This window comes from Musca vetustissima, unplaced genomic scaffold (assembly GCF_032173495.1).
Source record: "Musca vetustissima isolate MV318-11 ecotype Yass unplaced genomic scaffold, APGP_CSIRO_Mvet_v1 utg38424, whole genome shotgun sequence".
Taxonomy (NCBI): domain Eukaryota; kingdom Metazoa; phylum Arthropoda; class Insecta; order Diptera; family Muscidae; genus Musca; species Musca vetustissima.
Genome location: NW_026873890.1, coordinates 2,587 through 64,410, shown reverse-complemented (window position 1 = coordinate 64,410; position 61,824 = coordinate 2,587). Strand labels below are relative to the sequence as shown.

Here is a 61,824-nt window from a genome sequence, read left to right as displayed (position 1 = left end):
CATTTACAAATGTATTCATTTTAGTTATGTAATAAATAAATTTTCGAAATAAAAAACAAAATTAAAAAAAATAAAAACTAACATGAAAACATTTTTATGGAGGATCTCTTCCAACCTTCTGTCATAAGACAAGTCTTCAATCTTCATAGAAGAGCTGTAGGTCTTCTTCTTCATAGAAGAGCTGCAGGTCTTCTTCTACTTCATAGAAGAGCTGAAAGCCTTCTTCTTCATAAAAGAGCTGAAAGCCTTCTTCTTCATAGAAGAGCTGAAGGCCTTCTTCTTCATAGAAGAGCTGAAGGCCTTCTTCTTCATAGAAGAGCTGAAGGTCTTCTTCTTCATAGAAGAGCTGAAGGTCATCTTCATAGAGCTAAAGGCATTCTTCCTAAATGAGCAGAAGGCCTTCTTCCACATGGAAGAGCTGAAGGTCTTCTTCTTCTTCCTCATAGAAGAGCTTCAGAAGGTCTTCTTCTTCCTCATAGAAGAACTTCAGAAGGTCTTCTTCTTCCTCATAGAAGAGCTTCAGAAGGTCTTCTTCTTCATAGAAGGTCTTCTTCTTCTTCATAGAAGAGCTGAAGGTCTTCTTCTTCATAGAAGAGCTGAAGGTCTTCTTCTTCATAGAAGAGCTGAAGGTCTTCTTCTTCATAGAAGAGCTGAAGGTCTTCTTCTTCATAGAAGAGCTGAAGGTCTTCTTCTTCTTAATAGAAGAGATGAAGGTCTTCTTCTTCTTCATAGAAGAGCTGCAGGAGGTCTTCTTCTTCAAAGAAGAGCTGCAGGGTCTTCTTCATAGAAGAGCTGCAGGGTCTTCTTCTTCATAGAAGAGCTGAAGGTCTTCTTCTTCTTCTTTATAGAAGAGCTGAAGGTCTTCTTCATCTTCATAGAAGTGCTGAAGGTCTTCTTCCTCATAGAAGAGCTGAAGGTCTTCTTCCTCATAGAAGAGCTGAAGGTCTTCTTCCTCATAGAAGAGCTGAAGGTCTTCTTCTTCTTCTTCATAGAAGAGCTGAAGGTCTTCTTCCTCATAGAAGAGCTAAAGGTCTTCTTCCTCATAGAAGAGCTGAAGGTCTTCTTCCTCATAGAAGAGCTGAAGGTCTTCTTCTTCGTAGAAGAGCTGAAGGTTTTCTTCTTTGTAGAAGAGCTGAAGGTCTTCTTCATCTTCGTAGAAGAGCTGAAGGTCTTCTTCTTCTGCATAGAAGTGCTGAAGGTCTTCTTCTTCCCCATAGAAGAGCTGAAGATCTTATTCTTCTCCATATACGATCTGAAGGCCGTCTTCTCCATATAAGAGCTGAAGGTCTTCTTCTTCATAGAAGGAGCAGAAGATCTTCTTCATAGAAGGAGCTGAAGGCCATCTTCTACATAGAAGGAGCTGAAGATCTTCTTCTTCATAGAAGAGCTAAAGGTCTTCTTTTTCTTCACATAAGAGCTGAAGGTCTTCTTCATAGAAGCCCAGAAAGGACTTCATCCTCATTGAAGACCAGAAAAGTCTTCTTCCTATTAGGAAAAGTGAATGTCTTCTTCGTAGAAGATGGGCCTTCTTTTTAAAAGTCCGGTTGCTCTTTTTAATATAATACTTGTTGATCTTCATAGAATATCGATCGGGTTGTCAACATCTTAGAAGTCCTGTTGGCTTTCCTCCAAGTAGATCTATTGATGTTCTTCCTACATGACCTCAAAGTATTTTTCTTTATCCAAGACCAGGTGGCCTCCTTCTGGGGTGGTTTTCTTTATAGAATTTCGTCTTCTGGTAGATCGATTGGTCTTCCCAATTCATTAACCTGTGGCTGTAACAAAACGATGCTGACTGTCTTGAACACACATCCGTAGGCATAGAAATGGAAAACAGCACACACACACTGAAAATTACGATCATGCGACATCAACAACAACATCACCGCAATACAAAATAGAATTATAAATATAATCGACAAAAATCCACTTCCACTCTATTGTCGTTTTGTGCAAATGTTGCTGTTGTTCTCCGTCGTAGAATGAAATGGAAATGTAAATGAGCAACAGCAGCAAAGACAACAAAAACAACGAACAGGAAGGAACATGTACAAAAAACAAAAACATTGAGGCTCACTTGAATCGCGCGCGCCAAACACAAGTGGGAGAACAAGAAGCCGACAACGGTAATAGCAGCAGCAGCAACCAACAGCAGTCGCAACAACAACCACTCTAACGATAGCAACAACACTCAAGCAATGATAACCAAAATAAATACAATTGAACATGATTTGGAGAGAGTATGGCAAAAAAAAAACAACAACACTCTTGGCCTTTTGAGTATCCATCCCCACGCTCTTTTTGTATGAATGTCTCAGAGCAAGACAAAATATGACATGACACAATATCAATACAACAGAGAATTTGAAGTCTAACTGGCATAATGTTATGATGCCGAAGATGATGGGCGGAAACAGCGAGAGAGATAGAGAGAAGGAGCGAGACATAGAACATCAACTGATCAACGGATGTGGGAGATGTAAGAATGTCCCGTTGTTGTCTCGCCGAACGCCAACAACAGCCATCCGACAGGCGAGCGTCGTCGTCCGTTGCTTGTCTGATGAATGCAAAAAATGATGTTGTTGCGCGACGTAATGAGATTCTGTTTTGTTTGGTTTTTGTTGTTGTTGCTGCTGCCTCTGCTGTGTGTTGTTCAAAAATTTAAAACAGATGTTTAGTTGTTCTAAACGCGTTGATCAGTTTTGTTCGTTCGGAGAACGCAGCATTCTCGCAGCAGTGTGTTGTTGTTGTTGTTCTAGTCAGTCTATCGAATGAATGGCCGCACCGGGTCATATACGGAAAATTGGATAAATGTAATCAATTGTGTGAGTGCGTGTGTGTGTAATGCAAAGAAAATTATGCACATCTATTTTTTTCTAAATGGAAATCATGGAAAATTTGAAGTGGATATGAAATGAGTGGATTTGAAAACAAAAATATGGAAATTGAAAGTGTTTTTTTATGTTTTATGGGCATATTGTAAAAACGGTTACTGTGTGATAGAGTTTTTAAATGAATGGATATGTAAATGAAATGAGAAAGAGTTGTGATTAAAAGTGATAATGAAAATAGGGCTTGAAAAAAATATTTTAAGTTTTATTCGGGTTTTGTAATGATTTTACTATGTGAGAGAGAGGTGGGAAATAAAGGAAATGTTAAGAGGGAGAGTTGTGATTGAAATTGAGAATCAGAAGTGCTAATGATGATATTATGAGAGTACTTTGGAGGGTGATAAACACACAAGTGATATGATAATCAAAAAATTTACCTAGCTTATCATTTGAAAATTGATCTGATCTACTGATCTCTTAAATGTGAATATACAGGATGAAGAGAGTGTAAAATATTTAATATTTATATTTTAAAGTGAAATTTAAAATACCGATTTGAAACGCATTTCTAAGCTCATTTTATGTTTATGCACGCACGGTGGTGCAGAGTATATACATATGTCTGTAATATACAAAAGTTAAAAAATATAGACCCACAATTAGTTTTGATATCCCAAAGGTGGTTTGTCGAAATATAGACTAATATCGAAAATTGACTAAAAAAAGTTTTTTTACTCTCTTAGAAATCGGATATCTAAGTTACAGTACGTTCAGTGGGAAATTCAGCTAAAATGTCCAAAATAGCGGGAACTTATTTGGAGTCTATGTCAAAAATGGAACCTATTCGGTGGAAAATTGTTGTTGAAATCAGCAAAATGACGTATATATCACAACTTGGGCTCATATAGATAATTTTCTGCAAAAATGCGTTTCACCCTCCAATATCCCGGAATTAAAGCCACTACATGGGCAAATGTGACTAAAATCCTAAAAATAATGACAACTATTTAAACTTAGGAACCTATGTCAAAAAATTTGGTAAAAATAAAGCTAAAATCTGGAAACACCGAAGATTTTGATGGACAATTATCAGCAAATATGCGTTTTACCCTCTATTATGCCGGAATTAAAGCCTTTAGATGTGAAAATGCGACTAAAATGTTTAAACTCCTCATGTTGGAGGGTATAAAAAGTTCGCTGACGTTGTAATTACTTCAGAAAATGTTCGTTTACATATTTAACCTATTTCTTATACCACACATTTTTCTTGTTCCAAAACCGGAATTTATCACGTTCATTTGATTCATTTAGCTTTTGATCTAATTTCAGAAAATAATAGTCGTTGATGAATGTTTTTATAGCAACGGACGTGATCAATTCTTTTTAAAGCAGTTTTATAGTACGTCCATCTTTTTTAGGCATAATTGGAAACATTTCATATGGAAAAAAGCGTGAAGCTCCTAAAATGGTTCGGAACCACTATATGAGAGTTATGTGAAACCATGGGTCTATTATATTGATTGTTTGCCAGTGGTTTTTTAACCTCAAAGAATCTGAATCAGGCATTTTGGTTGCAAAATTCCTTTGGGACCTTTCAAATATTACAAGATTTCATTTTAAAAGTTCTGCTAAGCGAATTTTAAAGCCATATCCCGATATTACCTAAAATGATGTGGAACCACTATATGAGAGTTATGTAATAGCCTGGACCTATATTGAAATTGTTTGCCAGTAGGTATTTTAACCTCTGTCACAAAAGCAGAACGTTTTTTTAAAATTTTTTGGACCTTTTAAATATTATCAAATGGGTTGGATTTCGTAGATGGGAGCTATACAACATTATGGACCTATATTAAAAAAAATTACAGTAACTCCATAAGAGGTTATTTATTCTTTATATATTCGTTTAGGACAGGAGCTAAGATCTAGAACCTGTAAAATAACTAAATCCTAAGCAATGCTGTACAGGGGGATGTATCGATCATGTGAAGCCATATCCAACCACCTAGTCAACAATTCGGGACATTTGTGATAGAATTGTTGGTTCCTTTTATCACCTAAATATTTACCGATTATGTTTTTTTCTCCTGTTACTCCTCTTGGAAGCATAGTACCTCCACAAAGCATAGGGCTTCCAGCTAAGTAAATGATTGGTCAACTGTAGCCTGTCGTAGGTGATGTGGCTGCCATCTATTGCAGTCTAAATAAAACGACCCATTGAATTGTTGTGCAGTGGTTGGGATCCTTGTTTATTTTTTTTAGTGTTGTAATTTTCCTCTGGGTGGCACTAACCCCAATCATGTTCCTGGAGTGGAGGAGCTGTCATCTATTGTTGCATAGAAATAACGCATCCTTGATTTTGTTTCTTCCTTGTTTTTAGTGTTGCTATTTTCTTCTGGTCCTGTTGCTATTTTTTAATTATCATTATGTATTAATGTTGATGTCGAGGTTGGTAATCAGAATGCATTTCATCCGATTATTATTTACATGCAAAATTTTGTGTCGATTGGTCCATAATTGTGACCTATACTTATTTAATTCGATTCGTTATGTTAGTTTTCTTAAAATTAATTAAGATTTTAAGTAGAAGATTGATCTGCTGTAGCCTGTCGTATTTGATGGGACTGCCATCTATCGCAGTCTAGATAAAACGACCCATTGAATTGTTGTGCAGTGGTTGGGATACTAGCTTATAGTTAGTGTTGCAATTTTCCTCTGGGTGGCACTAAATCCGATAATGATCCTGGGGTGGATGAACTGCCATCTATTGTTGCACAGAAATAACGCATCCTTGATTTTGTTTAGAGTGTTCGGAGATCTTACTTGTTTTTAGTGTTGCAATTTTCTTCTGGGTGACGCTATCACCTGTCCTCTTCCTATTTTTGAGTTATCCTCATGTATTAATGTTGATGTCGAGGTTGGTATTCAGAATGCAAATCATCCGATTATTTCTTACATGCAAAATTTGGTGTCGATTGGTCCATAATTGTGACGTGTACTTTGCCAATGGCCAGACGGGCGGTAAAAATGACACATCTAGGTAAATTGGCTCGAATCACTAGAAATATGAACAAAAGTAATTTTTTGTGACCTATTTACATATTTAATCCGAGGGTGTCTCGTTATTTTTTTCAGTTTTCCTTAAAATTGATTTTAAGTAGAAGATTTCCAGTAAATGATTGGTCAACTGTAGCCTGTCGTAGGTGATGTGGCTGCCATCTATTGCAGTCTAGATAAAACGACCGATTGAATTGTTGTGCAGTGGTTGGGATCCTTGTTTATTTTTAGTGTTGTAATTTTCCTCTGGGTGGCACTAACTCCGATAATGTCCCTGGGGTGGAGGAGCTGTCATCTATTGTTGCATAGAAATAACACATCCTTGATTTTGTTTAGAGTGTTAGGGTTCTTGCTTTTTTAGTGTTGCCATTTTCTTCTGTGTGGCGCTATCTCCTGTCCTCTAGTAAATATTATTCTAGGATCTTTTATTTTTGACCTATCTTCATGAATTAATGTTGATGTCGAAGTTGATAATCAGAATGCATTTCATCCGATTATTATTTACATGCAAAATTTTGTGTCGATTGGTCCATAATTGTGACCTATACTTATTTTATTCGATTAGTTGTGTTAGTTCCCTTAAAATAGATTTTAAGTAGAAGATTGATTTGCTGTAGCCTGCCGTAGGTAAATTGGCTCTAATCAATAGAAATATAACCAAAAATTATTTTTTGTTAATTTAATTGTCAGTTTGTGGTCATTATTTTCACTTTTTTCCTCTTGGGGCACTAACGACGTATGTCCCTGGGGTGGAGGAGTGTCATCATTTGTTGCATAGAAATAAATTTATTTAGTTTGAAACATATACTTTTTCCTATTTTTGAGCTATCTTCATGAATTAATCTTGATTTCGAGGTTGGTAATCAGAATACATTTCATCCGACTATTATTTACATGCAACATATCGTATCAATTGGTCCATAATTGTGACCTATACTTATTTAATTCGATTAGTAACGTTAGTTTCCTTAAAATTGATTTTAAGAAGATGATTGATCTGCTGTAGCTTGTCGTAGGTGATGGGGCTGCCATCTATAGTTGCCTAGAAAAAAAAGACTTCTTGCATTTGTGTGCAGTGGTTGTGGTACTTGCTAGTGTTGCCATTTTCCTCTGGGTGACACAAAGTCCTGTCATGTTCCTGAAGTTATGGAGCAGCCACTTATCGTTGCATAGAAATAAAGTGGCAATTTTCCTCTAGGTGGCGCTATATGGGAACACAATCTAATATATAATACCTTCACAACATAGTATTGTAGGATAAAATGAGAAGGACCATATATATCGAGCCAGTGTTAAAAAATACTTTTCGGTTTGGATCAGGATCCTATAATGGCGCTACTACATTGGGAATATGTATAGAATTTTTGTAGAAACCGATTAATATTTTCCATATTCTAACTATAAAATCCTACAGATATTCTTCTATTTATAGAAAATCTTCTGTCCCCAAAATCCATGACAATTTAGAAATATTTCGAAGGGCAACAAATGACAATTATTACTCTATTTTTGTCACATTCCCTTCACGCCGAAAATAAAGATTTCCCTCCTCCCCGCTCCAAAAATACTTTTCATATTTAAAAATAATTAAGGGAAGAAAGAAGGACAGAAACCCTAAATCAATCAGTAGAACTAGAATTATGGCCAACTATTCCGACCCTTCATCATTATCTATACGAAAAATATCGATTTGAATAGCTCATATTCGATTTTAGGCATACGAATATATGCATAAAAATAGCAAGAGACAAAGTGAGAATGGGGAGAATTGTCTCGTTGTTCTTCTTTTTTTGGGGGAAAAATAGGCGCGCACACACACGAAGAGACAATGTTTTAGCATCTTTAAATAGCTGAATTTCGTGTTTGGGAGAACCAGGAAAAGAAATGCCATTTTCAGAAGACGATTGTACGGAGAAGAAAATTTATTTATATTTGTTGTTTTTATTTTTTTTGGTTTTGGTTAAATGGCTGAATATCTGAAGAGCCTCTTTGGTTGGTTCGTTCGTTGGTTTTTCATGTTTTCCGTGGACCCAAAAACATGCGTGAATTTTTCAAAGTGATCTCATAAAGCACGGAGAATTCATAACGTTAACACGTCAATATTGAGGAAAAATTGGTTACGGTAAAATAGCGTGGAATGAAAAATTTTGAAAATTGAAAACTACAAAAATAATGAAAATATATAATCGAAGGAAGTGGGAAGTGGAAGAAGCACATACACACACATATATAATCGGGTTGTTGAGTTTGACAAAAAAAGTGAAAGAAGAATATTTGAAAAAATATTGAAATGAAAGAAATATTAAAAAATTGTGTGAAAAATTGAAATTAAATTAAAAGATGTGGATTTGAGAATTTTATTTAACAAAAAAGGGTGTGTGAAAATTAAAAAAAAAATAATAAAGTAGAAAAATAATATTATAAAAAATTAAAAAAAAATAATAAAATAAAAATTGGAAAAAGAAGTGTGAATCAATTTTTTAATAACAACTATAACAAATTAAACTTTTAAAATAATAAAAAAATGTGTTTAATAAATACATTGTGTATAAATTAAATAAATAAACGAAGAAAAAAAAAACAAATTCGTTTCGGCTAACCTGAAATTTTGTCCCAATATTTATAATTTATTGTATTGAGATAAATTTGGTTTAAAAAATCTCCTCAGAATATTAAAAAATCTCCTTACTTATTTTTACTGGATGGTGCTCCTGTCTCCTGTAATTTTTGTGCTTAATAAATGTGATTCTCAGTCCCGCCATGTTGCTGATGTTATGGAGCTGCCATCTATTATTGCATAGAAATAATGCATCCTTGATTTTTTACATTCAAATATCACAAGTTGGACGGAACACCTTGCCAAAAAATGAAATAATAAGTTATTTACCCACCTAGAACCCATAATGCTAAATTATAGGCATTTCGATAGGAATATAACCCTACGATCTTTAAAAAATGTCTAAAATGAGACGGGACCTTTGTATGGTAGCTATGTCAAAGCATAGATCTGAATTAAACCTTTCTTAAAAACCATAAATGAGGCATTAATATTATTATGATCTATACTTAGAGATGGTATTTACCGGGTAAATACCCAAGGGGTGGGTAAATACCGGGTAAATACCCATTTGGGGTTATTTATTTGGGTATTTACTATATTGACTCGGTAATACAACATCTTACACCCTATTTCCGGGTTTCTGTTATCAAATAGGCAAAATATACATTAAATCGGGAGATACGGTTATATGGGGGCTATATCAAAACTTGGACCCAGGGACCCCATGTTGGATTTCTATATTTGCTTTGTCATTAGAAACATGTGTGCAAAATTTTGGCCGCCAATGTCAAGTGGTTCGGCAGTTAATGAGTTTATAACCAATTTTTGGGTAAATACTCAAAATAGGGGTATCTTTGTATAGGGGCTACCAGTAAACGTGGACCTACATACATAAAATTTTGTATGGACATTTTGTACTCAAAAAGAACACTCTGTGCAAAATTACAGCCAATTTGGCCTTAAAATGTGTCTAATAGGCTAAAAATACCTTAAATCGGGAGATACGGTTATATGGGGGCTATATCAAAACTTGGACCCAGGGACCCCATGTTGGATTTCTATATTTGCTTTGACATTAGAAACATGTGTGCAAAATTTTGGCCGCCTATGTCAAGTGGTTCGGCAGTTAATGAGTTTATACCCAATTTTTGGGTAAAAACTCGGGTATTTACCCAAGTTTTTACACACGTCTTTAAAGTATCGTAAAACTATTCATTCTAAATCGATTTGATAACAGAAACCCGGAAATTGGGTGCAAGATGTTGTATTACCGATTCAATATAGTAAATACCCAAATAAATACCCACAAATGGGTATTTACCCAATTTACCGGGTATTTACCCTTTGGGTATTTACCCTATACTGACAATTTTCTGCTGAAGTTTTCTGCGGAAGTTGAGAATTACTTACTTTACTTTTTTAGCTGGCTTGAGATAGAATATTTGTTCCATAATCCGATCTTAAAAAAATATTTCCAGGCGCATCGATCTTGTGCGCAGTTTTTCCAATTTGAAAGACCAGGTTTCGAGTTGTCTTCTACTTGATCTTTCCATCGAATTCGTGGCCTTCCCCTTCTATGTGAACTATCAATTGTCTCGTTTGTATATGCCTTCTGAGCTGGGACATCCTCATCCATTCTAACAACATGGCCTAGCCACAGTAGTGGCTAGGAGAATAGATGGTACAACTTACGGTTTATTCGACACCAATATTCACCGTCGACGCAGATTGGCTTGTAGATCTTTTGGATAATCTTTCTCTCAAACACACCAAGAGCTGGCTTATCAGCTTGCGCAAGTACCATTGCTTCAGATCCATACAACAGCACGGGTAGTATCAGCGTCTTGTACAGTTTGAGTTTGGTCTGGCGAGAGGTGGCCATGTTTTTGAATTGCTTACTCACACCATAGTAGCATCTGTTGGCCGACACCATTCTTCTCTGGGTTTCGAAGCTGATGTTATTAGTTTTGTTTATGGCAGTAACGAGGTATATAAAATCGTTCACTACCTCGAAGTTGTAGTTTTAAAGTTCCACAATTGATCCGAGTCTACTGGACGTCTTGTGTGTTGATACCATTAGCATTAGTCTTCTCGCAATTTACTGTCAGTCCCAATTTGGCAGACTCCTTCTCAATTCGTTCAAAGGTGGTTGTTACCGCTCCCAATGTTCGACCCATTATGTCGATGTCTTCGGGGAATAACATATGCTGTTTGGTGTACATTTCTGTTCACATTTGGATCCCGTATGACCTTTTCCAGCCGTATGTTAAAAAGGTCACACGACAAACTATCACCTTGTCTGAATCCTCGTTCGGTATTAAAGAGCTCCGAGAGGTCCTTTCCGATTTTAAATGCTGATCTTGTGCCGAATTAATATCTTGCATAGCCGAATTAATTTTACAGGAATGCCGAACGCAGACATGGCTTTAAATACCTCTGAGCGGATAGTGCTGTCGAATGGGACTTTATAGTCGACGAATAGGTGGAATTTGTCGATGTGTTTTTCGTGAGTCTTTTTTTAGGATCTGGCGCAGAGTGAAAATCAGGTCAACGGTGGATTTGCCAGGCCTGAAGCCGCATTGGTAATAGATAGCCCTTTTATATGCGAAGGGAAGGAGACTTATTCCTCTATAATTGGCACATATCGTCTTGTATCCTTTTTTCTGTACGGGGCACAGGATGTTGAAGTTCCCATCATTGGACATGCATTTCTCAAGCCAAATTGTTCTAATCAGCTGGTGCAAGCTTCTGACCACAGGTCTTGAATAGTTCTGATGGTAATCCATCGGCACCTGCTGCTACATTGTTCTTCAGCCGATTTATTGCTACTCTGTTCTCATCTTGACTAGGTGGTATACAATCTATACCGTTCTGGGATATCTTCTTCACCGCCACCAATGCTCAAAATGCTTCTTCCAGATCCTCTACACGTTATCTGTATCTTTATCTGTCACCAAGTTTCCATCTTCATCTCTACAGGAGGATGTGTCTGCACTAAAGCCTTCGGTTTGGTGTTTTACTTGTTGGTAAAGATTCCAGGTATCATTCCAACTCCTGTACATTTCGATTTGCTCACGCTAACGTTTTTCTTGTTCATCCTTATTTTTTTTTTCTGAAAATACGTTTCTCCTCACTCCTTTTCTCCCGATAATTTTCCATCGCATTATGTGTTGCTACTGTCTGCAGGTTTACCCTTCAGTCTGCTTTTTTCACATCAAAATCATTACGACACTCCTGATCGTACCACCATCATGTTGGTTTTTTGAGGTACGGTTATATTAAATTGCGCAAATTCATTTTGGATAACCAGAAAACTATCCCAAAATTTCTAATTTATTGTTTTGAGATAAATTTGGTTGAAAATTGTGCTCAAACTCCTCAAAATATCGAAAATTGTCTTTGCTTATTTTTTATTGTTGCTGTTTTCCTCTGGGTGGCGCTATCTCCTGTCATATTGCTAATTTTATGGAGCTGTCATCTGTTGTTGTATAGAAATAACGTCTCTTTGAATTTTTGTACAGTGGTTGGGACCCGTGCTCATTTAATGTGGTCCTCAGTGTTGACATTGTCCTCTGGGTGGCGCTATATATAAGAACCAATTTGGTTGAAAACCCTGCTCAAACTTCTCAAAATATCGAAAATTGTCTTTGCTTATTTTAATTGTTGCCGTTTTCCTCTGGGTGGCGCTATCTCCTGTCATGTTGCTAATTTTATGGAGCTATCAGTGGTTGGGTCCGGTACAGTGGTTGGGTCCGGTAAAGTGGTTGGGTCCGGTGCTCATTTAATGTGGTCCTCAGTGTTGACATTGTCCTCTGGGTGGCGCTATATCCTGTCATGTTGCTGATGTTATGGAGCTGCCATCTATTATTGCATAGAAATAATGCATCCTTGATTTTTTACATCCAAATATCTCAAGTGGGACGGTACACCTATATTGGGGCCTTGTCAAAACATGAACTAATTCTTAAAATAGTCAGCGAATAAGTTGTTTTAGATATTTTAAAAACTATCTAAAATGTCGCGGGACCTTTGTATTTCAAGGCATAGATTGAAATTAAACATTTTCAAAGGCTAAAGCTGTAAGCACCCATATCGAACTTTATTGACAGAAAAATTTGAATAAAAATAATCATCAATAATAATAAAATTAATTTAAAAATATAAACAAAAACAACAATTATATTTTCCAAATCAAAAAAAAAAAAAAACAATTTCCATTTTAACAAAATAAAAAAAAAATAATTTTAATTTTTCCAACCACTCAAAACAGTTTGTAAATAAAAATTTGTTTAAAATAAACATTTTTCTGTGTGTCGCTGTAGTGGTGGTAGTGCAAACAATAAAAATTAATAAAGTGCGAAAATTCGAGAGCTTTATCAATAAAATGCCCGAATTCCGGTGAAAAATGTGAATTTTCTTTGCCGCTTTGCCAAACGAAAAAGAAAACAAACAAAACAAAACTGTGGCAATAAAATACGAAAAAAATCGATTTGGAATATATACAAAAACGAAGGAAAAAAAGAGTGAAATAAAATAAATTTTGAAAGGAATGTGTACATGGAAAAACATGCAAAAATGTTTAATTATTTTTCTTGTGTGGTATTGTGAAATAAATTAATTAAATTCGAAATAACATGTGAAAATTAAATATTAATATTTATAAATAAGAAATTCCTTTTAAGGAAAATTTGAGGAATTTTGAAAATAAAATATTTAAAATTTAAAAAAAAAATTACCAAGTATAGCAGTAAATATGAAAAAAAAGTGTAATGAAAAATTTGCGAGTTAATACAAAAATGTGTATCTGCATCGGAGTTAAAACAAATAAAACATACAATTAAAAAAAAGAAAAAACAAATCTTATAATTCAATTACATAATATTATATTATTATTTGGTATAATGATTTCAATCCATTACTTGTTTGATACCGTATTTTAAGACTGTCGAGGAAAACTATTCATAATAACATCACATTGGGCGTCAAATCTAAATGCCATCCAGGAAAGGAATGCCACAGTACACTCGCTCATTTTTAAAGGCTTTCCTGGACTTTAACTTAGCTTCAAATCACATATTAGAATACAGATTTGGGTAAAATCTCGTTAATTAATGGTTTAAAAATAGATTTTAAATATCTCTATAATCCGATCTATATTCATATTTTTTAAAGAACTTAGAAGGTTATACTCGTCGATTCTAAGATTATAATTCCGAACTGGAGGAGTAATGGAAAAGTTCATCTTGTCATTCCTTTTGCATAACCCCCAAATATACGTCAGAGACCCTATAAAAATTAATTTTTTTTGATCTAAAAAAAATTATGACGATTTACCCTACCAAAATTTATCAATATTATACCCTACACAATTATGTTGTCAGGATATTGTGTGGCCCAAAGAGTTTGTAACGCCGTGAAATATTGGTCATAGACACTCCTTTTAATATACCGATCGTCATATCTCGACTAGCTGAGTCGATCTAGACATGTGTGTATTCTTCCGGCCTTCAGTCCCTAATAATTTGTAAACACGATACATGTCACAGTTATGGACTAAACACTTAATTTTTGTCTGGATTTCTAAACGCTCTAGACGCCACAATTACAAGCTGAAAATGAAAAATTAGAAGGGCTGTTTTGATAAGGATTGGCCGATATTCACCCGGTTAAATCAACCATGACCTTTCTGTGCAAAATTAAAGAAAAATGCATGTTATGGTGTAAATGTGCACACTGGGAAAAAACAAAATTAGGAAAATATTCTGTTTGTTGACCTCTAATCGATCAAGAGAATGCAAATGCAGGGAAATTTTGACCGGCTCGGAACATAGAACGACAGAAAAATCGAGTTCCGTGGTAGTTGTATAGGGTATCATATGATCGGCCCCATTCGATTATACTGCTCCGCTCACTGGTACAGTAAATTAGTTCGTTATATACGAAGTTCGTTATATCCAAGGTAAGGCAAAAATGTTGGGATTTTGTTCAACCAAATTTAATGTAATTCTCTATTTTGTCTTCTCATTGTGTCGAAAATCTCTCTACCGAAAATATTGAACTATGTTTTAACTGAATTGGTTCTAATTTCATATTTGTGTTCTCATTAGTTCACCTCGAATTAGCTATAATCTGGCATTACAGATTTCTAGAGGGTAAAAATATTCTTTGTTGGATATTTTCAAAATAGTTTCAATAGGGTCCCAATATAATGCTCCCGCTCAATTTTCGGTATTCGGAAGGTTTTAGTTTAATTTTCCCACTGAAGTGGCTGTAATTTGGTATTCCTGGTTATTGGTGAAAAATTTAATATAGGTTTATGTTCTGACATAGACCCCCCACAAAGAAACCGCCCCATTTTGAAAGTTTTAACCATATACCAAGTGGATAAAAATTTTATTGAAAGAAATGCTGACTCCTGTTGGAATGTCCAAGGTCTGCGGCCAAAATGTTTGCATGCCCAAGGCTTTAATACACCCTCCAGAATATTTTCGCAATAATATTTGGTATTTATTCTGATGCCACGAGCGGAGAGCGACCATCGGCTGTTATGGCGGCCCACACCATCACCATGGTCGGCGCTTGAGTTCTGGTGGCCAACCGGAGGTGCACATTTTCTGCTGACCTCTTTGGCAAGTAAATACGATCATTTTTTTTTACAAACTGCTGGACAACGAATGTTTTCTCATCGAAGAAAACTAAATTCGGCAGTTCACCACTTTCGGCCAAGTGAAGCAACTCTTTAGCTCTTTTGAGTCTATTTTCTTTTTGTTGCGGTGTAAGTTCTTGCAGTTTTTGGAATTCAATGGCTTTACCCCGAGATCATTTTTCAATATTTGCCGAATGGAATATTGCGATATGTTCAGCTCACGAGCCATTTTTCGGCCACAGCGACGCGGGTTTCGTTCAAGTCGCTTCTTTACTTTTCGAATCATTTCTTATGATGTTGCTGCTTTCTTCCGTCATACTGAATCAGGTCCATACTGCTGTATGCGAAGTTTTGTTGAAATCGGATCAGATTTAGATATATCTCCCATATATATTTCCGTCCGATTTTAAATAAATGGAGCACCAAAGATCCAAAGTTAGCCGGGTTGGAATCGGTTCAGATTAAGATATAGCTACCATATATATTTTTTTGGTCCGATTTAAAAAAAAAAAAAAATGGTGAACCAAAGAAATGGAGACATAACCCATATATATTTTCTACCGACTTGATGTTAATTGGCCTTCAAATAATCAGCGGGTGTCCGATTAATGATATCAATGATAGATTTTCCGATTAAAATATATTAATTTGTATTAAGACTTTTTAGTAATAATTTATTTAATGTGAAATTTTTCAAACTAAAATTGAAAAAATATCTGAATAAAATTTCAATACACTTTAAATACAAATTAATTTTCTATCTACCGGCAAAAAAAAAATATATATATATATATATGTATATATATATTTCAAATCAACAGAAAAATTAATATATAAACTGAAAGTGAATTAATTTCCCTCAGTCACATCACCTTCCCCTCTTCTGTGCAACAAAAAGAAAACGCCAAAATCGACTCAACAACCAACGTTCAGTGCTCTTTTGATGAAAACCAGAAGAAACAAAATAACACAAAAAAAACGTTCTTTTTCACTACAAATATATATGTGTGTGTGTGCTAAATTAAAAAGGCTGAAATAGGAATTTTCATTTTCAAATTTTTTTCTTTCAAAAAAAAAATGTTTTTTTCTTTCTTAAAAATAGATTTTCGCTAAACGGAACGCGCGAATCGAAAAAAAATATAACACAAACAGACACAGCAATAGCAACAACAACTAGAAAAACTACGTCAAAATAAACGAAACAAAAAAAATTAAAAAAATTTGAAGAAAAAATACGCGAAAAAATTACGCCAGCCACAGAGCTACGAAGCGTAAAAAAAGGAACCACGAAATGTTAGTGATTTGAAACGAAGAAAAAAAGTGAATTCTTTTTTTGTTGTTGTTTTTTTTTTAATTTGGTGAAAATGTGAAAAGTCAACAAATAAAGGAAGTTTAAGAAAAACCAAAAAAAGAAGTGAATTGAAAAAAATTTATTTCGAAATACACAAAAGACGACCTAAATTTTGCAAAGAATTAAAATTAAATAAGAAGAACATCAGCCGCGGCAGCAGCAGCAACAACAACAATAACAATTGAAGAACACAAAATAACAACAACAACAATAAAAAAACGCCTTAAGATGCAGTCATCAACGGCATCAGTGGCCACCTCCTCCTCAGCCTCAACGGCCTCAACAAAATCGCCATCCAGCAGTAAATCATCCGGCCTCCACAGCAGTAGCAGCAGTACAAAGTTGATGCAACCCAGCAAACAAAGTGTGGGCAAGACAAAATCCACACCCAATGTCACCACAGTGCCGATAATGCTGAACAATGGTGCGACCATAACGGGCGGTAGGGATCTACAGACCTCTTTGGAAATTGAAGAAATTTCCAAGAAAATTTCCGAACATGCTGATGCCTTGTATCGCACCTGGAAGAGTCATGGTATTGCGCCCACAGAAATTTTGGATATATACACAGCAGAGGCTGCAGCGGCCACTGGGTCCATAACGGAGGATGTCAAAAGTACCGAGGGTCTACACAAATTGGTAAATTCATTTGTCATCAAAGACAAAGAACAGAGAGGGGTACAGGGCGGGAAAGTTGCGGGCGGAAGTTCAGTGGGTGGTGGTGGTGTGAAAACAACAACAACAAAAACGGAGGGAAAATTAAATTCGAGTCAGACAAAACGTCAACGTTCTCCCTCACCCTCTTCAAAACAGGCCATAAATAATAGTTCCTCTTCCTCCTCCACCACCTCCTCCACTCTATCCTCCAGTGGCACTTTAAAGAGTGCCGTGCTAAATAGTTTGGATAAATCTGCTGACATTTTAAATACCAAAAAATCCACAGCTGTCACCACTTCCACCCCTAACTCCACCTCCCCAACCACCACAAAAATAAATTCCAATTCCAAATTGGGCAGCTCTGGATTTTTATTAAACAACAAAGTAAGCAGCCGTTTGGCGGATCTGGAAGCAGAATTGGAATTAACCAAACCCACCACCCACACAACGGCCACTACCACAAAATTCAAATCCTCCCCAAAAACTGGAGAATCGGTTTCCAAACTTAGTACACCCTCCAAAACGTTGGATCTGAATTTCGATATTAGTTTGGATTTAAATTTGGATATACCAGCCTTGACGTTGCAACAAAGTGAAAATCTACAAAAAATCAAAGAACTATTGCAGCAAGAAACCCCCACTCACCCCGTGGGAGGGGCAATGAAAAGTAACAGCAAGATACCCTCGGTGATAATTGAAAAATCCGCATCCACATCACCAAGCAACAAACAAGTCAAGGTGAAAAAATCCTCAACTTTGGAAAAATCGGATAAAAAACTCCGCGACTCCAGCCCCACATTGGGCGCCACTCTGCACAAAGAAGAACCTCTCAATGAAGTTACCACAAAACTACAAAAGAAAACCAATACAAATGCCGGAGAAACCACCACCCCCTCCTCCACCTCGCCGACTGGCAAAAAAGTCAGCACAAAAACCAAAACCTCCCATCGACCACATCCGGTTGAAGAGGTTGTCAATCAGCTACTAAATACCTTACAAGAACCATTAGAGAAATCTCTCGGCGAACAATTAACATCGGTGGCAGATAAATCGATAAGAAAATCCGATAAAAATAAAGATACCGGGCCAAGTAGTAACGGCAACGTGGTGGCGGTGGCGACTAAAAAACGAACCACCACCACAGCGACTAGTCCACAATCCTCCGCACTCAGCAATGGCATCATAGATACACATTTATCGAATATCCGCACCGCCATCAATGAACCTTCACTGATATCGACAGATCTAATAGAAAAAACAACAGCTGAAGTAGAAAAAATTCAAACGGAATTGAAGGCAAGCGAATCGCAAGACGCCAAAGCCAATAGCAGTGCAAACGTCGTAAAATTACAAAAAACTGGCAGCAAATCAACGAAAACTTCAACAAAATCCTCAAAAACAAAAGATTCCTCCTCAGCCACAACTAAAACAACAAAATCTGCCGTAACAGAAGAAACCAAAGAGAACAGCGATACCGTAGACTCCACTAAATCTACAACACCTCCAGCCAGCAACAACATGAATGGCAGCAGCATCTTAACACCCACCAAACTGAAATCGACACGACCCCTCACCAATGGCCAGGAGAAGGCCGGTAAGTAGCAGAACTTCTATAGCCCAGCTATTAAAGTGAATGAGAATTATTTGCCCCCCTTTTCTTGTTATTCCAGTACGCAGTCCCTTCTTAACTCGTGGCTCGGTGGCCGAACGTGTTCTCATGTTTGAAAAATGTCCCGATGTGCGTAATTCATTTTTAAATATTAAACGACCCGATCCCGCCGATGCACCACCCAAATCATTACTTAAGGTAAGTCAAAAAAGAGATTCTATATTATTTTAAAGGAATTCGAAAAGGTTTTGAGTAATTTTCATAGAAAAAATCCATAGATTGTGTGTTATCTAACCGCTATCTACTTTTTTCGCATTGAACGATCAGCAATTTTTTTCTTCACATTTTCGTTTTGTTTTACGTTTCCTCTTCTTCTTCCGATTCTTGCAACAACAGCATGTGTAATTGAAAATTGTTGCAAAAAAAAAAAAAAAAAAAACACAACGAGAGAAGGGTTGTCGAAGAGAGGTTGGGAAAATGTTGCCAGTGTTTCCGTTTCATGGTCAAAATAGTTCGGGAAATTTTTATAAATTTTTATTAAAGGAAGTTTTGTGAGTTCTTCAGCAGTTTTTTTTTTAAGAAATGTTAAGTTTAATATAAAAACGAATTGTAAATTCGATAATTAGCAATATACCCTGAGACCATTGGATAAATTTGAACTCTAATTTTAATGAAATCGGGTCGAAATTCGAATCGAACGTAATTTATTTTATTTTAATTTAAATTGATTAATATATAATGGAAGGAGCACTCAGGAGATATGCGGAAAACCTCGATTGGTATTGCAAATTCGGAATATTGGGGTTCCAAACTTTACTTTTACTTCGAGATGAGCTCAAAGATAGAAGTTGCATTGTAAAACAAAACCTGAGAGACGCTAAGGATCCAGAATTATGCGACGCTTAATATTTTTGAAAACGCCTCCTTTTTTAGAGAAGATTTTTATAGCAACGATGGACTTTTTTCCATAAAACCTTCAAAATATCTTCGTGGCCTTCGGAAGATGCCTTCTTTGAGCCTGACAACTTTTGTGATGACATAGAAGCCAGGGTTCAAATACCACCCAGGTTTAAGCTAAATTGTTTTGAGTTTATATTTTCTGTTGGTTGTCGACAACAGATTACCGAAAAAGGCTCAAAACATTTATAAAGAAATCCGAATCGAGAAATCCAGACCAAACTATTTCAAAGGTCGTACAACCAAACTTTATAAGAAAATGGTTCGATGAATTACTCCAATTACAAATCGAAATAAACCTTATCAATGAGGTTTCATCACCAATAATACGAGGGCAGTTCGGAAAGTTCTTAGACTAGCACAAAAAGCGTGGTATAAACAGAAAAAAGTTAAGTTTTTATGGAAACTTCCATCTCGGTTATGAACACATGTTAAATTTTGTTTCGATCTGCCAACTCCTTCATATAGAAACAGGTGTTAAAAAAGACGCATCGGCATTTTTTAATGAAATCACGCATTTCAAATTTTTCCATTGTAAAAAATTGCGGATGCGTCTTTTTTGAACCCCTGTTTCTATATGAAGGAGTTGTCAGATCGAATCATAATTTAACATGTGTTCATAACAGAGATGGTAGTTTCCAAAACACTTAACTTATTTCTGTTTAATAGTTCCGTTCCACAACCTAAAAGAATATACTAATTTAACAAGTTTTGCAACTTTTTACTCGAAAACCGCTCGTGAACCCACACAACTGGTAAAACATTGAACCAAATTTAAGAGAGCACAAAACAAAATGGCGTTCTCTTTGTAAACTTTTTACTCGAGAAATTTGGCCGAGTAAAAATGGTAAACAGGAATGCCTACTCCTGATTGGCTGTTTTTTGATTTTGAACTATTGCCATCTAATTTTGGCTGCGTTCTGCGTTCCCGAACTTTTCAAATTATTTTGTTCTCTGAGAGCGATTTTGAAATGTATCCCTTTTACTAGCTTTACTATTAAAAAAGTACTTTAACATACCATATATCTCACTTTTTGTGTTAGGCTAAGAACTTTCCGAACTGCCTCGTATAATAAAAATTACTCTTCTTCTTTATGTTTATTATATCTTAAGGTGCATGTACTTGTAGGGATTCTAAATCTATAGACTAATGTTAGAACCGAAAGTAATTGTTGTAAAAAGGAACGACAATAAATATGAATATTAGACTATACAACAATTAGGAACTGGTGGTGTAGGTCAATAAATAAAGCACATGTTTTAATTTGAAGACTTTGGCAGTTTAAAATTGTTTTATTTATTATAATTTTTGATGCGACAAAAGTGTTTCTTATCCATGTTGAAGTCTTCTCACCTCTTGCTGATGCTGCTGAGCTGTTTGTCTTCTTATATGCTCCCTACACATGACCCATAAAAATCGAGAATAATTACAGCCTCCGGAATTCCAACAACATCCGTTTAGATTGGATATATTTGCTAGATGTGCTAGAGTGAATTGTGAGCTCGTAATCTGCTGTACCAGTACAAGGGCCCGATATGTTTGAAATCTGTCCAAATCCCTAGAAGATGAAATCGTCTGGTTCCTTTTGATCCAATCGTTAACCTATTTCTTCTCGTTCATAGACCGAATTAACTGACGTATATTAATGATGGCATTTAATGTCATCATTAATATTAATGACATAGTTCTTTTGCGTGAAATGAAAGTGAAAATTATAAGTAATATTAAGAACATAATTAAAATTTTTACATACAAAACTCATAAATATAATTTTTTCCCAGATAGAGTTGTATCATTCCGGAACAAACTAGTTCAAAGGAACTATTCCCATTCAGGAACGATCGAAACTAGGCCCAGATCATTCGTTCACCTAGTTCCTTTTGATCAAGTCGTTCCTTCTTGCTCAAGTTCACCTAGTTCATTTCGCTCGCTCGTTCCACTTTGCTCTCGTTCCTTTTGCTCCGTCGTTCTTTTTTGCTCCCCTTTTTAATTTCGTTCCACTATCTCATATCTGTGAATCAGTTAATGTAACATTAGCTGCCACTTTCTTTATTGATGAATGAAATATTCCGTGTAATAATTAAACGATTGGTACACCATTTGTATGAATTTTGAATATATATCAGCTATATTTACATCTGAAATGATTTAACGCATTATTCTAGTCGCAATACAAATTAAGAGTGTATTTCAAGCAAACAAAAAAAAGAAGCATGAACGATCGTATTGACTGAACCAACTGTCGTGTACCATTGGATGAGTGAACTAAAAGGAACTATGGAACGACCTAGTTCCTTTTGAGGAGCGGACCAAAAAAGTTCGAACCGCTCAAGGAACTAGATTGCCCAACTCTAGTGCCAGAGGATATTTCAGTGGCACCAATCGTCGCCTTAATATGTTCTCTGTCCAGAAATTTGCGACTTCTTATTTGGTAGTTTGGAGATATTAGGCACGTTTTCAGCCAACAATTTAAAGTCCATAATACATAAAAAAATACGATTTCATTCTATTCTGATGTTAAATACTGCCAAGAAATGAAATATTCAGTTTTTTCTTAAGTTTCATCTGCCATTTTGGATCCATTTTATTTGATTTTCAAAATCTGATTTCACATTTGTGACCATATCTCTACAAAACGTGCTCAAAAATAACATGGCTAACTCAACTTTTGAAAAAGATGACCGCCATTTTCGATCCACCCTATTAGAGTTTTATCTTTTTTCTTGCTGAATCGTAATCAGCGCCCTCGAAACCCTTCCATATGATATTTATTTATTTTATAAACCTTCTTCTCTAATTATAGCCAAAAAATGGGATTTTTGGCCCATAGTGCATCATGTCATTTTATACCCCATTAAGTATATATCTTCCTGATTTGGTGAAACATTCCACCATTTTCTGCAATTTTGTACAGCAGTGTCTGTTGTCTGTCCATGACAAATTAGAGCGTTTTAAGCATAAGTATAGCTCACATAAACGGCACCGCCCAATTTTCAGCATTTTTAATGTTTTAAAACATTTTTATAGTTCATTAAGCACTGATAAAATGGTCAGTTATTATATTGAAGAGTTTTCCGGATCAAACTAAGCGCTTTATATACTTCTTACATTTTCAGATCATTTTATATTGATAAATAAATGGCAACTCTGCCTGTGAAAGAAGAATAGAATTGAAATGTTTTTTTTTATTTTGTTCTTAGCCAATAAAACAACAAGTTGTTGTAAGAGATGGCACTATGGCCAAAACCAAAAAACGAAATAAAAACACACACATACAAATAAAAAATGGCGTTAAAAAAGGCGAAGGAAATTTATTCACAATGTTTTCAATTGTGTATTTTGTTTGGTATCGAATGTACATTAATTTACACTCAAAGAAATTTGTTAGTTATTGAAGGAAAAATTAATTATTGATTGAAAAACACCTCGAAATATTACCAATAAAATTCTATGTCGATTTAGCAATGTCCTTTGAAATCATGCTAGAACTCGCAATATTTAACATAGAGTTTGAAATCGGACACATTATTTGCTACTTCTTCTAGGATATTTGATATTGAAGATGGGATATATCGGTTCACATTTAGTGAATCTGTGGCTGCGCTTTGGTTTTTCAGATGCTCTTTGGTTAGAAAATCCTCCTACCAAAAATATTCGATATTGGTCCACTTTTTAGTCTAGCCTCCATATAACGATAACTTCCACACAAGGATACTTATTTTGAGAGTTTGGTCACGTTCAATTAATCTACGAAATTACATTAGATATTAGGATAATAATTAGGATAATCCCCTTAAATGCTGTTTTGGGGATTGTGATCAAGTGTTATAACCGAATTGGCTTTTATTTGGGTATCATGGGGAGCTAAATCTTCGGTATTTTTAAGGTTTTAGCCTCATTTTCCCATTGGCATTTTTGGAGAATGAAAAACATCTTGGCGGAAAATATTCAAAACAGGCCCATGTTTGAACATTGCTCCCATATATAGATTCTGCCTCATTATCTGTATTTTGTGCATTCCCAGTTCGTGGAGGATGACATACATCGTTGCAGAAAATTGTCCTTAAAGATCCATATTTTTATATATCACACATATTACGATTCCGCCTCAATTTCGATATTTTGAAGGTATAAGCCGCATTTTCCCACCGAAGTGACTGTAAATCCAAACTCACACTCTATAAGACGCTGATACTAACAGTTGGGGCAGCTCTTGGAGTATTTGAGAGTAAAATTCTCGGAAAGATCTATGGACCGATCTACGTCAGCCGCATTTTCCTACCGAAGGGGTATTGACATAGACCCCCATATAAAGGTCCAGTCACATGTTTTTTTGTATTTTGAAGGTTTGTCACGAAGGAGTTATTCCGGGTTCTTGAAGCGCCTGGATATCTTTTTTTAAGCTCGACTTATGGAACACATGTTTTGTCACAAGCCAGCATTCCGGGTTCTTGGAGGTTAACATATATCTTTACAGAAAATTACCCACATAGGCCCATATTTAACATAGCCCACATAGAATCCTGTCCATTTTCGGCATTTTGAAGGTTTCAGCCACATTTTCTCACCGATGAGGTGACATAGATCCCCATATAAAGGTCCCATCTAATTTTTGGTATTTCGAAGGTTATAGGCGGATTTTGACACGAAGTAGTAATCGAATTTAGGTATTTTTAATGTGATGGATAATTGGATTTGCATTTCGGATTCTTGGAGGTTGGCATATATCTTTATAGAAAATTGTCCACAAAGGCCCATGTTTAACATAGACCACATATAGGAATCCCGCCCCTTTTCGACGTTTTGAAGGTTTCGGTCGCACTTTCCTATTGAATTAATATTGACAAAGGTCCCTATATAAACGTCCTGTATAATTTTAGGTATTTTTAGGGGTTTATGCGTATTTTGCCACGAAGTAGTAGTTCCGGAAGACTTCTTTTTGATTGAAATTTTCTAAAAAAAATCGAAATTAGGTATTTTGAATGCGGTGGAGAATATACAAGTTCGCATCACCTTAATACGATTTGACCTTTTTTCAAAATATTCCACAATTTAGGCGATTATCGGCGAGATAAAATGTCCTATTGAATTTCTATAAGAATATCTACCTACACTCTTGGTGGAGAGTATTTAAACATCATGTCGTTCGAACTAAACGATATTTTCTCTTGTTGCAGTTTGATTCGGAAATGGTTCCTTACAAGAAAAGGAGGATATTTCGAAAAAAAACCTATTGCTCTCCTATAAGAAGTTGTATTTTTATTATATATGAGATCTAAAGATTTTTTAAAAAAATCTACGTCTTGCCTAGCCACCAATCTCTTGCGTAGTCCCTAAAAATATAATTTAAAAAATCTACACCTTGCCTATTCGCCAATCTCTTGCGTAGTCCCCAAAAATATACTTTAAAATATCTACGCCTAGCCTTCTACCCTTGCGTAGCCCCTAAAATATACTTTAAAATATCTACGCCTAGCCTTCTACCCTTGCGTAGCCCCTAAAATATACTTTAAAATATCTACGCCTAGCCTTCTACCCTTGCGTAGCCCCTAAAATATACTTTAAAATATCTACGCCTAGCCTTCTACCCTTGCGTAGCCCCTAAAATATACTTTAAAATATCTACGCCTAGCCTTCTACCCTTGCGTAGCCCCTAAAATATACTTTAAAATATCTACGCCTAGCCTTCTACCCTTGCGTAGCCCCTAAAATATACTTTAAAAAATCTACGCATAGCCTCCTACACTTACGTACTTTAAAAAATCTACGCATAGCCTCTTACACTTGCGTACTTTAAAAAATCTACGCCTAGCATCCTACACTTGCGTACTTTAAAAAATCTACGCCTTGCCTAGCCACCAATCTCTTGCGTAGTCCCCAAAAATATTCTTTAAAAAAATCTACGCCTTGCCTAGCCACCAATCTCTTGCGTAGTCCCCAAAAATATTCTTTAAAAAATTTACGCCTAGCCTCCTACCCTTGCGTAGTCCCTAAAACTATACTTTAAAAAATTTACGTCTAGCCTCCTATACTTGCGTAGTCCCCAAAAATATTCTTTAAAAAATCTACGCCTAGCCTAGCCCCGAAAAAACTTTCTTTAAAAAACATAACATAAAATATTCTTAAAAAATCTACACCCTGAAAACTATGTTTTAAAAAATCTACGACTTACGTAGTCCCTGGTCATTAAAAAATCTATGACTTCCCTAGTCCCTAAAAATTAATCATTACCAAATTCGCCTATTTTTTTTTACAAAATTTGCGCCTTGCCAAGTCCCCGGAAAAAAGATTGAAAAAGAACCTTCTCATAAACAGATCCCCTACTTTAAATCACTTTCCATTGAACTGACATTTTTCTTTGGCTGTACCGCTGTCTGTTTGCCTTTTATGAGAGACGTTGATTGATTTTTTTCTAAGGTTGTTCTAAAGAATGCAAAAGGGCACTGAAACAAAATTACAACAAAAAGGGATGAATAGTTTAATAATAACAACAAATCACCAACAAACAACAAATTAAATAATATAACAACAACAAATTGCATACATAAATAAATTGCTAACGAAATTATAAATGAAACACAAAACGTTTAGGTAATGAATTGCAAAAGATTTATGGCGGCTAAATAAATTCAATTCAACAAAACCGAAATACCTTCAAATGTGTGTTTTTTTGGCAAAAATTGTCCCGTAGACAATGTTCTGTTTTTTTTTTCTAAATTTATTACAAACATATTGTTTTGGTTGCAATTAATTTGACATTCTATTCAAAACAATTTTTGTTTTGTTGACTGGGTTAATAACGAATGCCCGCAGTTGGAATATGCATCACAATGTCATTTAATTAATAATAAGTACATACTATGTCAAAAAGTACTAGTAAGTCGTGGCTGTGTGTTGTAGCTCTGCTGGTATTACTCACAGACTCCAACAATTTATTCCCCCATACCCATTCTGTTGGAGAACGGGCTGGCTGGCTTGATAGCTGCTATAGGAAGACAGCTAGGTTGAGAAATGGATATGACCTAATCACAAGGCAACACAAACCATGGCGCTACATCATCATTGCCATTTTTAGGTCATGACTGCATTGGGAAGCAATGCTGGGCTTGTGGCTATACCAAAGTTATGGTCATCATTAGCATCATGATCACAGCAAAGGCAATTATTAGAGTAAGGTCTGACACGATTTGAGATGTGTGCGATTTTTGTTTTATTTGTTGTTGTTTTTTGTGGTAATAAATTAACATTGAATTTGTAATTAAATTAAACACTTTGATTAGAATGTGTATCCCCCAACATATCAGGAATGTCGGGAAAAAATTAGATATTTGTAGCACCTTGGGCGATAATTCAACAACAACAAGAAATTATAGGAAAAGGAAAGTCAACTAATTTCTTTGGAAATGTTCTAATGGTTCCATAAAATAGGTTTATTGGGAAAAAGGTTTATTTCTTTGAAAATGGCGCCCAACGTCATTTGGTTTTCACGTCATACAATAAACTTATGGAACGGAGCTGGGTCGTCCCAAAAACAGGCAGTCTTTAAAACCGAGCCAAAGATGTTGTGAATATCAAATATAATACCACTCTATAGGCGAGATGAAGTAGGAAATGTTCTTAGCTGAAGCTTAATGGGTCGTCATGGTCGCGCTTAAGCAAATTTATATGGACGAACGTTTCTAGAAATGGCGCCCAAAAAAGATTTATCCGTCATTTGGTTTTCACATACAATAAACTTATGGAACGGAGCTGGGTCGTGTTCCAAAAACAGGCAGTCTTTAAAAAAGTTGGCTACCGAAAATGCCAAAGATGTTGTGAATATCAAATATAATACCACTCTATAGGCGAGATGAAGTAGGAAATGTTCTTAGCTGAAGCTTAATGGGTCGTCATGGTCGCGCTTAAGCAAATTTATATGGACGAACGTTTCTAGAAATGAGCTATAGGTTCCAGTAAAAAGATTTATCCAAAAATAAAGAAATTAACAAGTGATAATTGGAAATGGCGCCCAACTTGAAGAGACAGGGAGTCTAACTATAGTCGTGATGAATATAAGATCCGAAGATATGAAGAATTCGAAGATTTGAGTGTTGAACATTAACAAATGTTCTATAGATGAATGTTTCTAAAAATGGGGTAAAGTTTCCAGTAAGCTGAATTATTCAAAAAGTTGGCTACTTTCTTTGAAAATGGCGCCCAACCTCATTGTGTTTCACTTATGGTGCAAATCAAATTAAATGCCACTTTATACGCAAGATAAAGTGGGAAATGTTTTTAACTGAAGCTCCATGGGTCGTCATGATCGCGCTTAAGGAATTTTGTATAGACGAACATTTCTAAAAATGAGCTGATGGTTCCAATAAACTTTTTTTAAAGAAATCTACATGGATAATTGGAAATGGCGCCCAACTAGGAGGGCCAGTTAGTCTAAATGTAGACGAGATGGGCATAAGATCAGCTAAATAATTAGGTTGAGCGCCACTTCCAATGAGCCATTTTATTTATTTATTATTTTATTAAAAATCTACGTATTCTTATGAACAAAAAAAACTTAAACAAATCCACCTTTTCTTTTAGACCACGATTTACGCCTTCTTTTCTATATAACAAAGAAAAAATCCTTTTCTTATAGGCCCCGAAAAAATTTAAAATCTACGCTCTCTTACTTAGATGGCTTGTGGCAGAACTTTCGTTCCATAAGCCCAGCTTGAAAAGGATTTCCATGCTCTTGAAAACATCGACGCCTTTTTCGACCCAAAAGAAAAATCTTAAAAAAATCTACGCCTTCTTTTGGTCTTAAAAAAAATTCCTTTAAAAAATCTTCGCCGTCTTTGAAAAATCTTAAAAAAATCTACGCCTTCTTTTGGTCTTAAAAAAAATTCCTTTAAAAAATCTTCGCCGTCTTTGGGCTTTTCAAAAAATCTACGGCTTGTTTGGGCCTCTTGAAAAAATCTACGCCTTCTTATAGACCCAAAAGAAAAATCGTTAAAAAAAATCGACGCCTTCTTTGGGTCTTTAAAAAATCTAAGATTCTTTGGGCTTATCAAAAAATCTAAGACTTCTTCGGGCCTTTACGCCTCCTTTTGGCTTTTCAAAAAATGTATGCCTTCTTTGGGCCTCTTGAAAAATGTGCGTCTTCTTTGGGCCTTTTGAAAATATACGCCTTCTTATAGACCCAAAAGTAAAATCTTTAAAAAAATCTACGCCTTTATTTGGTCTTAAAAAAATTCTTTAAAAAATTTTCGGCGTCTTTGGGCTTCTAAAAAAAAACTAAGGCTTCTCAAAAAAAAATCTAACACTTTTTCGGGCCTCTCAAAAATTTTACGCTTTCTTCGGGCCTCTTGAAAAATCTACGCCTTTTTTGAGTCTCTTCAAAAATCTACGCCTTCTTATAGAGCAAAAATAAACATTGTCTTCGCGTCTTTGGGCTTCTCAAAAAAATCCAAGACTTCTTCGGGCACTTCAAAAAATCTCAAACTTCTGTTATGATCCTCTCAAAAATTATTTAAAAAATCAACGTCGCCTTTAAGTTCCTTGATTTTTTTGTTTAATCTATGGCTTCTTTGGGCCTTTAAGAAATCTCCTTATTCCATATTTGTTATTTTGAGGAGTTTGGGTATATCTATCAACCGAATCGCCTTTAATATGATATTTTGTACTATAGATTTCTACCAAAAATTATCAATATCGAATCACCTTTTGGTATAGCTCCCATATAATGGTCCATTTTTGGTATATTGAAGATTTTATCCGCATTTTCCCATTAAAGTGGCTGAAATTTGGCATTTCGAGTTCTGAGAGAGAAAATCATAGTCTTGCATAAAATGTTCTATTTAAGTTCCGCCCATTTACTGCACACATAGGGTTTTGTAGCATTTTTCCACCGCAATGGCTGTAATATAGTATTTTCCGGGATTTTGAGGATGATTTGCAAGATATGTAAGATAGCCCCCATATAAAGGTGCCGTCTCATTTTTTGCTATCCTCATGTTCTTGATTAATTTTCTAACCAAAGTGTCTGGAATTTTGTACTTGGTTTCTTTAGAGCATAAAAACATATCCTGCCCGCTCCCATAAAAGAATATTAATCGATTATAGATATTTTGTATGCCCACCTCATTTTGCAGGTCAGGCTGAATTTGACGACGCATTTACTTGTTTTCCCTTTCATTTTTACGTTGGGCGCCATTTCCAATAAATGATTTGCTTGTCTATAAAAAACTTCTAATAGCGTCATATATGCACCAAACCAGAGTATTTTGAATAAATTTGCTAGTTCCTGTATTTATTCGAATATTCTTCCAATATTTTGGGCCCCATGGCGACTATTAGGTAACATATTTGTAAATTAATATTTTTATTGTTTCAAATTGTGTATTTTCAAATAAAACAACATACAACATATTCTCACCACCCCTCTCACCTCTTCGTCGATGAATTGAATTGTTTTTTTTTTTATTAACTCAAATGTCTAAACAAATCACTCAATTATACCTTAAATCAATCACAAACAAATATTTTTTCAAATAATCTATAAAAAATTGCTGAAAATTACAACAAAAAGAAAAATAATTTTGAACCATTGAAAAAAAATAATGATCCATCATGAACAGATATTGATATACATAAATATGTATATTTATATATTTTAGGTTTTGATTTCAATACTGAATGTTTGCCAATAGTTTTTTGTTGCTTTTTTCAAAAATAATAAAAACAAAAGTATTTTATTTTAATTATTTACACCAACAAACATTTTGAAATTCTCACAACCGAGGTTAGCCGAACAATTCAAAAAAATAGCAAGTGAAACTTAAGTAATCTCAGGAAGGTAATACAATTGAGTTTTTTGTTTTTGTTTGTATATCTATTGCGGAGGTATTTTGCGTGGGGGTATTGTTGGTTCTTTTTTTTTTTTTTTTTTGGTGAACGTATTAACGCAATTATGTGGTATTGGATTGCGAATTGAAAATAAACAGAGAATGAAATTAACTAAAATGTAAAATACAAAAATGAAATGTATGTTGAAACAAAGTTTTGAAATTATGGAGCAATTGGTACACACAAACAACAGTTATTTGTTCAAATATGGAAACAACCTCAAGGAATCATATTCATATCGTAAGGGTAGAAGTTTCCTTTTTCCGTCGGAATTTTGACAAAAAATAAAGAATTTTATAAAAATTACTTTTGAAAACATGAAGTTATGGCCTTGAACGAAGAATGTAGACATCTGAAATCTGTGTTAGAAGAATTTGGGGATTTTTATTTTGAGAATTCTTCATTAAAATTCTCCATAGTTTGTCTGATAGTTTTTTCAATTATTTTTTAATTACACCTAAGTCTGTTTTTACACGGTAGATTGGTTCCAGAAGAAGCCGTGTAAAAAAAGACATTGATCTTATACATAAAGGGAATTCCCCTAAATAGTGCTATTCACATTTGCTTTGACCAGTAAAAATAGTACGCGCTAACTATCGATACTATCGATGGTTTCAGACTTTTTTCTTTCATAAATACTTGTTTGTGGTATGAACATACTTCTCCAAAAAGCTGTTTGCTTTGCCCGTGTCTAAACGTAGCTTTGCGTATGACAATGTCTGAATATTTGTCCATAATTTTATGCAAATTTAATTTGTTTTTGTTTTTTTTTTGTATACAAATAGACATTTCATAGACAAATGACAACAATCACTATCAATGACAAATAATTATTATTTAAACAAGAATAGTAAAACGACATAAATTAGCAACCCACTTTGTTGCACCTGTCGATGTGTGAATGAAACAAATACGAGGTTTATTTGAAAAGTAAGGGAAATTTTACATTTCAAAAAATTGGGCGCCATTTTCATTAAATCAAGTGAATTCAACCACTCTAAAATTGTCTATATTTCGCAACACGTTAGCATGTTTATAATGATATCCAGCTTTAAGAACTCATTTCTTCTGCAGGTCATTCAGATTGACTATATAGACTCACATGCCCTTCATCTATCATAACGACAAAAATCAACTACCCCACTTCGATGCAGTTGTGAATGTAAAAGAAAAAAATATGAGGTTTGTTCTACAAGAAAAAGTTTTTAACATGGGATGGTTGGGCGCCATTTTCTAATACAGATGTGAATTGCATTCTATTAACATGTCTACATCCCGCAGCTCGTTAATGTGAGGTCAAAAGCGTCTATAACGGCCATAAACATTGCCTTCTTCAAATCGTCTATAAAAGAACTCTGACCTTCAGGTGGCCTTATTGGCTCCTCAGACTCTCTCCGACCGTACACTGCCAAAATATGTTTCCTGACCCCTAAGCTGGTCTATAAAAACTACTTGCCCTAGTATAGCTAGTCTTACGGACACTTCAAGCAAATCATCTTTAGTTAGCCTATAAAAAAAACCGCTCGTATATAAAGGTCCCTGCTTGAGCTCATCAATAGGAACAACCAACTCTATTAAGGGCCCTTCAAAGAAACTTCCTCGCTATGGTACAAAATACACTACTTTTTGTTTGAAGGACATATTATCAAAAATCTGTAAGAATTGGTAAATTTTTTGACATAGCCAGCGTACTAAGGCCCCGCCTCATTGCGGATATTTTGATGGACCAATACGTATTTTTCAACCAAAGTGACTGTAATTGACCAGTTTGGATTCTTGGTGTGTAAAAAAACGTATTCGCAGAAAGTTTTCAAAATTTTTCTATAACCCCCATATAACGGTTTCGCAGAATTTTTCGTATGTTACTGTACGTAGCTGAACTATCCATCTAAGTATGTGGAATTTTGTACTTTGTTTTCTTCGAAAATAAGAGCATCTTCTGTCCATTTTTTATATAGACTCCGATTTAATGTATTTTGAATACCCACCTCATAGTTGCGATGATATAAAAAGTGCGGTCAGGTCGAAATAAACGATGTTTTCACTGTTTCTCCGTTACCTTGAAATGTTGGACGCCATTTTCAAAAAAAAAAAAATACCCCTTCTGCTCATTTATACCCACCCATTTAACAACGTTTTACTCGTTTTTATTTTTTTTAATGTTGGGCGCCATTTTCATAAAAGAAGAAAAGATCAATTTTTTGATAGAGCCTCCGATTTTAGGTATTTTAGGATGGTATAAAAAGTTTGTTTAGCTCGAAATAAACGTTTTTATTTTTTACTGTTGGGCGCCATATTCATAAAATAACACTTCTGCCCACTTATATAAAAATTCCAAGCATCAACTCGCCTATAAAGGTTCTCCAACATATATACCATTGCCTTCTAAATTACGTATATATACTCTATAAAGACTTCATTCAGTTCAGTTTTCTTAGAGAATAAGATCAATTTTTTGATATAGCCTCCGATTTTAGGTATTTTAGGATGGTATAAAAAGTTTGTTTAGCTCGAAATAAACGATGTTTTTGCTTTTCTTCTTTTCCATGTAATGTTGGCCGCCATTTCTATAATAAGCCCCTTCTGCTGGTTGTGAATGGTAGAAAACGTTGAGTAAGACCGAATTTAACAACGTTTACTTTCTTTTTCTTTTCTTTTTAATGTTGGGCGCCATTTTCATAAAATAGTCGATTTATAAAAAAATTAAGCGTCAGCTCGCCTATAAAGACTACATTCAGTTTGTTTATAAAGACCCCCTATTCAACTGATCCATAAACATTTTCTTTCTCTCCTATAAAGACTATCAGACCTTCCGCTCATCTATAAAGGCTTCCAAGTCTTCTGCTCGTCTATAAAGTCTCCCTGAGCTTCATTACGTTTGTAAAGGCTCAGTAACCCTCTCCAGCTGTTCTATGAAAGATTCACTGATCTAAATTTATTTTATAACAACTTCCTTGCCTCCACACACTATAAAGAATCGCTGAGCTTCAGCACGTCTCCCAGAACTTCAGGTGCTCTATTCATGATATTTGACACTTCTCAGGTCTTCAGCTTTTCTATGAAAGACTAAATGAGTTTCCGCTCGACTATAAAGACTCACAGGCTTTCAGATCGACTATGAAAGTCTCGCTAAGCTAAAGATCTTGAAAGTTTGTCTATAAAGACACTAAGGTCTTCTGTTCTTTTATGAAAGACTATCTGAGCTTCATCTAGACTCTAAAGGCTACTTAGCTATTTTCAGAACGACTATGAAAGTCTCGCTAAGCTAAAGATCTTGAAAGCTTGTCTATTAAGGCCTTCAGTTCTTTTATGAAAGACTATCTGAGCTTCATCTAGACTCTAAAGACTACTTAGCCCTTCAGCTTGTTCATAAAGACTACCAAGTCCTCAGATCTTCAATGAAAGACTATCTGAGCTTCAGTTCTTTTATAAAGTCACCCGGAAGTATAAGGAAGTATAAAGTATAAGCTCAGGGAGTGTTTATAGATGAGCTGAACCTCAGGGTGTGTTTATAAGCGAACTTTAGCTCAGAATGTATTTTTTTTTTTTTTGGCGAACTGAAGCTTTGAATATCCTTGTAAGCGAACAGAAGGATCAGAGAAGCTCAGCGTGTTATTATAGGTGAACGGAAGTTCAGGAAATCGTTATAGACAATGTGAAGACAGGGAGTCTTTACAGACAATCCCTTTATAAACGCACTGATACTTAGGGTGTCCTTTTTAGGCGAATTGAAAGTGAGAGGAGCTCAAATATTCTTAATATACCTCTAGGAGTTTTTATAGGGGTGCTGAAGCTCAGGTAGTGTTTATAGATGAGCTGAAGCTGAGCGTGTGTTTATAAGCGAGCTACAGCTCAGAATGTATTTTTAGGCGAACATATGCTTAGGGTATCTTCATAAGTAAATTAAAGGTCAAGGCGTTATTGTAAAGCTCAGGAAATCGTTTTAGACAATCTAAAGCCCAGGTAGTCCTTTGCAAACAAACTGAATTTAAGGATGCTTTTATAAATGCTCTGATACTCAGGGTTCCTTTTAGGCGAACTGAAAATGAGGGGAGTTGGGATATTCTTAACACGACAAAAAAGGTTCCCTGGCCCTTCAGCTCGTCCATATAGACTTCCAGACTTTCATTTCTTCTATGAAAGACTCTCTGATCTTCAGCTCGATTATAGAGTCTTCAAGGAGCTTTAACTCGTCTATAATCTTCATTTCGACTATAAAGTCTTCCTGATAAACAACTTGTCTACGAAGGTCTTTAGTTCGTCCATCAACACTCTGATTTCTTCAGTTCTTTTAGAACTACTATCTGAGCATCACCTGCGCAGTCCTTCAGTAGCTGACTTCCAGACCATCATGAAAAAGTCTATGAGCTTCACCTCGTCCATGAAGACTCCCAGACCTTTAATACGAATTACTTTCTTAGCTTCAGCTATTAGACCAGAGGTCCTAGGCCTTCGGTTAAACTGTCTGTATCTAGCATGTAAAGATAAGATATAGACAATCTGAAGCCCAGTGAGTCTTTACAGTCAAACTGAATTTCAGGATCCCTTTATAAACGCACTGACACTCAGAGTGTCCTTTTAGGCGAACAAAGTGGTTCCCTGACCATTCAACTCGTCCACATAGAGTCCCAACTCGATTAAAATGGTACCCTGGCCTTTCAGCTCGTCCATAAAGACTCCTAGACCATTTCTTCTATGAAAGACTCTCTGAGCCTCAGCTCCATTATAAAGGCTTTAAGGCGCTTCAGTTTATTTATAAAGTCTTCCTAATCTTCACATTGTCTATAAAATCGATCTGAACTACAGCTTGTCTATGAAGGCTCCCAGGTCGATAGTTCGTCCATTAAGGCTCCGAGGTCTTCAGTTCGTCCATTAAGACTCCGAGGTCTTCACTTCTTTAAGAAAGACTATATGAGTATCGTTTCGATTATAAAGGCTGCTCAGTTCTATGAGCTGCTATGAGCTTCAGCTTGTCCATGAAGACTCCCAGGCCTTTAATTCTTGTACGAAAGACTTTCTTAGTTTCAGCTATTAGGTCCTAGGCCTTCGGTTAAACTCTCTGTAGCTGGTTTATAAAGATTCCGTCCATGTCACCCTTCCCGTCCATGTCACCCTTCCCCCACGCCCATACAACACTTTTATTTATGTTATCATTTAATTTATTTCAAAAGTTTCTTAATTGCAATTAATTTAATAAAATTTCAAAAATTCCCACCAAATGTGCAATTTCAATCAAATTAGAACAAACAAAAACAACAACAACTACAATAACAATAGAAGAAAATAAAACAAAAATATACTATGATATGATTTTGAATTATTTTCGATTTGAAATGCCAAATGCTTGTCAGCTCTCATCATCTCTCACGAAAGTTGATTTGAAAGCGGCAGCAAAGCATCTTTGGCGTTGTCGTCGTCACATCGAATCGGTTAATGAAACTGACCTATGACACATATCAGGGTCTCACAACTGTCATATATAGAACATGAAATGAATTCATCGCAACAACAGCAACAACAATCGACATATAATTTCTCGTAAATTAATTAATTTCTTTCGTGAGGATTAGTTCATAAGATTCGAAATTTTATTCCGGCCATAAGGTATGATCGTGAAAGAATGAATAGTCGAACGAGCGAATAAATAAACAAGTTTCTACGAAACAAAAACTGTTTATTTTATATCTTGACCCTGAAAGATTATTTCATTCACCTACTGAGTAAATACAAACGGACAGACAGATAGAGAATACGACCGATCGTCAGAAGGACAGCCCCATAAACAACCACACTGAATGGATGATCACCATGTATAAGTGTGTGTTTACGTTTGTGTATGTTTTAGTGTTTATCTGACCTATGTATTTTTTGGTTTTTATTATATTTCAGCACCTCACAGTGAGATTCTTTACTACAAAATTTCATTTGCCTCTTGCCACCATCTCAAAACGTCCTTCCCCTCCTTCCTTCCCCCACCAGAAAAGCAAACATTTAAAAACGTCGTCTTCGTCTATTTTAAGTGAATTCGACGACGCCTTAACTGTCTGTCAGTGATGACGCAGCTGACACTTTGTGTGTGGGGGTTTTGTTGAACACGATGTTCTTGTTGCTGCTGTTGTTGTTTTTGTTTTTATTACTCTGGCATTTTCGAAATAGATTTTAACAGAAAACTGAAACAACAATTCATGCCCAAAAGCAAAACATTTTATTGAAACAAATAAATTTGCGGTAACGAACAGAACAAAAAAAAATACGAGATCATAATCACGAACTATAATTCTACAAGTTAAGTGCTAAATACTAATGGTGATGTTGTTGTCATTAATTTTACTCAGATTCGGAAACTACCTGTATTGTGGGTGTTGCTGTTTGGCGACATTAATTTCATTAACATTTAATTTTGAGACTAGAGGCAGGGAGTCTTTTTAGGCGAGCTGAAGCTCAGGAAGTGTTTATAGATGAGCTGAAGCTATTACTTACTTTACTTAGCTGGCTTATGACAGAACGGGTTTTCCATATGCCGGGCTTAAATGATTTCCAGGCACGTCGGTCTTGTACGCATCTCATCCAATTTGAAAGACCATTTTCCGAGTTACTGTCTTCTACTTGATCTTTCCATCGGCCTTCCCCTTCAGCGTGAATCATTACTTGGTTCGCTTTTATATGCCTTTTGAGCTAGGGCATATTCGTCCATTCTCATAAGATGGCGTGGCCAACGTAGTCTCTGCAGCTCGATCCGTCTGATTATGTCAATGTCTGAGAATAGATTATATAGCTCATGGTTCATTCGACGGCGATATTCACCAACGACGCAGATCGGCCCATATATCTTCAGGAGAAATTTTCTCTCAAACACTCTAAGAGCTGCCTCATCTGTTTGCGCAAGTACCCATGCTTCAGATCCATACAACAGCACCGGTATATCTTGTAGAGTGTGTGTTTAGTCTGGCGAGAGATGACCTTGCTTTTGAATTGCTTACTCAAACCATAGTAGCATCTGTTGGGCAACACTATTCCGGATTTCACAGCCGATGTTATTAGTTTTGTTTATGTCGTTAGCGTGGTATATAAATCATTCACTACCTCGAAGCTGTAGTTTTCAAGTTCCACAGTTAGTTCGAGTCTACTGGACGTCTTGCGCTTTTATAACATCAGCTTGGTCTTTTCGCCATTTACTGCCAGTCCCACTTTAGCAGACTCCTTCTCAATTCGTTAGAATGTGGCAGTTACCGCTAGCAATGTTCGACCCATTATGTCGTCGGAAAAGTCTCGTATGACTTTTTCCAGCAGGATGTTGAACAGGTCACACGACTAACTGTCACCTTGTCTGAATCCTCGTTCGGTATTGAAGGGCTTCGAGAGGTCCTTTCCTACTTTAACAGCTGACATTGTTCCAGTTAAAGTTAATTTTGCGGGAATACCAAACGCAGACATGGCTTTAAACACCTCTGAACGGATAGGGCTGTGGAATGCGGCTTTGTAGTCGACGAATAGGTAGAATGTGTTCATGTGTTTTTTCGTGGGTCTTTTCCAGGATCTGGCGCAGAGTGAAAATCTGGTCAATGGTGCATTTGCCAGGCCTGAAGCCGCATTGGTATGGTCCGATAATGTCATTTACCATTGGCTTTAGTCGTTCACACAGCACGCTGGATGGCAATTTATATGCTTTTTTTGTGCACAAAACACAGGATGCTGAGGTTCCAATTATTGGGCATGCATTCCTGAAGCTCAGGGTGTATTTAAAAGCAAGCTGCAGCCCAGGATGCTGAGTTTCCAATCATTGGGCATGCATTCCTGAAGCTCAGGGTGTCTTTAAAAGCAAGCTACAGCCCAGAAGATCAGGGAATTATTATCAGGAGGTCTTTATAGACAATCTGGAGCCCAGGGAGTCTCTAGAGACGAACTGAAGTTCAGGATCCCATTATAAACGCACTGAAGCTCAGGGTGTCCTGTTAGGCGATCTCACCATGTATCGGGGTGTATTTTAGGTGAGCTGAACTTCGGATATTCCTAATACACTATCTGAAGGTCGGGGAGTCTATATAGGCAAGCTAAAGGATCGTGGTTTTTCTAGACGAGCTGAACCTGGGAATCTAGACGAGCTGAAGCTGGGAATCTGATCTGGAAAAACTGTATAGACGACTTTTTTTTTGGTTAGTGACAAACGCAAGGAGTGGGGAGTGTTTATAGCGCTCAAGGAGAATTGAATAAATATGTATGGATCCTAAAAATGTTGGGCGCCATTTGATTTTTGTAATCAATTCTCCTAAATATATAATGGTGGACAAAATAAAAAATAGCAGAAGGCTTTTATACTGGAGTTCAGGGAGTCTTAAATGATTAGATAGTCTTCGTGGACGTTCTGAAGGGCCAGGGAGTTTTATAGACGAGTTAAAGTAGGAAGTCTAGGTAAAGGGACTCTTTTAGACAAGCCAAAAATAGTATTTTTAGATATTTCTTTTGGTCATTGATAATCACAAGCGCTAGGGAGGTTCTATAGCTTTCAAGGAGATAATAGCTGAATACAACTGTCTTGATTTTAAAATACATTGGTCGCCATTTTCTTAAAAGAAGTCATCCATTTCTGAAATCCATCAACACTGTCCTTATAGACGAACTGAAGTTCAGGGAGCAATTTTAGATTAGATGAAGCTCAGTCAGTCTTTATAGAAGAGCTGAAGGATCATGTAGTCTTCATAGATGAACTGAAAGGACAAGGTGTCTTTATATTTACGAACAATTTTCAAAAGAACCCAAAAGGAACTATTGGAGCAAAATGAATGAAAGTACCGAACCTAGTATTGATTTGCCGAATAGTACTAAAATAAATCGAACTAAAATATTACGGAACCACCCAATTATAAATAATTGGATATTTTTGTAGACAGAATCAAAGATGTTTTTACAGACGAGGTTTTGTAGACATGTTGAAGGGCGTCTTTATGACCGACGTGATGCTAAGAGTCAGTATAGAACTGAAGCGCCAGGAAGTATTAACAGACAAGCTAAAGGTTTAGGGTGGCTTTATATATAAGCAGGAGTCTGCGAGTTGTTGATGAGCTGAAGTCCCGGGAGATATAGGTTTAGGTAGACTTTATAGAACCTATAGACCCGTAGGCCCAGACGAGCTAAAATGACTCTTTGCAGACTAGTGCATGTTATTCTTTATAGACTTCCTGTGGACCTTCGTCTTTTTACAGACAACATTTTACATTGACGATCTTTGTGAGTCTATATAAAAGGTGGAAGGGTCCAATAATATTATACAGACGGTCTGAAAAGCCTGAGAGCTTATTAGAAGTGCTGGGGAAAGAATTATCCTTTAGAGTATTTACTGACCTGAAGGAGAGTTAAGCAACCAAAAAACCTTTGTATTTTATGTTGTGCGCCATTTTCAATAAAATTGTGAGTCTATAAATAAGAGCTCTAAGCCTTCAAAAAAAATCCATATGGACGTAATGAAAAACTCCGAGAGGTTATTAGAAGTGTTGAGGAACCAATTATCCTTTCTAAAATTTATTGATCTGAAGGTGAATTGAGCAACCAAGTAATCGGCCTTGTCCTACTATTATACGTTGGGCGCCATTTTCCAATAAAATTCCATTGTCATTTGATTCTGAAATCAATCAACTCTTCTTTTTTGCAAAATTAAAATTGAATTTTTGAAATTGTATTTTCAATATTTTTTTAATTTTTAAATTTGTTTATTCGCCATGAGTTGTTAATAGATTAATATTGATATTCTGCATGAATTTTTCAATAAACTTTGGAATATTTCAGATGGCCGTTGGTTCAGCTAATTGAAATGTCAATAAACTTTTGACTGTTGTTTGGATTTGGGATATTTTCCAAAAAAGAAAAATATATGTAAGCGAAAAACAGAAGACAAGTACGAATATTGAAAAAAAAATTATGAATCATCTGCAATATATAATATTTGTTTATGGAAAAATTGTGGGTGGTAGGCCACGTTCGGAAAACCAGCATTTTCGCTAAATTTTTATCCAAAGTCGTTAGGAAGATGGATAGAGTTTCACTGGAATGCAGTTGAGTTTTATATTTATAAGGGAGAAAGAGAGAGAGATAATAAATAAAATTTAACTCAGGGATCTCAAATATCTACGTCACTCTCTTTGGGCGCCAGATAATCGTAATTGATCCGCGTATTAAAAATAAGTTTGTTCTTTATGTTGTCATCAAAGGTAACATATTTAAAGGTCAACATTTGGGTGTGTATGAAAGTCGGTTAGATGTTTTAGTTGTTTTTATATACGTTGGGCGCCAGAACAGCTGTTTCAGTTATCATCACCAGTTTTTCTTCAGATTTATTTTTTTATTGAAGTGTATGATGGTGTCTTCAGCTCCCTTCTGTTAGGAGTTGCCTTCCTCTTCTCCAATTGTCTTTTTTTATACCCATTCCCATACTATGGTACAGGGTATTATTTCCAATTTTGAAAAATTCAACATTGGACACATAGAATTACAAGAGAAATGTTCCTTTGGAATGCCTATCTTCCTCAACATGTATAGTTTTTTTCTCACATGTTGAGGCAAAGAGTGCTACCAGCTTTCCAAGGACTTTGAAATTCGTTAACGAATCAATCTGAATCATCTATTTTCCTTTTACTCCTTTTGAAGCATTAGGCTCCCTCAAAGCATCGCTATCCTATTCGATTAGTCCCTGTATTTATTAAGTACTTCATCGGTCTGCTGCAACCTGTCCTAGGTGATAGGGCTGCCATCTAACGTTGTCTAGCAGTGGTACAGGTCCTTGCATATTTCCTCTGGGTCAGGGAGTCTGTATAGACTTGCTGAAGGGACAGATCTTTACAGACGTGGTAATGAAACACGGACCCTTATAGACGAGCTAAAGGTCAAGGCGTCTACATTTACGAGCTGAAGACCAGGGAATCTCTATAGATGACAGGGAGTTGAATTAGTATTTTTGGTCAGTGATGATCGGAAGGACCAGCCGTCTTTATACCACTCAAGGAGGTAATAACTGAATATATCTATCTTGGTTCTAAAACACTTTGGGCGTCATTTTCAAAAAAAAAAAAGCCACGTCGTTCGTTTCTGAAGCTCTGAGTTTACGGATCAAGGAGTCTCTATAGATGAGCTGAAAACGAAGAAGCCTTTTCAGACGAACTAATATTCTAGCAGTTGGAGAGACCCTTGCGTATTTCCTCTGGGTAGAGCTTTTTCCTCTCATTGATATTTTTGAGTAATCCTTATGCTTTTATACTGATGCCGGTTGTTCATTAGAATATCAGGGACTTTGGATGCATTTTATCTGCAGAACGATGAAGTCCTCTTTTTTGCAACTATTCGAAAATCACTTTAAACATATTCTTCCTCCTCCCCTAGAATTCAGGTTGCAAGTTAGAAAATATTTAAAAATAATTCATTGTATACATACGCTGTATTACGTTGGGCGCCATTCTCATTAATACCAGTTAACCTCATCCCCATTTATCCGTGCTGATAGAGTTATAATCCAAAATATGTTGATTTAATTTTCGATTCTACCATTCTCCTCTTCCTCTCTGTTGTATTACAGAAAAAATCGTTTCAGCCCATCATTTATCACACAACATCATAACAAAGGCAAATAGTTGGCATACTTTTCAAATAATTCAATTAAATTTCAAAATTTTTTTGTGAACACCAACAACAACAAATACCATCACAAAACAAAGAAATACATTGATTTGCAACAACAACATCGAATGAATACTGAACTACAATCTGAAACTAATTATTTTCTTTGTTTCTTGCTTTTTGCCTTTATTGAGCTATTTCTATGAATCCAGTTTTTGAAATTGGTTTTTTTTGCGTTATGAAGTGTCAGCTAACACGTGGGTGTTAGCTCACGCACCTCTTCTATACACACACACTCAGAATGTCGATTGTTTCACCTTAAATAATTGCCAAATTTCATTTGCAAAATTAGGTAAAGCGAATTTTGTTTATTATCTTCCGAAAACTGATTCATTTGCGTAGTATTTTCAAAGCAGTGTGTATTGGGGTGAAACGATTTAAGGTGGGACTTCCACAATTTTTTCGAAGGTATATTTCATTTCTAGAATGGTACAATTTCTATGAAAAACTTTACGCGTTTCGCGGTTAATTCATTGATATTTTTGTTCTATATCCTCAGTAGAGATGGATCGTTCCGGACGGAACTAGTTCAAAGAAATTAGGTCCGGTTCTTTCGTTCATTAGTTCCTTTTGCTTCATTCGTTCATTTTTGCTCTCTTTGAACTAGTTCCTTTTGGTTCAAATCGTTCATCCAGATCTTTCCGTTCATTGACGAATAAACTGACATGTAAACATAAATATGGTACTAAAAGGAATTATTGAACGAAATGGTTAAATGACTATATGGAAATGAACCCAACCTACCGATTCGTTGTTACTTAAATTTCTGATTTTATTGTAAAATATATTTATCTTTAAGAACCACTCAAACTAATCTTCTTTAGCCTTATCTCAAAACCCTCACAATAATGTTGGTCATTAATAATAGTTCAGTTATCAAAATTAATATTAGAATTTGCATCCTATCAACATCTACCACCTATCAAAATCTACTTGAGTTTAGTTGAGGTCCTTGCTTTGTTGGTGTTGCAATTTTCCTCTGGGTGGCGCTATCTCATTTTAATCCTATTTTTTCCTAATGTGTACATGCTGTTGCCGAGGCTGGTTATTAGAATGCCAGGTGGCCTTCGTTTGTATTTCTCCCGAAGGGGGAAAACGACTTTGAATGAATTTGTACACATCCGCTGTTTGTTTCTATACCACCTATCGTTACATAGAAACAACAACTCTTTGAGTTTTTTGCAGTGGTTCATGTCCTTGCTTATTTAGTGTTGCCATTTTCCTCTGGGTGGCGTCAGGGGCCTCTCCTGTAATTATAATGTCAGGGGCCTCGGATACATTTCCTTTGAAGGGGGGAAAAGACTTCGAAAGAATGTTTCCTGCTGGAAGGCCTATCGGTTTGTAGTATGGCAAACTATATACTATATACTACAACTCGATATCTACGCTACGATAGTCCCTTTTTAAATCGCATCTTATTAAAATATGGATACTCTTCTTGCCGAAGGTGATCCAGGATCTTGTTGTTAGATGCCTTTTTGACATCCATGTGGATCTCTTTATTTAGCTTGCCGACTGCGCAAGTGAAGGAATTTCCTACTCACTCTGGTAGAGGTTTAATTGAATGGCCACAATCAATTACCTTCCAATAGACGGACTTCTTGAGATTCATTGATGGCATATTCGGCTACCCCTTTATTTCACTTAGAAATTTCTTCCTCGTTCATAAACTTTATTGACGATTCCGTGGCCTATCTTCTTGATAGTTGGGTCAGCTTGTTAAATGATTCCTGGAGGTAGTCTCCTTTGACTTAGGTTTGAAGCGGCTTGCTCTTTTTGTCAGATGATGGAAAACTCTTTTTTTCTCATTCGCAGGTTTAGAAATTGACTTTTCTTTCGGAAAACTAATGCTCTTCGTCGCTTCCGAGGAAGGAAGGGAAGTTCAGTGTTATCATTAGAGACATTCGTTTATGCACATTAATCTAGAGATGTTTTAAATGCCATCTCACTCTAGTAGAGGCTTATCTGAATGGGCGCAATCAATTTCTTTCTTGGGATTCATTGATGGTATATTCGGTTACCTCTTTATTTCACATAGAAGTTTTTCTCCGTTCAAAGTGTTTACTGATGATTCCGTGTCCCGTCTTATTGATACTTGCGTCAGCTTGGTAGGCATCTGTTAAAGGATTCTCGAGGCAGTTTCTATTGACTTAGGGTTGAAGTCGCTTGCTCTTAGTATCAGATATGGAAAACTTTTCTCTAACGTATCCACTTCGAGGCTTCCGAGAAAGATTAATCGATGGTATCTTCGGCTACCTTTTTATTTTACCTAGAAGTTTCTTCTCAGTTCACAGACTTCACTGATGATTCTGTGGCCAGTCTTCTTATCCTTGGATACATCGATGGTATATTCGGTATAGTCTGTTCCCTCTTTACTCCAAATATGAGTATGTTCCTCGTTCGCAGACTTTACTGATGATTCCGTGGCCCGTCTTTTTGATACTTAGCCCAGCATGGTAACCATCTGTGAAGGGATTGTCAGGAGACAGTCTGCTTTGACCAGATGATGGACAATTTGTTTTTTCTTCTTCGCTCCGTCAGAGAACTAATTATCTTCGCCGCATTCGAGAAAGGAAGGTAAGCTCAGGATTATCCTATTGAGTCATTCTTTAATGTGGTTGAGTCTTGAGACGATATAGCCCAAGGTTTCTGGATTAGGCCTATATGTACTTTTACTTTTAATTATTTTCTCCATCAGAGCCAGAGGTTTATCTGAACAGACGAACTTCTTGGGTGTCGGTGAGAGTACCTTGAGTTCTCTCTTCCCTCTTACTAGGAGTTTCTTTCTCACTATTGTTAGTCTTATCCTTCTAATATCCAATCCTCATTTTCTAATTTTGAACAAGACTTAGGACGCATACATGCTTTTCCGATTCATCCCAGCTAATTTTCGCAGTTGGATCTGAGATTTTTACTACAAGGAAACGATAGACCAATACCTCAAACGTTATGTTGTAATCGTTTTGTCATTCATGCTTCGGTTCTCATTTTTAAGGAATTTCTTACTTCAATCTCTCGTTGGACGCCATTATTATGACTCGATACTGGAAAAATCATGTTAAATATTTAACTTCAATTGCCTGCCAACAAGCGAACTTATTGGGAGTTGATGATTATGTCTTGGGTTATTTCCACCTTCTTACTAAGAGCTTCTTCCTCACTTTTTTGTTGTCTTCGCATTTCCAATCCTTATCTTTCTATTCTTATACCTCGGTAATGAGAACATCATTTTAAAAATATAATTTCAAAGTTATATCCAATTTTTAAGTAATTTTTTTTTCTCTTTCGAGTCGAGCTTAATGATCGAAGTCTTGCAATGAAAAGGAAAGTCAGAACCTACGCACCCACCATTAAGCATTGGTAAAGCGGCTCATAATTGTGAGCAAGCATAGGAAGTTCGGAAGTAATAGTTCAGAACGCTAAATAATTTAGCAACATTATTGTTGCTCTGGAAACCTTGGTTCGAATCCAGATGAGCACGGCTAAAATTTGAACTTAGCGTTCTGAACCGTTAAGAACTTTGCACTACGGTCCACTTTGGACACCGGCTGCAATGGTGGATATGATTTATAATACTGGTCATGACTTTAGAGTTTTTGGAATTCAGACTTAGTTTTTCTCTGCAATTTTTCACCGTAGTAATGTATAAATTTAATATTTGAATCTCACGCTTAGACCGTACGTCGGGCGCCATTTGTAATTCAATTTGGAAAATTGTGGTTCCTGCTTTTGTTTTCAATCTTAAGTATTTTCTTAAATTATTAATTTTTGAATTCAGTCAGTTGAATTCAGTCGCTTGTTGGGCGCCATTAACAATGTTTTTATCGGTGTTTGGAGAACTTCCGTACTCAGAACTCCTATTTTGCATTCTAAAATCAATAATTGCAAAAATATGAATTCAATATCCGAACAAAGATCTCAGCTGTTATGTTGGGCGCCACTAAAAAGGAGGGTGGCGATTTTAGGCTTCAGTAAGATTTTTCAAATTATTCAGGAACGTATAATGCAGTCCACATATATTATTATATCGAAAATAATTCCTATCTCCATTAGAATTTCCGACATACCAGGATGTTGAGTGTCAGGGTATCGACGATTCTTCCTTTGAGATGTTTGTCGCTCTTTTACTAAAATTTAATGTAATATAATTTAATTTTTATTAAAAATATTCCTTTCCATATTTATAGGCCAAATTACATGCCACACCTCCGCCGCCACCATCAGATCATACATCACTCCAGCGGGAAATTCGATCAACCAAAAGCGTTTATATTCCCAGGTAAGTTGCATCTCAATATATCTGCATCATAACCTAACACTAAAAAATCCCCAACCATTCACAGATTCTATTTCCCCCATGGCAAGCCGCAGCCCACAATTGCTTTGGAACGGACATTGCGTGGTATTTTGGCAGCGTTCGATACATTTCCCAATAATCAGGTGACTCGTGATGAACTGCCACGTATTTTAAAGATTTGCGGATTGCCATTCTATTGGCGTATGCCGGTAATGGTGTTCTGTCAGCAGGGCAATTCGGGACTGGTTGAGCGCCAACGGTTTGTGGAGTTTTGGAAACAGTAAGTCGGGAGAATTTCAGGATGTTGTACAACATATTTTAACGGTTGTTCTCTCTCCCCTTAGAATGAATGTCTATTGCCATGATGAGGCATCACGTTTTGTCTATATTTTATCACGAGGCCAGCGTATGCGTTCCTATATCTTACCCGAAGATTTGGCACCCTTGGTACAAGATGTCGTCGATACACATCCGGGTTTGGCCTTTCTGAAGGAGGCCACTGAATTCCATTCCAGATATGTGCATACGGTCATAGCACGGATATTTTATAATGTAAATCGCAGCTGGTCGGGTAAAATTACAATATCCGAATTGAAGAAATCCGATTTGTTGGAGGTAGGATTAAAATAGAATTAAAAAAAGAAGGAAAACTAATTGTTTTACTTTTATTTGCAGGTCATTGGCCTCTTGGAGGAGGAAGACGATATCAATCAAATCATGGCCTATTTCAGTTATGAACATTTCTATGTCATCTATTGTAAATTCTGGGAATTGGATAAAGATCATGATCTGCTCATCAATCAGGATGATTTGGCAAGGCACAGTGATCACGCCTTGTCTACACGTATTGTGGAGCGTATCTTTTCGGGTTGTGTTACACGCAGTGATAATAAAAAGAATCCCGATGATGAACCAAAAATGTCATATTCCGATTTTGTTTGGTTCCTACTATCCGAAGAGGATAAACGCACGCCAACCGCCATTGAGTATTGGTTCCGTTGCATGGATATCGATGGTGATGGCGTGATTTCAATGTATGAATTGGAATATTTCTATGAGGAGCAACAACAGCGTATGGAATCGATTGGTATTGAATCGCTGCCATTTGAAGATTGTTTGTGTCAGGTGAGTGAAGAAAATTTTTGAAAGTTGTTGTTATGCACATTTTTAAATAGAAAATAGTCATGATTTTTTTTATATAGACGGAAGGGATTGAAGTTCCGGAAGATAGTCGTCAACTTTTTAAATAGATTTATGCTATTGAAGTTCCGGATTTTTTGGTTCAAAAATTGTTAGGATTTATTGCAAGTTTCGTTCGTTCTATTAATATCCAGGCATCTAAATATATAATCGAATGCTACAGCGGACCTAGTTACGAATATTTGTTTTTAATTTTTCTACCTTTAGTAAATCGATTTACAAGAAGAAAATCTTTAGGAACCATCTTCCTAAATAATTGAACTTATGTCCAGACAAGAAGATAATATTTTGCTTTCTCCGAACCATAAGCATTCCACCTGATGTAGTCATTTCCGGAAAAGTGTAAGCAATGATATGCCTGATAACCTGCCCGTAGATTTAGAGCCAAAATTAGACGTAAATATCCATGACCCTATTGACCATATTCTCTTATAATAAAACCCCCTATGTTTATGGCAGTGTTGGGCAAAATTAAATTGAGAGCAAGTGTGTGCGAGCGTAACTGAGAATTAACCATTAAAAACGACTGACGTAAAGAGAAAGAAAGAGATAATGTGTTTACCCATCGACCCTCAGTTACGGTAGCGTATATGGCCGAGCATGCCTGGTTTATGGAGTTGTGTCGTTTCGAAACGAACATGTTCAAACGAACTATTCCACAAAAGGAACGTTCGGTACTAGTTCAGTTTCTTTCGTTCATCTAGTTCCCTTTGCTCAAGTCATTTCTTTTTGCTCTCTTTCACCTAGTTCCTTTTGATCGAATCCTTCCTTTTGATCTTCCCGTTCATTGACCGTATACCAATGAACGATTTCGGAGTACGGACGTATTATCGCAAGAAAAAATCCTAGCAAGAAGGAACCCCTGAAGAAAACTTGTCTTACGGGGAAATGATTAAAAATAAGTTCACCTACCTTCACCCTGAAGAGGCAATCTCTATGAAATGACAGGAAATTTACATAAAATGTCATCGTGACAAGCGATGACATATCCACCACAGAGATAACACGTCGGAGAAAAGGATCGTTGCGATTCCTTCACTTGATGGGGGATTTTTTTGCGCTCTGCTATGATACAAATTTTTGCATATAGATAAAATTGCCTTAGAATGTTCTAATTTTTTTTAAGAGATTCGCTTTCGTTCTAATGTTGGGCGCCATATAGAATGTTGGTACCAACCTCATTCCTGAACGGTAAATTAGGCGCCAAATATCATGTTCACATTTGAAATGGGACCTCAAATCGATCTTCAATCTAAGTCCCGTTTTTTCTTCACCCGAAAAAGGTTTTGTTTAATAGTTTCGTCTACGTTCTAATGTTGGGCGCCATATAGAATGTTGGTATCAAAATCATCCCTGAATGGTAAATTGGGCACCAAATATAATGTTTACCTTTGGAATGTGACCTCAAATCGATCCTCAATCTAAGTCCCACTTTTCTTCGCCCGAAAACGATTTTCTTTAATAGAGTCGCATGTTGGGCGCCATATAGAATGTTGGTATCAACCTCATTCCTGAACGGTAAATTGGGCGCCAAATATCATGTTTACCTTTGCAATGGGACCCCAAATCGATCTGTTTTTCTCTGCCGAAGAACGGTTTTTGTGCAACCTTTGGATGTTAAGTAGATTGTATGCAAATACGTCGGATAACATTAGAATTCAAATCTTATCTGGACAGTTATATTTATTGTTGGGCACCATCACATAGAAGATTTTCAAACTGTGATTAGAGTTGACCGATAGTCGATCTAGGCCTTTTAGTGTGATGTGATCTGAAATTTATTGTTTAGAGACTTCGATCTGACCTCCATCGCATATAATCTGTGAGCTTTGCTTCCTTTTAATTCGAAAGTGGTTTAATTTAAAAGTTCTTATAGTAGATTATGATCCTAATTTTATTCAATTTTAAACTCAGGCCCTAAATTGGGCGCCATCTTGTAGATACGAAATGTTTTTTGCAATACAACCTACAATAGTTTATAGCCTGGAGCCATAGTAACCACGGTTCAAATCTTTATTGTTTTGTTATCTGGGCATTCAGATTTATTTAAACTTGAAATCACGATGGGCGCCACCACATCGAAAATTTCCAAACTGAAATAAGATCGTTGATCTAGGCCTTTTAGTGCGATGTGATCTGAAATTCTTGAAATTTTGTCTTAAAGACTTCGATCACCTGGGCGCCATTTATTGTTTGCATTGAACCTTTATATTTATTTTTTTAATTATCCGTCCTCTCGCAACAGAAGTATTATAATTGAATTATTAAGTTACTAGCAAAGTGCCCGCTACTTCGTATGCGGAAAGGGAATACAAAAAATATTTCATATGGAAATTATTTGTTGTAATATAATTTGCGATTTCGTACTCTTCATACACAGAAGCACTATTTTCCGAAATGTCTCTTAATTCCATTAAACAGATTAAAACCAGTAAGGAAAGTAGTAAAGTATCACATGCAAAATTTCGTGGAAGTCGAAAGATATACAGGGACTTTGGTACACCATTTACATTAAATCGGACGAAATTATATATGGGAGCTATATCTAAATCGGAACCGATTTTCACGACTTAATTCAGTTCGCTGTGCCTAATTTCGTGTAAATCGAAGGATATATATATAGGGAGTTTGGTGCACTATTTACTTAAAATCGGATTAAAATATATATTGGAACTATTCTAAAACTGAACCGATTTTTCCCAATTTCAATAGGGTTCGACATTGGGCCAAATAAGTGAGCTATGCCAAATTTCATCCAATTAGGATCATAAAAGCGACCTGCACTTTGTTTACAATTTAACATGGACAGATAGACTGACAGACAGGCGGACATGCATAAATCGACATAGAATGAGATTCTATGCATATTCTCAAAAGGAACCATGGGTCCATCTCGTTTCCTTTTGCCTGTTACAAACATATGCACAATGGCATCATTTCTGTACCACAGTGTGGTGAAGGGTATAAATAGATCAGAATTCCAATTATATATTTTAGCAAATACGTACAGGTTCCGGATTTACTTCCATTAAGTACTTTTCGAACACATAATTACACATTTTCAAGACTACCTCCATACCACAAAACCCCAGTAGTCTTCAGCAGTAATCAGAATTCCAAATTTTAGGGTTTAAGCTCATCCGTTTAAGCAAAATCCAAATTGTACTATATTTAGTACCAGTTAGTACTTTTCGTACCAATAAGTACAAATTTCCAAAACTACCTCAATTCTACACTGCAACAGTCATTTTAATTCCCAATCCCAAGACTCCAGCTCCATCTGTGAACCGAAATCCAACCTGCACCAAATTTAGTACCATTACTATTCGTACACATCAATTCGAGTTTCCAAAGTTATCTCCATAGCTAAATACTACACTTCAACAGAATTTCTAAAACTACATCAATCTTACTCTCCAACAGTAATTTTAGTTCCACCAAAGTCTAAATTTAGTACTTTTCGTACACAAAGGTACGATTTTTTAAAGCTACCTCAATTCTGTATTCCAACAGCAGTCCTAATTCCGATTTTCAGGATTCCATCTATATACACTCAACAAAATGCAAATAGTACCAAATTTAGTACCATTTAGTACTTTTTAAAAAACATAAGTACGAAAATCTTAAACCATTTCTATACATCAACACCACTTCCCAACCTGTATTCTATATAAAATTTCAAGATTTTAGCTATATATGTTCAATATATGTAGAATTAGAACTAAATTTAGTACTTTTAGTACACTTATGGGTCGAATTTCCAAAAACCCTTTTCTACATCTTTCTAACTTTCCACCAGTGACCCACATTCCAAATTTCAGAATTCTAGCTCTTCCCGTTCGCTTAATACAAAGGGTACCATATTTGGTACATTTTAGTAGTTTTCGTACCCTTCTAGTTCGAATTTCCAAAAACCCAGCCTTATCTCGCGCCTACACACCATCAGCAACCCTCATTGAAAATTTCAAGCTTCTAGCATTAGCCGTTTCGTCTGGGCGATGATCTGTCAGTCACTCACTCACTTCACACTAAGCTCTTTTATATATAGATGAATCCCAGATCTTTCAAATGGAAATTTAATTTTCTGTAATTCAATTTGTGATCTAAGAAGATATTTTTTACGGGTTGATCTCGAGAGCAAGAAATTGTATTCTTAGTATTTAAATCCATTTTCAAAAAAATACAAAATTAAAAACATTTCGACCTCGATTTGGGCGCCATTTACAATATAATTTACGGAACTTTTTTTGATATTTTATCTGTAATCAACTTTTCCAATTTTTCCAGATGCTGGACATGATTAAACCCAAGCGACGGGATGCCATAACATTGGGTGATTTGAAAAATTGCAAAATGACGCATGTGTTCTTCGATACCTTCTTTAATTTGGAGAAATATTTGGATCATGAACAGCGCGATCCATTTGCCTCGCAAAGAGATGAATATGTGAGTAACAATAATTGGCATACCCTTTTTGTAATTGTTATTAGTTTTTCAATATTACTTTGAATATATTTTAAATGTTATTTTTCCATTTTCTTATTTTCCAGACATCCGATTGGGATCGTTTTGCCGCCCAGGAATATGAACTATTAATAACCGAGGAGAATGACTGAGGAGAATCAATCGTTTTCTTATTTTTCTTCACAAGGAAGCTTATTAACTAATTTATATACATACATATTTATTTAATTATTATCTATTATATAAAACAAAACAACTACTTTTTATACCTTTATAAATGAGAACATGAACCACACAAAAAAAAAATTAACTACAAGAACAAAAAAAGTATATACATAGATGTAATTTATTTTTGTTTTTCCTTCCTTCCTTATTTTTTGTAGACTAAATTTAATTTAAAATTGAAAAACACCAAACACTTAACCTTAATACCTTGCTATTCATAGAATTATATAGTTCAAAACTTCCTCTATATTATATAAAAACAATTATAAAATAACAAATGAAATTACAAAATTTCCTTTAAATTAAAAAAAAATTACAAATGAAATTACAACGAACAAAATTATGTATTTAATTTTTAATCTATTTTATTTTCCTAATTTATAACCATTCAGTTATTTTTTAATTTGTAGTATTTTTTAAAAAACATATTATAATTATTATTTTTTGTTTTGTTAGTACTCCTGCCCTTGTTTATTATTATTTTTTCTTTAACTTATAATGTTAATATTTAAATATCCTCCCTTATCCTTAAAAATCCCCATTGAAAAATTCCCCCTTAATTTTAAAATCAATTTTATAATATGACTATATATATAAAAGTGACGATTTCCTTTTTTTGAAGTACACACATACAAAAAAAAGAGAATATGAAAAACAAACCAAAGATTTTTATTAAAGAAATGTTAATAAAAATATAAAAAAATCTTAAGTATTTAATAAAGTAAAAATTAAAAAAAAAACTTCACTTTAAAATATGTTTATGTATTTTAGGAATATTTTATAGATATCGAGATATATTATCTAGATAATCATCGGAAATCAGTAAACCTTGTAGAGATAACAAACAAAGGTCGACGAGACCTTGAAAAAATACCAGAGTCTCTTCGGATTTGTGAATTTCTCTTTGTATTAAGCTCAACTTGAAAGAGAAAAAAACTATAATTACACCAATGATCTTTGCACTAACAGACACACATTAAAACCAGTAAAAAAAGTTCAAAAGTCGGCGGGGCCCTTCACCACCTTGGGTAAATACAAGAGATGTTAATATCTACAATATCCTGTAGATAGAACAGACATTGAATCTTTGGAGGACCATTAAGATGGAATCGGCGAAATTAAATATGCTATCTAGATAGATATTTGAACCAATTGAAAAAAACCCATACACATACCATTCCGATTTTAACAAAATTTCGCAGACATCAATCTGGACCTAATTCAGTACTCCGTGCAAAATTTTGTCACAATCGGACAAATATTGGCAGTTTGGTACATCATTCACAAAAAATCGGACGATACTATATATGGGAGCTATATCTAAATCTGAACCAATTTTCTCAAATTTCAAAAGGGTTCGTCCAAATGTCATCCAAATCGATGGATCGACGGACATGCGCAAATCGACTCAGAAAGTGATTCTATGCATATTCTTAAAAGGAACCATGTGTATAGCTCGATTCCTTTTGCCTCTTACAAACATATGCACATAATACCCTGTAACACAGTGTGGTGAAGGGTATAAAAATCAAGCTGAGCCAGACTAGGATTAGAACCTGGGTTCCTACAGCAACACAAATATTGTAAGATCACTTACATTTCCAAACCATTGGCACTAGAGTTGAGTCGTTCCGTAACGAACTAGTTCAATAAAAACTATTCCGCAAAGGAGCCATCGGTTTTAGGCCCGGTTCATTTGATAATCTAGTTCCTTTTGCTCCAGTTGTCCGTTTTTGCTCTCAAACTAGCTCCTTTTGATCTACTCGTTCACCAAGATCGTCCCGTTCATTAATCAAAAATCAATTTCTAAACAAAAAATGGAATTAATTCATAAAAATTGTCGAGCAATCTTGACAAAGTACCTACTGAAGGTTATGTACAGGAGCCCTCTTGGTTTTTAGATCGGGTTAGGTCGTTCCATACCGTATTATATCGAATGAACTATACCGCAAAAGAAAAAAAAAACATTTTCGTGCGATTCTGAAAGTGACCTATATACAAAGTACTTACTGAAGGTTATGCACAGGAGCCCTTTTGGTTTTTAGATAATTAACTCGCTCCGTAACAAACTAGATCGAAGGAACTACTCCCCAAAAGGAACGATCGGTACTAGGTTCGTTTCTATAGTTCATCTAGTTACTTTTGCTCCTGTCGTTAATTTTTGCTCTCCTTCACCAAGTTGTTTTTTTATCAACTCGTTCATCTGGATCTTCTCGTTTATAAATCAAATCTGACTTCAAAAATCAATTTGCCAAAAAAAGGTGCTAAATTGTGAACTTTTTCGTGCGATCCTGAAAGTGGCCTACATACAAAGAATCTACTGAAGGTTATGTACAGGAGCCCTCTTAGTTTTTAGATATAGTTAACTCATTCCGTAACAAACTAGATCGAATAAACTTTTCCGCAAAAGGAACGATCGGTACTAGGATCGATTCTATTGTTCATCTAGTTCATTTTGCTTCTTTCGTTCAATTTTGATATTTGATCAAATCGTTCATCTAGATCTTCCCGTTCATTGATCGAACATGACTTTAAAAATCAATTTGAATACATTAGAATAAACTTGTAACTTTTTCATGCGGTCCTGAAAGTTACCCACGGATGCCCTCATTGTTTTTAGGTAGAGGTTTTTCAAAACATTTTTTATAGGCAGACTAACTATAAATGATTTTAGAAAAATAAATAAAGCCTGTTAAATGACCATTTTGAAAGATTGACGTTCGTAGGTTTCATGTAGACGGGAGAGGTTATAAAAAAAATAGGCCGAGGATCCATAATGTTTGTTTTCTAAGTACAGAATGAAAGAACGCTTCGGAAAATCTATTATTTATTATATTTTGGAAAGTAATCAATAGACTGAAAGCCCTCCACCATAGTATGGAGGGTATATTAGTTTTGTTTTCCCGTTTGTAACGCATCGAAATAATCATATCCGACCCTATAAAGTATATATATATTCTTGATCAGCGTAAAATTCTATGACGATTCGCATAGAATCGAACTTTGTCAAGTTCGAAAATTGGCTATATCGGTCCACGTTTAGGCATAGCTCCCATATAAGGGTAACCCAATTTTCAGTATTTTGGGGTTCTTGCGCGTTTTTCAAACGAATTCGCTCAAATTTGGTACAATAGGTTCTTATTTGATACCATATCTCTCCACAAAAAAAAATTTAAATATATGTTAATTTTTTCGGGTAGCCCCCATATATGTTCATTATTTCGGGTAGCTCCCATATAAGGGTACCCCTAATTTTCGGTATTTTGGGGCTCTTAAACGCGTTTTCAACCGAATTCACTGAAATTTGGTACAATGGGTTCTTATTGAATACCAAATGTTTCCACTAAAATAAATAATAAATATTGGTCCAGTTTTTTCGGTAGCCCTTATACAACGGTATCCCCCAATTTTCAGGTTTTGGGGGGGGGGGGGGGGGGGTTTTGACCGGATTTTTTCACCGAATTGGCTGTAATTTAGTACTTTGAGTTCTTATTGGGTAGCAAATCTCTCCTATTAAATAATAAGGATACCCCCATTTTTGGTATTTTGGGATTCTTGAGCGCCTTTTTCAACCGAATTCACTGAAATTTGGTACTTTGATTTCCTATTGGTTAACAAATCTCAAATTTTTCTGGTAGTCCCCATATAAGGGTACCCACAATTTTCGATAGTTTTAGGTTCTTGAGCGCGTTTTTCAACCGAATTCGCTGAGATTTGGCATTTTGTTGTCGTATATGGTAGCAAATATCCCAACCAAATTAGGCATAGCCCTCATATAATGATATCCCCAAACAGACGCTAATTCCTACACTATGTAAACAATATTGGTCTGCCTTTAGGTATAGAAAAAATTGTTGTAGAATTATAGGTATTGATCCACTTTTTGGTATGTTCCCTATATTTTCATTTCAAGTGCCTGTCAGTATACATAACGGTGGAGGCTATCCACAAATATAACAATACAATCTCCATACAATAGAATAATATCTATATATTTTTTACCTGTAAATGCAAAACAAATAATTTCACCCCATTGTGCTGTGCATTATAATCAAAAATACCGCCTAAAAGTATGCAACGATATTTATTGTTCATCTTACCATGAGAATCGTAAAAATAACAATTTAATGATGAATTCTATATCCGATTTCGATCAAAATCCCTCTATTTCCCCTACATTTATTACCTTACCCCTTGCTCTTCACCAAATGTCATTGTGACACTTGAGTGCAGATAATCCGCCTTTGAACTACTTAAAACAGGTATCCGTCAGAGAAATAGAATTCGAATAATTACATCGTCCGATCACAAGAAAATCTAGTGGCAATCGCTAAAACACCTGCTTGTGTTTGTTTCATTAATTGACAAATTAATTTTTAGGTGGCTTAACCAATTGAATCAATCAATCGCTTAACCGCCTAATGACGCACCATGTAAATAAAGGTGGCTAAATATAGTAGGACGAACGATTACAATGTATTTGATTGGTTTTTAGGGGGCGTTGTCTGGTTTAAAATTAGCTAGATATGAATGAATTACAGTGAGTCACAGTCAAAGGTATATACTTGGTGTATTTCATTTATTTTGGGGTTTCGTTAATTCAGTGGGTTTCAATTGTCAATTCCTTTGCATATATGCCAAATAAATCCTCATAAAGTAGGTTAACCCGGTAAAAAGTTCTAATGTATATGCCGTTTAAAATTGTATATGAGAACGTGAACATCCTAACATAAAAGTCAATTTTCTCATGGAATATCAAGTTAAATATTGCATCAGATTTTTATTTTACACTTTACGCGTAAGTTTATTTATTTGGATATCCATCGTGAATTTCGCCGATTTTTGACCAAAAACCAAGTTAAAAAATAAGGAAGATCTTCACCGATTGGCTTATCCTAGTTCATACGATAGCTATACACTTACAGAGAAACGTGTAAAAATTTGGAATCGATTGGATTATTAGTTTTTGAGTTATCGTGCCAGCCATTCGCAAAAGAGAACCAGTAAAGAAAGTAGTAAAGTCGGACGGGGCAGACTATAGGGGTATATTAAACAGGACTATTAACATGTAATTGGATGAAATAAAATATGTGATATTTATCTAAATGTGAATCTACCTAGATCTATCCATAAACATGTCATTCGTTTGTTACAATGGGACAAAAGTATGTAAATCGACTTCAAACAAATATAAATAGGTCATCCGTTGGGCTATGTCTGCACTTCTAGAAAACGCAACTACGTAATTCTATGCTCAATTTTGTAAGTTGTGCAAAATTTTATGTCAATCTGACTAACATGAGGATTTTGATGCCCAATTTACTTGAAATCGGGCGAAAATATATATGGAAGCTCTATCCAAATATTAAGCGATTTCAAAAAAAATTGTCACAGGTTACGTTATACTAATTTCAGAACGTTTTGTTCCTATCAGCCTATTGGTTCCTTGGTGCGTCAATTACTTAAAATCAATCTATAATAAAAGAGAGCTATATCTAAATCTGGGCCGATTTTCACGAAACAAGGCAGACATCACTCTAGGCTCAATTCAGTACGTTATGCCAAATTTTGGGGTGCACCATTTACATGAAATCGGACGAAACTATATATGGAAGCTATATAGAAATCTGGACCGATTTTCTCGAAACTTGGCAGACATCTCTCTCGGCTCATTTCAATACGTTATGCCAAATTTCGTGCAAATCGAAGAATATATAGGGAGTTTGGTGCACCATTTACATGAAATCGGACGAAACTATATATCGGAGCTATATCTAAATCTGGACCGATTTTCTCGAAACTTGGCAGACATCACTCTAGGCTTAATTCAATACGTTATGCCAAATTTCGTGCAAATCGAAAGATATATTGGGACTTTGGGGCACCATTTACATGAAATCGGACGAAACTATATATGGGAGTTATATAGAAATCTGGACCGATTTTCTCGAAACTTGGCAGACATCTCTCTCGGCTCATTTCAATACGTTATGCCAAATTTCGTTCAAATCGAAAGATATATTGGGACTTTGGGGCACCATTTACATGAAATCGGACGAAACTATATATGGGAGTTATATAGAAATCTGGACCGATTTTCTCGAAACTTGGCAGACATCTTTCTAGGCTCATTTCAGTACGTTATGCCAAATTTCGTGCAAATCGAAGGATATATAGGGACTTTGGTGCACCATTTACATGAAATCGGACGAAACTATATATGGGAGCTATATCTAAATCTGGACCGATTTTCTCGAAACTTGGCAGACATCTTTCTAGGCTCATTTCAGTACGTTATGCCAAATTTCGTGCAAATCGAAAGATATATAGGGACTTTGGTGCACCATTTACATGAAATCGGACGAAACTATATATGGGAGCTATATCTAAATCTGGACCGATTTTCACGAAACTTGGCAGACATAATTCTAGACCTAAATGATTAGGCTGTACCAAATTTCGTGCAAGTCGAAATATATGTAGGGACCGTTTACATTAAATTGGTTAAATATATATATGGGAGCTATATCTAAATCTGATCCTATTTTTCCCAATTTCAACAGGGTTCGTCCTTGGGCCGAATAAGTGACCTATGCCAAATTTCATCCAATTCGGATCATAAATGCGACATGTGCTTTGTTTACAATTTAACATGCACAGACAGACAGACGGACGGACATGCATAAATCGACTTAGAAAGTGATTCTATGCATATTCTCAAAAAGAACCATGTGTCTATCTCGTTTCCTTTTGCCTATTACAAACATATGCACAAAGACATAATACCCTGTACCACAGTGTGGTGAAGGGTATAAAAACGCGTTTAAAGTTTGAGAAGCCCTTTAGCCGTCACTTGATGCTGACACAATAAATCGGCTATATTTTCAAGAGATCTTGAGATTTTCACTTGAAATTTTGTAGGGTCATTCTTGTATTAGTGTAGAATCGAATTAAATCAAAAAAAAAAAAAAATTGACCCCGAAAATGGGGGGTCCCCTTAAATGGGACATTCCAATCGCCTTATATTGGATTTAGAAAAATAGAAAATTTCGATCATTTGTGGGGGAGGTACCAGAAGGAGTGGACCAATGGGTCCCATCTTCAAACTTTGGGCTTGTAAAAATAATAGGTAGTGCAAGGTATTTATGCCTGATATTGGATTCATAAATATTAAAAATCTTCACTCCTTTTGGGGAGGTGCCAGAAGGACCAATGGGTCTCCAAACTTGATCTAGGCTTGGTAAAGATACTAGGTTGTACAATGTTTCGTTAAAATCGGATAGTCCATTTGCATTTTATTATAAAATTAATTTTTAGCACGATTTTGACTATTTTGTGGGGGAGGTACCAGAAGGAGTGGACCAATGGAACCCGTCTACAAACTTGATCTAGGCTTGGTAAGGGTAATAGGTTGTGTAAAGTTTGGTTCGAATCGGATATTCCATTCGCCTGATATTGGATTTATAAATATTGAAACTTTTGACCCTCTGTGGGGGAGGTATCAGAAATGGTGGGTCAATAGGACATCTTCCTACTTGATCTTGGCTTGGTAGAGATAAAATGTTATACAAAGTTTCGTTAAAATCGGATAGTCCGTTTGCATGACCATTTTGTGGGGGAGGTACCAGAAGGAGTAGACCGATATTCCCCATCTGCGAACTTAAACTAAATTTGAAAGAAATATTAATATGTACAAAGTTTGGATGAAATCTATTATTCCCTTCGATAGTTATCGTGCGCACAATCCAGCCGAACAGAGGACAGTCATGTGTAAATCAACTCCAAATTTTCTGAATCGGATCGATGAGGCACATTTTTACCGTATCAACGTGTATATACCCTCATTAGCCATAAGGCTGAGGGCGAGAATTTTGAACTAATTGATAAACTTTACCACCTTTTTACAAATGATCACTGCCCTTACAAGGCAAAATTCAAATAACAAAAATTAATTTCAGCCGAGCACGGCTAGTGCTCGAACCTAGGTCCTCAGAGCAACACAAATGTTGCCAAGACCGCTTAACGTTCTGAGCCATCAACACTTCCAAAACGGTTGCTCAAAAACATGTGTATACCAGGAAGCAATTGTAGGTGTGTGGATTAATTATCCATCGCTACAACAAAAATCTGCTTTGAAAAGGACTGTTCCTAGAATGAAGACAAATGTCGAACTATGACAAATTTGAATTTAATTCGCATATGCAAGTTCGCATCAGGGCGGAATAAATACGGGCCGAATAAATACAAGTTATCAACGTACGACATTTGTAAAGCCACATAGCCCAATATGCCTGATGAGCCGCTTAACCAACGGCGAAACGCGTCGCATAATGGTGGGTACGTAGGTTCTTCTCCTGGCTTTCCTTTTCATTGCAAAACTTAGATCATCAAGCTCGACTCGAAAGAGTATAAATAACCACTTAAAATTACTTTCAAATGATCACTGCCCTTACAAGGCAAAATTCAAATAACAAAAACCAAACATATATATATGTATGTATATAATTAGACCAAATTAATTTTTTTTGTTTTAGATTTCAGTAAGAGACTGAACTATTCATGCACGACATGACAGAAAACATATATGTTTAAATTAATGAAATAAATATTGATCGGGATTTAAAAAATATATATGACAATTAATGAAATAATTGACACATACTTTATAGATGACAGTCAGTTAAAATAGATGATTGTCCTGATTTTACATATAAATTACTATATTAATATTACGTCTTTCACCAGCTACATTCGCATTTCCCCCTTTTCTATTTTACTAAGACATCGTCTAACAAAAAATCGATATTGACACCTTATTTTCCGTAACATATTAAAATTTTCCTCCTCACAGAATAAGAGCGAAGAAAAACAATGCAGAACTGTTGACAGCCCATTGTCAGCAAAGTAGGCCTATGTCATCGCTAAATACTACAGGCGTTTAACTGCTTATGTCTGTGCGATTACATCAAGAGCTTGATATTCTTTTGTTTGACCAGTTGAATGATTATTTTTTCGGTATGGACTAAAGAAACCTTTTAAATATTTTAAAAGTGCCAACAGAGGATAGTATGGTAATTAACGTATAAAATATATTGAGGATGCTAGTTAATTTTATTTGAAGAGAAGGGCAAGACTGTGTCTAATAAATCCTTTCACACCAAACCGATTCCATTTCCATTCAATTATGAAATACCTATTTAATCGCTAAACATAATCTGGGTATCCAACTTTTTGCTGCGTCACAAACAAGCCGAAAATTATTAAAAAAATCGATTATAACAGAAGGGTTTATTTATGGGTGAAATGTCATACTGTCCTTTTCGATGTTCAATCCCATTTAATGTTTTCTTTAAATCTAGGTTAATATTTTTAACTTTGTTGAAATTATCATACCACCTCCTTTGAGACATTGATCTACTTTAATTAC

At 35.7% G+C, this 61,824-nt stretch overlaps 1 protein-coding gene across 1 annotated transcript; it reads left to right on the top strand.

Annotated features, from left to right (window-relative positions):
• Positions 1 to 16,673: 16,673 nt before the first annotated feature.
• LOC133328934 (serine/threonine-protein phosphatase 2A regulatory subunit B'' subunit alpha) lies at positions 16,674 to 52,324 on the top strand. The gene is made up of 8 exons (XM_061537444.1): positions 16,674 to 18,696; positions 18,773 to 18,909; positions 46,399 to 46,490; positions 46,555 to 46,788; positions 46,853 to 47,123; positions 47,184 to 47,633; positions 51,996 to 52,154; positions 52,259 to 52,324. Exons 1-8 carry the CDS (start codon positions 16,674 to 16,676, stop codon positions 52,322 to 52,324), a joined length of 3,432 nt encoding a protein of 1,143 aa, XP_061393428.1.
• The last annotated feature ends 9,500 nt before the right edge of the window (positions 52,325 to 61,824 follow it).

Coding starts and splice junctions, on each gene's coding strand:
- LOC133328934 (XM_061537444.1), top strand. CDS start 16,674: ATGCAGTCATCAACGGCATCAGTGGCCACCTCCTCCTCAGCCTCAACG. Junction 46,491..46,554: donor AAAAGCGTTTATATTCCCAG/GTAAGTTGCATC, acceptor AACCATTCACAG/ATTCTATTTCCCCCATGGCA. Junction 47,124..47,183: donor AGAAATCCGATTTGTTGGAG/GTAGGATTAAAA, acceptor TTTTATTTGCAG/GTCATTGGCCTCTTGGAGGA.